The sequence below is a fragment of the Strix aluco genome, chromosome 4 (genome assembly GCF_031877795.1).
Source record: "Strix aluco isolate bStrAlu1 chromosome 4, bStrAlu1.hap1, whole genome shotgun sequence".
NCBI classification, from domain to species: Eukaryota; Metazoa; Chordata; class Aves; order Strigiformes; family Strigidae; genus Strix; species Strix aluco.
This window is the reverse complement of record NC_133934.1, coordinates 106393299-106448351: the sequence shown is the minus strand read 5'-3', so window position 1 is coordinate 106448351 and position 55053 is coordinate 106393299. Positions and strand designations below refer to the sequence as shown.

At 42.0% G+C, this 55053-nt stretch overlaps 1 protein-coding gene across 10 annotated transcripts; it reads right to left on the bottom strand.

The window, feature by feature from the left end:
- Nucleotides 1-5154: 5154 nt before the first annotated feature.
- On the bottom strand, nt 5155-53240 carry GPATCH2L (G-patch domain containing 2 like). 10 transcript variants are annotated; one of them, XM_074824788.1, is made up of 11 exons: nt 53167-53226; nt 52371-52518; nt 51591-52261; nt 45274-45338; nt 40474-40650; nt 40024-40103; nt 37889-37956; nt 36940-36994; nt 34863-34948; nt 25888-25979; nt 5155-20363 (listed from the first exon to the last, which is right to left on the bottom strand). In XM_074824788.1, exons 3-11 carry the CDS (start codon nt 52247-52249, stop codon nt 20191-20193), a joined length of 1455 nt encoding a protein of 484 aa, XP_074680889.1. In that variant the 5' UTR covers nt 52250-52261; nt 52371-52518; nt 53167-53226; the 3' UTR covers nt 5155-20190. The 10 variants fall into 10 exon arrangements, 8 of the variants coding, with proteins under 8 accessions (XP_074680889.1, XP_074680891.1, XP_074680887.1 ...); XM_074824790.1 differs by lacking the exon at nt 36940-36994 and adding an exon at nt 37047-37086 and having other exon boundaries at nt 52371-52691; nt 53167-53222; XM_074824786.1 differs by having other exon boundaries at nt 52371-52691; nt 53167-53222.
- Nucleotides 53241-55053: the final 1813 nt, after the last annotated feature.

Genomic DNA, 55053 nt, shown 5'->3' with positions numbered 1-55053 from the left:
ACCAGCAACATAGGTCATTGCAGCACCTGAAATTGAGAACATCCTGCCCTTTAAATCAACTTGCTTTAGTGCTTTCCTAGATGGAAAACTAAAGTCAAATGTCATGCTCTTTCCTCAAACCCAGACCCCACCAAACCCCAGGAGCAGACAGAGTAACTGCACTTCTGCACCTGAGAATTACTCAGCACAGCCCACCTCCACCTTGGATGGCAACAGCATTGTCTGGATTGCCTCCCCACAAGCACAAGAGGGCTGGAGAGTCACTCTCTCTTAAGCTGTGGAGGAACATAACCACTACATCTGTGTGCACCCAGGCATGCAGAGCTCAAACAGTACTGAAGCATTAGCACTGCCCTCACAGGATATGCGTGACCTCACTCCCCTGGACCTGGCAGATAGGAGAAGACAGAAACCTTTTTGGATTTGAGTGCAGACCTCAATCAGCCAGGCCTATTTCATGCTTCTTTCCCTGCACCCCTCCCCCCTTCCTTTTCAAGTGGCAGTTCTTTTCTTTTGGCTTCAGAGAGACCTTCAGGACTCCAGAATCCTTCAGCATTCCCTATCTTACAAATTATCATCCACCTTACCTACTAAAAGTGGACAAGAAGAACAAAACATCTGTGCTCAACAGGGCAGACAGATTTATAAAGCTAGATGGGGCAGGGCAAGCTGAGAGTTGTTTGTTGATATGACAGCAAACTTGAGGGTGGGCTCAAGAGACAAAAAGGTGAGAAAGAGTGATCCCTGCATTGTCCAGTGTGTCCCTCATTCCTTCTGAGACAAGTTTGTCACTCCTGTGAAATCTTCACTTGGCCATCTCATCCTTCCCTAGTGATTCGACTGCTTAGCAAGCATCTCTGTTAGCAAACCTTAACCCGCCCTTTCACAAGTGGCAGCCTGCCGTAGAAGGCAGCCACTTTACCAGGCAATAACACCTGCTGGAAAGAAAATTCCTGTAAGCAGATTCCTTGTGACTGAAGCAGCAACCTTGACTAGTCACTTCAGAGCCCCGTTACATCCATAATGATACTGTCTCCACCTTTCCCTTCCCCCCAGCATGAAAGATGAGTGGTTGTGTGGAACGAGTCCCCGAGCTGTGATGGGAATCCGTCTCGCTTGGCTGCAAAAAATATATATATCCTGATATGGCTGTGATGAATCCTTTCATTATTCATCTGCAATTGCCCTGCTACTGCTGCTGTTCCGTTCTCACTCTCTCTCTTTCTTTTATAAATAAAAATGGAAACAGATTAATGACAAATGTTGACAGAGATTGCTTTTAAACAGCCACACCTGAATGTGGGCTATGGGGGAGGAGCAGTGGCAAAGCAGCATCAGAGGGATGGGGAGACCAGGAAAGACTAAGTGAGAGATGAGAAAAGATAAAGATGCTCACTCCAACTGGGCTTGATGAGCAGTGACTGGAGCAAGGTATCTTTCTAGTGATGAGGACTTCAATTTACTCTAACAAATGAGCTCTGGATTAACCGAGCTATGTATCCAAACTCTTTGAAATAACTAGCAGCAGTCAGTTGTGCTGTCAAAGGTACTCTGGAGCAAAGTTTGCAGATACTCCAGCAAAATATTAATGGAATGAAATGGCAACACACAGAGGGGCAGTTACACACAGCAGCCCCCAGTGATGAACAAATAATACCAGATAATGCTGCTTATCCCACTCCACTCCTGGTGACCAGCGAACACCAAGGCTCTAGTTTGTACAACTGCCAAAGCCACTTGTATTTTGGGAATGTGGCTCAGACAGGCAAAGACAGTTCGTGACCAGTCAGGCCACAGGTTGACACCGTGAGTGAGTGCATCCAAGAGGCAAACCTGGCCTCATGACACTTCCCTGTCCATTCCCACTGCATGAAGAAACATGTCAAGCCTTTTACTCAAGTAGCACTCCAAGAAGCTGCATTGTTTATTCCTACTTAATGTTTCATCCCCTTACTGAAGAAAGAACAGGAGCAGGAGAGGAGCAGCAGAGGTAGCATCCAGGTCTTAGAGAAAGAAAAATTGACTCACTTTGGGTTTACTTCTGATCTTAAAATAACCCATTGCAGCCATTCTAAGCAGGTGGGCTGCAGGACACAAAGAGCTCTTAAAGTGCTGCCCTCTCATAACTAAACTATATCTGTCCCTTGCAGATCCTGGCACATTTGCTCCTGAGCTGAACTGCAAGTTCTCATCACACAAACAAGTGAAAGACCTGACCTCCAAAATGGCCAACTGTGTGCGCCACACACTGCTGCAGCATCACAGAGGGGCAGGGAGCTGCAGCCATTGCACCTGCCTTAGTATTTAGCCCAGCTGTTGCATCTCAGACCTTCTAGGTACTGTGTAAATCCTGCACATTGGAATAAGTCTCCTCTCCCCTATGTGAGGACTGATGACACCCTTGTCCTTCACATGTACTGATGTCCTTTAAATCAGCTGAGAGTCCAGAGATTAAATTCATTTTTTTACCATTCTTGTCTCTGCTTTTAATCTCTTCCTCCTCCTCCACAGACAGCTTGAGCTCTGTTATCACTTCTCTGTGTATCTCCACCCCTATGGTGATCTCCAGCAACTGTGGTCTCCTCCTCTAGGTCCCATGCTTCCTACCTCAAGCACCACCTATCCACATAAAGATACCATGTCTGCTAAAATCACCCTCTACCAAACCATTTCCAAGGCTATCTCACCTTCCTGCTATCGGTTACACCTCCTAGCTAGCTGCTCATTCCATCAAAGTGTTTGGCATCACATTTGAGAGCAGAGACGTGCATGGACACATTGCTGCTTGCTCCTTGCCAGCCTCCCACTTAACTAAACCCATTTTCATCCTTCCCTCAGAATTGGTCCTGCTCTTTTGGTGCCAAGACGCCCTCCTGTCCTCCTCAAAGCACACTGCTCCTTGGACTCCTTTCAACAGCAGCTAATGCAAGACATTACAGCACAGAAGCCTGTGCCAACATCCAGTGCATAAACAAAGACTAGATACATGAGAGGAGAGAACACACTGTCAGCATTTAGTAACAAACACTAATTGCGAACAAGGGGATGGAGTTCTCCATCCCTGTTCTCTCAGCAGCCAAAAGCCATCTGAGCCAGGAGTGGCCATTCACAAACCTAGGATCCGTTAATCACTGAATGGCCCCCTGCTCAGCATCTGACTGACTGCCATCAGCTTGCTCGGTGTCTGACTGATCCACTGAATGGATAGACAGCCTCTTGGAGTTTTATTTGTACCTTGCTAGTGCAGGGACACTGAAATATAAGGCCCTTAGGGAGGCAATTTCAAAAGCCTTGCAGGCCTGCCGCAGATTTGCCCTATAACTTTCGCAAAGTATTGACTTCTCTCTGTGCCTCTTATTTTCCTGAGAAAATTGCCTTACATCCCATCCCAGAAGGCTGCGGAGCATGCTGTCTGTGGGCCTCAACGTTTCAGTACTTCTGTTGAAAGCTGCTGCAAAGGCCAGATGGCTTTTTTAATAACATTCTCATTCACCAGAAAGGCTGGTTCTCATCACATGAAACATGGTGCAGAGATACTAAGTATTTTCCATCATTTCGCTCCATTTTGCCCCATCATTCATTACTTCATATAGATAAACAAATCAGCCCCTCAAAGAGAAGAGATCCACATGAGAGACACTTTGGGTTCTCTAGAACAGGTATGTCCCTTCCAGTCATAATCCCTTTTTAGGAAGCATATATGTTTATGTCACAGGAAATGTCCCTTCTCACCTCAGCTAAACATGGTGTCAAAACCCCTAAGGAGTACCTGGGAGGAGCACTGTTCTTGGCGAGGCATCTCCATGTGACTTTACAACCCCTTAAAGCACCTCTTGCACCTTTGGACTGTGTGGAGTTCCTATGAGCTGCTGAAACCCTGGAGAACATGGGGTGGTGGGCACAAGTCTGTAAGCAATTGAGCCAAAGTTAAAAGCTTGGTGCTATCAGTTGTGTGTCTCCTTCATTCAAACCATTATTCCCCAGGAATTTCTCCCAGCCCACCCATCTCCCCAGCCCCATCCTGCCCTCGTGCCTTTAGCTGCCTCTGGCACTCCTCACACACATCAACTGAGCCAAATCAACTGATTAAAACAGCAGAAATCAAGTAATTTTTTGCAGTTAAGGGGGTTGACATGAGTCAAAGGGGTCCAACAAGTGAAAGGTAACCAGCAGGAGCTTACAGTCAGGCAGTGGGAGACAACGGGGTGGAGATGGAAGGAGAAGGCTTCCCCTTTCAGCAGAGATAAACTGTTTACCTCACCTCATGGCCTTGCACCCCATATTTCCAACAAAGAAAATGTCACTAAAATTTCAGTCAACTGTGAAGACTTTATAGACTGCTTTAGGATGTATTTGGATAAAAAAATTAGTAAAGAAATGTAAGGTCAACATCCTTCCAAATTTCTACATGCTATAGGGTTTCAGCTCCCACAGACACTCAAGGTGATGTTGGAAACCCTTTGAGTGCATTGCAGATGAACTTATTGTCCCATGCAGTCCATTCCACATGCTGCTCTAGTCCTCACTGTACTTCTTGGTTGATTTTAACCTACACAGCCCTTCAGGATTCAGAGTCTCAGTCCCCCCAGTATCCACCCCTCTCCTCAGCTCTGGGACCAGAAGTTGCATAGTTACTTGCATAGTTACTTAGGACAGCCTCATGAAAGTGTCAGCTGTTGCCTTGCCTTGGAAACATTATTAGCTTTGATGGTTGTCGTTTTCCAAATGAACATCCTGTATTAACCCACATGAAGTTTTAGCCCCACCACCATTGAGCAGATTTGAATTCTGTGGAAAGACAGAAGATCTGGAGTCTATTGACCTTCACACCCCATTGCAAAGTCCACCTTTTAGTCAAGTTTGAGTTTAATGAGATGACATGAAGTGCCTAAGTAATGGGGTATAGTATTCATATGGATATAAACTGCCCAAGCAAAGGCCTAGTCCAGCCTGTCTCTTTTTCCTCCTTTATCCTGCCCCTTGTATCTCACAGCTTTGCCCCTTTGCCCTTGTTCTGACTCTTTCCTGATCCTCCCATCAGGTGACAATTTGAATTTTAAAGCCATTTACACTCCAAAAGGTGCATAATCAGATTTTTATCCTGTACTTTTCTGATGTGACTTTTTTATTATGACATCAAGTACTGACCCATAATAAGGATGTAAATGCCCACTTTAATGTCTATTACCAGTATCTGCAGATGCATATAAAATTATAGTATCATCACATAACTACATATTAACCTCTTGAGCTCCATGACAGACAAACTCTCCAGGGAACACTGTATTCCAATTTTCAATTACCAGCAGTAGTTCAGTGACAAGCAGTAGAAGTTGTACTCATCCATATCCTAAACACTCAAGGTACTTGCAGAATGATAGAGTAGTCACATTCTGAACACGCCAGTTCTGGTGCTTCCAGTTGCCATCCAGTTGCCAGCCATTTGTGACAAGAATTTGGGTCATTCCAAGGAACAAATACAGTTACATTTATGTATACATACAGGTGGGATGTAGCTTACCCGAAAGAAATTTGTGGTTTTCAGCAAAGTTGTTTCTGAGTCACGTGGTAGTGCACAACCATGACTTTATCCACCGTGATCAAGCAGAGAGAAGATAAGGTGTACAACAACATACCACGTGTCATCTTTTATGCTTCTGTTGAGCAAACAATGCACTTTGCTCAGAAAATGACCATTTAGCACAGGTGTAAAAGTGCAATGTGTGAGCAAGGAATGATATGGTCCACAATACTTTATTGCAAGGATAAGGATACCACAACTGCAGCTACCTGCCCCATCTCAAGAGGGTATTAGTAAAAATTCAAACATTCTGATTTTCATCTTTCAGGTTAATGGCATCTGTTTACATCAGAAATTGGGTATTCAGCTGTGAACAGAGCCTGCCAACCCACGTCTGACATAAGAATCCTACAAAAACTTGGAGAGGGAAGTTGTTTGTGGGTTTTTTTAAAAAACAAAACAAAACAAAACAAACATTTCTCTAGAAGATCTAGACCTGAGCGTCAATGGAGAGAACAGAACAAAACATAGGATAATAAAGACAGAAGTTAGTACCATTTTGTCTTCATACTTTTCTCCTCTTTCTGATACAGCTCAGACAGATGATTGACTCTGGTTCCAAAGAGGGTCTCTGACCTGAGGGCATTCTTCCCAAAATATACACTAAGATTTCTGATATTTTAAAACTCTGCTGAATTGGGCATTAACAGGCAGCTTATCATTTGTTAAATAACAGACAGGTTTTCTGCACTGGACACTCATTACTCTAAAGTTAAGGGAAGAGAATCAGAGGACAACACTTGAAATGTTAGTGTAAGACATGAGTCAATAGTCATATCATCCTATGACGTTCAGGTAAAAGTATACAAAGTGTAATGGCTCAAGAGCAAGTTTTCATCTACCTATTACTCTTTCTGGAGTTGTAGCGGACAAGCTATTTCACAGCAGATCCTCTGTTATACTATGCATTTGGGCTGCTTTTCCACTTTCAATTCCTTTGAAGTCTAGGAATCATTGATATTTCCAGAGACAAAGCATATGTTGGAAAACTAAAATACCCTATAAGGAAACCCCAATAGAAAGCAAATACATACCAAAAATTCCTAGCTCAAAAATAAATAAAATCTATCTATGTATATACACACACTTATCCAGTTACAGATAAAAATACTCAAAAGTGAAGAAATGAACTGCCATCCTAATTTGTCCCTCTGTGCATACGCATTACAATAACGCCAAATCAAGTGATCATACAGTTTATTTTCTGAGATTCTAGCTTCATACAGAGGACAGAACACACACCTCTGGAGAGGTGAGGGCCAAGAACTGAAGGAGATTGGGTCTGAGTCATTTGCTGCTAAAGACAGAAAGGACAAAGCAGGAAATTGTCAAGGCAAAGTTCTTGCAATGAAAGCAATTGACTATCAGCCCTGGAGAGATGCCTGTGTGTTGCCATCTCTCTGATATCTGAGAAGTCAGAGAGTGACTTCAGCAAGGAGGACAGTGTTCCTCAGCTCATCAGTAATTGTGGCTGGATTTGCTGAAGCTGAGTGCTCATAGCTGCTATGGAAATCTGTAGGAAATGTAGGAACCTACAAAAGGCTACGAAGTAAGCCACTCCAAATCACTAGTGCCCAGGTATCTCATCTTGGGCCCCTCAAATTCAGAGGTAACTCCTGGGTTTTGTTTCAGTCATTCCAACCTAAACTCCACACCTATAAAATAAGGATGACAATAACATCCAAATTCTCAGCACATAAATAAATTCATTAACTTTCTAAGATGCCATAGCAGGATGTACTTTGAAGACACTAACAAGGAAATTACTTCTTCCCTCTTCAGAGTAGAGTATGGATGCTGTGCAGTAAATAAAGCTTGAAGTCAGTCTAAATGAGGAAAAAAAACCCAAACCCAAGCAGCTGTACATTCAGAGTCTCAACCCTCCTACACTGACTGAGGCAGGCACTAGTGTGAAAGGGGAGTGGGGGAAATGGGACAGGACACAAAACCCTCAAACCCAGCAACAAATCACGCAACTGCTTGACTGTGTTGTACTGTGCATGCAGAAGGGCACTGATTACAGCAACACTGGCCACTTGAATTGCAGCCTTGTTTGTTATGGGAACAGAAATTTTCCTATTTGTTTCCTTTTTTATTGGCAGGGGTGTGTGGGGGTGGGGGTGTGTGCATGCATGTGTGTGTCACACCTCATGGTCCCTCTTCCCTCTCCCGGGAATCAGACCCTGTACTCCTCATTCCCACTCCTTGCTGTCTCCACAGTACCTGAAAGGACCAGCAAGGGATAAAAGGCTCATGAAAGCTCCCCTTGCTACTCTTGTTTGTATAGGCTTCTTTCATGGTGACATTGGACAGCCAGGAAAGAAAACACAGGACTTCTTTTACTCACCATACAACACTCAGCATTGAGTGTCTTCACCTCTGGCTTTCTCAAAATGGGAATGCATGTTTCCCCATGGTGGGTGGCTGGGTGAGTCCAAGCACTTGCAAATTATGTGGTGAAGAGGATGAAGAAAAGTCCTAAGGCAATGCTGGTGAACCTCTCAGGAAGCTGGTGCCAAAATTACTAGAAAAACATCAGCATCAGTGCTGGCATTAGTTTAGCAGAATCACTATTTTGCCATCACTGCCCCTGCAGACAGTCTGTGAGGAAGAAGCTATGACACTTCTCAAAGTAAGACTTCTCCAACTGGATGCAATTTTAAAAGCACATTTTGCAAAATCCATGTGTTTCATCTGCCTAAGGGCAGCAACTCCTGACTAAGATCTGTTCTTGTTCTCATCTTTAGGTACTTCCCTGTTGCTCCCCCACTAGAAATGAGCTAAATTAATGTCATTTAGCATTTTGAAACTCTACAATATGTTTCATAAAAAAACCTATTATCAAGTATCTGCTCTTATTGGAAAATTGCTTTACTTCAGTAGAGAAAAAAATTTTGTACCCCCAGATTTCAAATACCCTTTATTTAGATGCAAGAAATCCTCCATTAGTATGTAGCAAGTCTACTTGTAGACATCTGCAGCTTCAGTTGATTCTCTGAGCTGGAAAAGTATGAAGCAAGCATGTCTGAAAAACATCAAAATAGTAAAAGCCACCACAGTCAGCCCTGTTACTGAATTGACCACCAGCTATTCAAACTGAACTGAGAAAATTCTCAGCCCTTGGATGTAAAATTAAGGATGTGTAAACAAGGACCATTCAGATTTTTTTTTCTTCTTCTTTTTTAATAGAAATGCCTCCAGTTATCAAATGAAATGCTTCATTCCTCAGGGAAAAAAAAAATGCAAGTAGGTAGAAGACTGAACTAGCTCATAATGATTTTTAGATATCTGACATTTTTGACTGTAACCCATAGTTAATAATGTGTGCCAAATCTAGGCACTTCCCATAAGAGAACCTATTGTTAAAAGCTCTTTTCTCCTTGATCCCAACAAAAATCAGAACATTTCACCAGGAACACTTTCCAATTCTCACAGGTGCAGCCTGCAGATGAGAGAGGAAAATGGTAACTTTTTAGAATTGGACACCCCCTCCCCCAATATAGTGTTGAGAACTTGAAGCAATTTCCAAAGGATCTTCATCTTCTTGTTTAAAATCAGTCAATCAACTTGGGATCTAATTTTTTACAATTTATTCATTGGAACAGTTAAGATGGAGGGAGTCCTGTTTTGTTCCTTCCTTCCACGAGTGTGCATAGCTATCAATACTGGGACACAAATATATGCAAAAGAAAATTCAAAGTCCACTGCTCATTTGATCTTTGAAGCCACTGCTATCATGGTAAAAAAGAATGATGCCAATCTATCTTAAAAGGATGTTAGCATTGGCAAAATGAATAGATACCCATTACTATCAGTTGAGACTGAGTTGAGTTGAAACAATGACTTGGAAGTGAAAGGCTACTTAAGAAACTCTGGAATTGTTTCAAATTCCAAACAAGGAACATCTCACTTGTCTAGAGGCTATGTCATGACAAACTGGGAAACAAAATCATTGCAAAAAACAAAGAATGGACATGATAAATTACCTCAAATCCTTCACTCAGGTTTGCAATTCAAAGGAAGAAAAGCATAGTAACTCCCTACAGACCTTCAGGTTATAGTTTATACTTAAGGAACCGGTCAAGGAAGCAAGCAGATTATTGGACATTCCGATACTGTAAATCTAGTTAGATGTCAGTGAAACCTCTCTTCTCTCACTCTCAACTCAGTTTGCTTTATATCAAATAAAACACTTCCTTCATATATTGATTTATTTCCAGTTTCTGTAATCAGAACAAAGATTCCACAAGAGTCTCATTCAGAGAATACACATCATGTTTAAGACAAAGGAATACAAGCAAGGATCTTCCTTATTTACATGTTATCCCCAAAATAGAGTCCTAGGAACCCAGAGACCAATCCCTATTGAACAGTTAAATCTTATGACCACAAAGAACATTTGGGACACGCACAATGCAGCTCTTTAAAGATTTTGAGTAAACCTGTTTGAGAACCATCTCTAGGTAAGCCCCCTGGGACAGAAGGATGAAGCTAGAATGTAACTGATGGTATAGCTTTGGCTAACTGTCTGGTGTTGCCAAACTTGAGAGAAAATTCAATGGCTTCAGCAGTGCCCAGGGGCTCTGGTCAGGCCAGACCAGTCTCAGTTCACGGCACTCTTAGAAGAGCTTCCAGCAATGAGGTCCCACATGCACCAATCTGGGCAACAAAAACAAATGCTAGCATGGGACATTAACACTATGTCCAAGACTTGAGATCTGAAGCAACAATTCAAATGTGGCACTATTCCATCACTGGAATTTTACATTCATTTTGAAACAAAGGTACAGCATAATCTATTTTAAAGCTGAACAAGCCATTGCTCCCTAATGTTAGAGAACACACTACCAGAAAATCACTTCCTCCAGTCACACCATCTCCTCTCAGATGAGTGCAGAAGAGCTCCTCCACTTGTAGAAGCCTACCATCTGCTCCTTCAGTGTGGTAGTGAAGGGCACATCTACACAGACGCATCTTCCTTATATGCATGAGAGAGAAAAGAAGAAGCAACTGCTATAGTGATTAAGAAAGATACTGCATACTTTTTTGGCAAGGTAATAAGCCCGCCAATGCCCTCCCTCATTTGTTTCTGATTTCAGTGCAACATGCAGGCAGTTCACACAGCTGAGCAAATGAACTGATGCAGAGCTGCTGAAGCTGACATATACACAGGCAACATTGCCCCAAGGTAGCAGAACTCTAGCTGCTAGTACAGCAACAAGGGGAAACCCTCACCAACAACACTCTTCAACTGAGAGATCGTGTAGGTTCTGAAGACTGCACGCTCATATGTCATTATACTACTCAACAAATAAAGTGGCATGCAGAAATGATGCTTCATTTCAGTTGGCACAGATAAGTTTTTTCTCATCTCACCTTCTCATGTAAATTTCATAACAATCTTTTGGTAGCAACAAAAAACTTCCATCACCATGACTTTTCCCTGTGTTTGCCAAAACACTTCCAATTTTTCAACAGATCTCTATACTGTAGAAAAAAAAGTCTTCTGTCTTCTCTGAGGTTCTAAACCAGAAGCAACAATAATTTCATGCAGACTGACCTTTCACTATAAAATTGACCATTCAGTGTCTTTTGGATGCCTCTGTATTTATTTCAGTGGATTATATTTGGCCACAACATTCCTTCCATAAAGCTGCTGTCTGCAAATTGAAGCCTGAAGATACACAGAAGCCACTGCTTCCCACAGTACCTTGTTCCAATGGTTAATCTATCCTCACTGTTAAAAACTCACACCCTATTTCTAACCTGAATTCATCTGGCTTTAGTTTCAAGTTCATTTTTATGTCTACCTGCTCAAGACAAGAGACACTTTATTACCTAGTATTTCCATACAGGACTTTCTACCACACAGGCATGACATCTCTGATGCTCTTCTGATAAAACTAAACAGACTGAGATCTTAAGTATTCCAAATTATAAAAACTGTCAGTCCAAAATTGCACTGTAATACTGCTAAAGGAAATGCAATACACATTGGAATAAAAAAAAAATATGAAGATTATTTTTACTTTCTAGGATCTTGTGCATTGAAAAGCAGTGATAAGAACTTTAGATTCAGAGTCAACTGCCTAAATATCACTTTTATGGTAGTGTTACAGCAGTGTCTGGGCAGCAAGGGCTAGCATAATGTTTGGATAGATGAGTATATGAAGCCTGAATAGCAATAGGGAAGCAAGTGTTCCTGCTTCTATAAAGAATACTCTAAGTGTAGACACCAAAACTGAATGCAGATGGATGTGGAATACTGGGGATTTTCATGCAGGAGCATAATTAAAGGTTAAATGACAAGTTTTACAGTGTAAAGATTATGAAAAACGACTTAACATGGGTTAGTGGATTACACAGGACTTGTTGACGGTATATAGGTAGATATACATGACAAAGAAGCCTAATTGTAAAGGAAGAATAGGACTTTTCAACCTTGCTGAAAAAAAGCATAGCAAGAAACAATATCAGGATGCTGATATTAGGAAAAAACTATTCCAAGAAAAGATGCAATTTGCTTATAAAGAGGGTAATTAATAAGAAAACTGATGACTAAGAAATATGAACTAATCCTTGCTTGATGCTTTGAAAGTCAGATTACATGTCCTTCTAAAAATACAATTAAATCCAGTTGCAGGATAAATGTTATAGCCAAAAGGTTCACAGAAGTTTTCTCTAGCCTTGAAAAAAGAGTTTGTAAATCTTTCTGAGACAGAACACTAGGCTAAGAGAACATAAAAGGAAAGTATCACTATATAGCTACTTTGTCCTTACAGTAGCCCCTAGGCATCCAAACCCTGCCACTGTGAGAGACAGACTACCAAGCCAGACAGACCTTTGGACTGACCCTGTGCAGCTTTTCTTATGCTGTTTATCCCATTTCCTTCAGAGGTTACAAGGAAAAGAGGGCAGCTTTGCAAAACCCTGATCATCCTCATAATACTGGCAGCTCTGCTTTAAGACAATGAATGTTCTAGGTCATACACACAGGGCTCAGCAATCCTTTTTCTGATTATTGTCTGCAGGTATATATATTTTGCATCTTTCTCTCATATAACAGGTTGTGCCAGCCCATTTTCCACTTTTACCAATTCTTTGAGTTGGTACAAGAATTCTCTTTTCCTGGTATGCCAATTAACACATCTCTGTCACACTACAGTCACACTAACAGCCAGATTTACAGTTAAGAGGGCATTTTACCCACATTAAAGTGGAGAAGGATGTTGAAGCTTCCCTCTGTCTCCACAACATAAATCTGTATGTCACCTGACTGAGGGCCAGCCATGAACCAGTCTCCAGGCACTGGTGACAGTTTAGTCTCCCTGCACTTGCCTATGGCACAGTTTACTTTCTTAAGAATGAAACACTTTGGTATAATTAAGACATTATATTCTCTATGCTGAGTTCAGTCTTTGTACTGGGTAAAAGTTAATGGCCTAAGACAATCTTGCCTTGCTTTCTGTATAGCAAGTGGTCCCCTATGCTTTATGCCTTAAGAAGCATTGCTGTAAAGTATTTTTCCCATATTTGATGGTACAAAAGCAGGACGTCTCAAGCACAAAACACAAACTGGAATAGAATGCAGGGGACCGACACAGTAATGCAATATACCACAATGAGAAAATAAGTTTGTCCTCCTTTGATAGTCTCCTAACAGACTATTAAAATTCATTTTCTGAACAAGTGATTGGTAGCATCCTTCACTTCTGCTTAACTGAAATGTTCCCTGGTTATGACACTGTTCCTCAAGACAACAAAGCAAAGTTCTTATCCAGTTTACATAATTTCTTTTCGATATCCAGGCACACACATTGTTTTTTGTAGCATCTTCTTTCTTCAGTGCAGAAGGGGTTACAAGAAAAGAAACACTCAGCCCTTCTTGTTGCCCTTCCTCCAATTTCCCTTCTCATCCTCTGCCCACTGAGCAGGTCTCTGCAACATCCACAAACAGCATGAGCTTACTACAGTTGGAAGGACAGCACTAACCATCTCAATGTCATTATTCAGGAATGCTGGCAAGACACACCTCTGCATATCACAAACATGAAGCTAATCTATCATTTAGTAGCACTAGTCACAGCCACTTATGAGTTTCTCTCCAGCTACTGTTTTGTTGCTGTCTTCACTCTTTACTGTACCTTACCTTAAAATCATAAATCTATCAGGCCAGAAACTACATTAATTTAATTTACACTTCTCCAGTACCTACAGACCGGGCATTAAGCCTCACTAGAGCTCACTGGGACTACTGGAAATGTGCAGAGAACTACTAATTGTGCTCCTCCCAGCCCTTGATTTCTCTTTCACTGAATGTCCATCTGCTCCCTGTACATAAAGCCCTGTTTGCAAAAGTATGTCATTATAAGACTGGTCTCTGTCATCTATGAAAAACTGTAGCAATTGCATGAGGTCCCCAGTGACAGGAAGGGGTACGTATCATGTCACCTTTCTAAAAAGGCAGGAAGAAAGATCTGGGGAATGACAGGCTAGTCAGCCTTACGTCAGTCCCTTGTAGCTTTATGGAGCAAGTTCTGGAAGCCATTTCCAGGCACCCAAAGGACAAGAAGGTGACTAGGAACAGGCAGCCAGATTAAATGAGGGAATACCATGCCTATGAACCTGACTGCCTCCTATGATGAAATGACAGGCTCTGTGAATGCGTAGAGGGCAGTGGATGCTGTTTACATTGACTCCAGCAAGCCTCTTGATGCAGTCTTTCACAGCATGCTTATAGCCAAATGAGGGAGCTATGGACTGGATGCCATCTAGTAAGAAAGGTCAGCAAGAAATTGGTTGAACTGTCAGGCTCAAAGAATAATGATCAATGGTTTGAAATCTGAGTGATGGCCAGTTATGAAAAGCATGCTGCAGAAGACAATACTGGGATTGATACTGTTCAGTGATCGTTAGTGATGTGGCGGAAAGAGACAGAACATACTCTCAGAAATAATGGCATGTTGGGGAGGACAGCCATGGATATACTCCACCTAGAGGAACCTTGACAGATTGGAAGGATGAAAAGACAGACACCTCATGAGTAGAATAGAATAGTTCCAGTCAGAAGGGACCTACAACAATCATCTAGCCCAACTGCCTGACCACTTCAGGGATGACCAAAAGTTAAAGTATATTATTAAGGGCATTGTCCAAATGCCTCAAACACTGACAGGCATGGAGCATTGACCACCTCTCTAGGAAGCTTGCTCCAGTTTTGACTACCCTCTCTATATAGAAGTGTTTTCTAATGTCAAGTCTGAACCTCCCCTGACACACCTTTGAACCATTCCCATGTGTCCTGTCACTGGATACCAGGGAGAAGAGCTCAGCACCTCCCTTTCCAGTTTCCCTCCTCATGAAGCTGTAGAGAGCAATGAGGTCATCCTTCAATTTCCTTTTCTTCAAACTAGATAAACCCAGAGTCCTCAGCCACTCCTAATAGGATAGGCCTTCCTAGTCCTTTCACCAGCTTTGTTGCCCTCCTCTGGACACATTCAAGGACCTTCACATCCTTTTTAAATTGCAGGGCCCAGAATGGCACACAGTACTCAAGGTGAAGCCACACCAACACTAAATACAGAGGGATAATCACCTCTCTTGACCAGCTGGTTATACTATGTTTGATGCACCCCAGGATGCTGTTTCCCTCTTGGCTGCCAGGGCACACTGCTGACTGTCAACCAGTTCCCCCAGAACCCTTTCTGCAGGGCTGCTTGCCAGCCACTGCTCTCCCAGTTTATACATGTGTCCAGCATTACTCCGTCCCAGGTACAGAATCTGGCACTTGTTAAATTTCATGCCATTGATGATTGCCCAATGCTCCAATCTATCTAGATTGCTCTGCAAGGCCTCTTGTCCCTTGAGAGGGTCAACAGCACCTCCCACTTTAGTATCATCAACAAAGTTGCTAATGGTGCATTCAGCTCCTGCATCCAAATCATTGATAAATATACTGAACAGAACTGTCCCTAGAATCGAACCCTGAGGAACACCACAGGTGACTGGTCACCAGCCAGATGTAGCTCCATTCACTACAGCCCTTTGAGCCCTGCTCTTCAGCCAGTTCTTCACCCAGCACACTGCGTACCAGCTCATTTTGCAGTTGGACAACTTGTCCAGAAGGACGCTGTGAGGGACAGTATCAAGAGCCTTACTGAAATCCAGAAAATCTACATCTACCACCTTCCCTTCATCTCCTAGGTCAGTGACCTTATCATAGAAGGATATCAAATTAGTTAAACAGGACTTTCCTTTTGTCAACCCATGTTGACTGTGTCTGATGCTTGCATTGTCCTTTAAATGCCTTTCAACAGCACCCAGTATGATCTTCTCCATAATTTCTCCAGGTACTGGGGTTAGACTAACAGGTCTGTAAGTTTCCTTCTTGTAAATTGGAATAACGTTGTCCAGCTTCCCGTCAGCAGGGACCTCCCCAGACTCCCAATACCTTTCGTAGACGATTGAGAGGGGTCCTGCTGTAACTTCCACAAGCTCCTTCAGTTCTCAGGGATGAATCCCATCCAGCCTCATAGACTTATGAACATTCAACTGATACAATTGGTCCCTTACAATTTCAGTGTCCACAAATGGAAAAATCAATATTCCTGCAGTCACGGTCCTCCAACGCAGAGGACCAGGCAGCCCAAGGTCTATCAGTATTATTAGAGACTGAGAAAAAAAAAAGCTTTGAATGCCTCCACTTTTTCTTCATCCCCATTTGTCAGGTGACCATCTCCAACACATATCAACCCAATGTTTTCCTTAGACCTCCTCTTGCTATTAATGTACTTCAAAAAGCCTTTCTTGTTGTCTGCCTCAACACTGGCCAGTTTCAACCCTAATTAAGCTTTGGCCTTTTGTGTTTTCTCCCTGCATATGCCAACCACAGCTGTGTAATCTTCCTGTGAAGCCTGACCTTGCTTCCAGAGATCAAACAATGAGTTCCAAGAGGAGTTCCCTGTTTAGCCAAACTGGTCTTCTGCACCGCTTGCTTGACTTTCAACACAAAGGGATTGCCTGCTCTTGTGCTTTTAAAAGGCGGTTCTTGAAAACAGACCAGTACTCATGGACCTCTAAGCCCTCAAAAGCAGATTCTAAGGGGACACTGCTAACTAGTTCACTGAGTAGCTTAAAGTTATCTCTCTTGAAATCCAGGGTAGCAACTCTGCTGATCATTTTTCTGATTATGTCAAAAATCTTAAACTCAACCATTTCGTGGTTACTGTGGCCAAGACAGCCACCTACCATCACATCTCCCACAAGTCCTTTGTTATTCACAAATATCAAGTCTAGGAGGGCGTCTTTCCTAGATGGCTCACTGAGTGCTTGTGACAAATTATTTTCAACATACTTCAGGAATTTGCCAGACTTCCTTGTCACAGCAGTATGGTATTCCCAGTTATGTCTGGGAAGTTGAAGTCTCCCATAAGGACAAAGACAGAAGAAAACTGGAGAGAAGACAAACCTGGAAAAAGACTGGGCAGTCCTGGTGGACAAGTGGAATACAAGTGAACTGTGTATCTTTGAAGCACTAATCACACACTGGATCAGCTTAGTAGAAGCACAGCTACCAAATCAAGGCACATTATTATTCTTTTCTACTCATCTGAAGCACTGTGTCCTTCACTGCAAGTACTGTGTGAGTACAGTGTGAGTTCTAAGGAATCTGCCTTAGAGGGAAAGAGACAAAACAATGCACCTAGTTCATTCATCTAAGAATGCTTCAAATAGTCAAATCTACATCAAGCTACTGAAGTCTGAAGATGAATTTTGATAAATACCCTGGAGTAACAAGATGTGTGATTCATTTAGCATGTCTACCATTCCGGAGAAACAAATCTGGTTGAGAGCCTGACTGACCTGCAAATGGATTCTAACTTATAAATAGGAAAGACAAGGCAGCTGCAAGAACTTGAGTCTCCTGGCATTTCAGAAAGTTGCCATGGCAGGAAGTATGGCTTACCAAGACAAGGCCTGCCACAGTTACTCCTCCGTACTGCCACAGGTACATTCAACCTTTAAAGGCAAGGAAGACCTCCTAGAAGCTTACGGCCTAAGTAAGGGCTTAACCAGATGAACAGTGCTATTGACCTCAATAGGAAAATCTGATAAATTATCTTTCCCTGCCCCTAGAGAAAAATCATGTGAAGTCTGGCAACCCCCTCCCCTGCCACAATGAGTGAGATGAAGGCTGTTGATTCCCTAACACCTCAAACACCTCTCTCTATAAAACTTTTAAAACTGTCCTGACACTGCAGAAGAAACAGAACTACTCTGAACAATACTCAGAATGTAGCGATATATCACAATTGATTTTAAAAAGGGGAACACAAAGGCCAACATTTAAAATTTTAGCTGAACGCTCAGTAATCGAAGTCTGTTGAATAGATTCAAACCAAGAGAGGTTGTGGAGGATCCTTCATGAGATTAAAAACACTCAACTGCACAAACGTTCTTTTAGGGAACCTCCCTGTTACTGAAACAGCCTACAAGTTAGGTTACAAGGCTTCCAATCCTAAAATTTATCTGCAGGTTGTCAAGAGAATGTGACCACCTTTCCACTTCATTATGTTCATGAGTACTAGACAGCCAAGCTACTACTCTTCAGGTTTACCTTTTCATTGCATGTTCTAGATTACAGGCCCTCCAGTGGTCAGACTTCCTGTGCTACCTCTTAAGCACCATTGCTCAAAATAACTACAAAATAAAATAATCCAATGGCTACTTTAAAATAGGAACACTCCTCTCTCCACAAAATCCTTACAGCTTGTCCTGTAATCCAAACTGACCTCTGTACTCCTTCAGCAAGGTAAAAAGGCTTTCCCTGTTCTAATTAGTTCTAAAATGTACTACCACCAAAAAAAAAAAAAAACCCCCGAAAGGTTTTGAGAGGGATTTACATGGACAGATCTGACAGTTTGCTTGGGCTGTGAAATATAAATCCAATTTGGATCTCTCCCCAAGAATAAGTAGGTATTAGGGGATCAGACACGGACAGTATGTCTGTAATATAACTGTATTTGTCAATCATGATTTAGTGAGTCATTCAATTTTTGTTTTGTGTATGTTATGACCATTTAACATTTTAATACAGAGTTAAATATAAATCACTGCTTTATATCCTCACAATCAAATCTGTCCCTCAGCTATTTGATTTATAAGGGAGAGCAGAACACCGCAAAACCACTAAAAACATGTAAATTTTGTTACCTACTTAAGAGTGCTAACTGCACCTTCACATTCAAAATGAATTTTACAAGCTTAAGCAGTCCTGTCTGAAAGTTCCACCTGGTGAGGAAAGCAAAAAGAGTTCTATGCATACAAATATATCCTATTTTTAAAGGACTTAAGACACGAGGCCACCTGTTCCTTGACATATGCTAAGTAGGTATATATTCTAAAAATATAGCCCAAAATAAGCTCCAGAGTAATTCAAGAAAAGTAAGTGATCAAGAATTCAAGAAAAGAGAGGGAATAAATCATTATCCATATATTCTGCAACACAGAAAGTTACAAGGGACCAAGTGGAAGTGCTATGAAGAGAAGAGAATCTCTTTTGTGTATGCTGCAGAGTAAAGTACAATTATCAGTAGGTGGAGACACCTCCAGTAGATATAGCAGACAATACTTTTTGAAGGGACAGAAAACGTGAGACAGAAGCAGTCTGATGTCTCACCCAGAATGCTCTGAGCTCAGGTGATATTTTAAATGGCTTTTTTGTTCAATAGCACATTAACTTCAACAGCAAGCATCCTTTAGAAAGGCTAACAGTAATTTTTTTAATTTATATACCGAGAAATGGAAGTTTTTTATATCCTCTACCATACTCCAAGGATATTCAAGGACCCAGGTTCCCTTCCAGGACACCAGCTTGAACATTTATGTCCAAGTAGTTCTCCCAAATCCTTATCCAGTAGGACATTTAGGAAAGAACATGCAATACACAAGCAAGACTAAAGACATTCAGAACAAGGGAGAAGTAAAAGGTCTAACGGACCATGCTGCCAGTGAGCCAATGGCAATTTCTGAATGGACAAGCACTGTATTTGCTTCACTAGAAGCAACACGATTCGAGTCCAGTAGCACATGGCCTGCAAACATTCTGCTAATACAGAATTCAGGGTCCATATTTCAACTTATTTGCATTCCCTCCTCATTCCCCAGCCAAGAAATCCTCCTGGCCTAGAGAAAGCAGGGGGAGACTTTTGCCTTCCTGAGCAGTAGTGGGACTTTCATCCAAAAAATGCCAAGTCACAAACAAGCAACATGTCCGGGGGTGAATAAGGATCTGAAAACCCAAAAGAATCTGTACATGACCCAGCACATATGAGCTGGCATCAGGGAAGGAGATGAATGCATAATAAATACATCAATAGCAAGAACATTTTTAAAAGCCACTGCGGTCCCAACACTGATTACCTTTTTTAAAACAGATTCACAAACACGATTTAGGTATGTGGGGCACGCAGATCAGTCTGGATGATGGCACGCATCACGCACCAATACTGAAGATGTCGCTACTGCCAAACAAGGTATTTGGTGAAGACACACACCAGAGTCAAACACTTCCAAAATCCAGCAAACTTTTACAGTTGCAATGCTTCCTTTTAGCTGTATCCAGGACTCTTCTCTGGTGGCATTTTAAAAAAGTTACTGGAGGCAGCAATAGTGGCTTTCTCGGCTGCTGGTGTTTTCCCTGTCCACTCAGAGTTCTGGGATCTCAGGGATGGTGTTGCTGGTAGCTCTGACTCTGCTGCATCCATGGGGACAGATAAAGTTGCTGGAACATAAAATTGCAGGAAAGGGGGAACAGAGGAAGAGAGCAGGAAAGGGCAATAAAAAAAAAAGTTAGAACAAGTGACTTCATGGCAAATGCCTCATGTATATAATTTCTTACATGAAGGTGTTATTTACTGAGTTCCTACAGGTTCCCCTGCCAAATTCCTTTGAAATACGGGTTCTTGACGGCATTAACACCTTTGCCCTAATGATTCTCATATTTAGACCTCCAAGTTCTCAGTCCACTAACTAGTTCCCTTAGTCAAAGTTCCCATTGAAAATCAAGAGCTTTAGCTGTCCCGTACATAACCTGAATCAATTCGTAATCACTCAACTGAAGATAACTTGATCTTTTCACAAAGACTTGATTAACCCTGTATATCTGAGAATTTTGAAGTCTTTGAAGGCTTCACAAATTTCAGGTTGCAAAGCCCAGTTAAAGAGGAAAATACACCTCTCCTCCTTACCCAGTAAAGGCAGTACCATGAACCTCCACATATATCCCATACAGTAAATCAGCATATTATAACAAGAAGCTACTGGCTGAGCTAGGTTGGAATCCATTCTCATTTTCTCAATACAATCACTGCTTCAAAATGGGACAGGCTGTAATTGGCAAGAAAGATTTGCAGATCCATGGTTCAACCCAAAAGTCACACAAATTTCCAGAAGGATTGTCAGAAACCTAGAGATGTGAGAGTTTACTTCCATTCTCAGTATCCTGAATCATTCAATCCTCACAAACAGAACACGGCAGGATAAAAAAGAGTAATTGCCACAGGAGTCTTCGGGGCAACTGGAATTTTTTTTAACAAGTAACTGCTTCAGTACAAAACACATCTCTTTTTCATCGTATTCTTACAACAGATAATAGTTATTTGTGCGTTTTTATTACAAGTTGCATCTGCTGCTCTGTAGTGGATGAAGGATAAAGAAGCTATAACAAGCCTCAACTAGAGGACTGATTGCTTTGAAGTTTAAATAATAAGCTGGTTCAATGCTTGAGGTTCCACACTCAGTAGATCTGGAACCCAAACAATCCTGCTTCTGTACATCCAAAACAGTGAGTCATTCCCATACAACCACAACAACACAGCTGATAACAGTACATTGCATATGTTATGTCTAGCCCATCAACTTCCTCCATCTGAAGGTCATATGAAACATGCAAAAAAAAAAAAGTAACTCAAAGTCCTTAAACTAATAATCACCACCAATACTATGCTATGGGCCCCTCGCTAGCAGCCTCCCCACTCAGACTCTCCATCTTTGATCATAAAAAGAAAAAAAGCAAAGGACCGAAACAGGCTTCTTGCTGCTGGGTACCATCACACCATGACAAAGAATGAATGCATTAGCAAGAAATAGGAGAGGAAAAATTCACCAAATCGCTACTACTCATCAAACCGTTCTCTGATAAGCAGTTTCAGAGGCTGCTAACTGGCACCTTTTAGAAATTATTGTTTTTCACAAGCTAAGTGTGAATACATGCCAAGGCAGTCAAAAATCTATTTATGCAGATTTTTACCCCAGACTCACTGTAATACCTGGGTAGGATGCCAGTTATCATGTGCGCTTCTACATATATAGGGGACCGGACCACATAAACATTAAAAATATCAATGTAAAGCTGGACAATGGTTCACCATTTATTTCACAACCATCTATACCTGTGGCCTATTCTGACAAACAGAAGACAGACATGACAGTCTTCATCAGATCCCTTTCAAACCGTGAGAATAACATTTTACACAGTATTTCTTAGGCAAGCTCTACCTGTTGGGCCACTGGAGACATTATTCCAAATTTATTGCACTGCAATGGAAAGTAACTAAACACAAGGGCACTGTCCATGCCTTTTGACACCCCTACATCTTAGATCACTGTTCAAAGGACCTTTATCACTACAGACTTTCTTCCTCCCTAGGCACTGGCTGTTGGTCACTGAATTGGATGAACTTCTGGTCTAACTCAGTACAGCCAGACTTACTTCCTCCAGATTTCCTTATTCTTTTGCCAAACTACACCAGCCAGACTTTTGTTCTTTCCTGGTGAAAGCCTTATGCTTTAGGGCTCACACACTGCTCAATTCTGTGTGTCTATTGTCAACTATGACAGTGCAATTTGAAAGAGGTATTAATTTATAGATTTAATGCTTTTTGTATTGCAGTGGTTAATTTCTGCTTTCTAGATTAAGTATAAAAAGCATTTTCAATACCTTATAAAATTAGTGGATTTTTTCGTTTGTGTGTTCAAAATATTTGCTGTTTCATGTGATATATATATATCCCACATGAGACATACATATATATATATACACACATGCTTAGGGATATGGTGTAGTTGGGAACTGTCAATGTTAGGTTAATGGTTGGACTAGGTGATCTTCAAGGTCTTTTCCAACCTAGATGATTCTGTGATTGTGTAGTGTGGAAAGCATTAACTTTCATTTTCAATCTCTCTCAACATTTATGTAACGTTGCCCAATTTAATTTTGATAAGTCACTTCCTGAAGTGCAAATGAATTCTGAATTTTCTATCCACTTTTTGTTGCTCTCAACAGCTAGGCCTTTTTCTTTAACAGCTATCTCAGTTATGGTATTTAGGCCAGTTAGCCTCAAAGGGCAGGACTAATACCAGAAGTTTAATGCTATAACAATACAATAGAGACTTAGGCACTTCTGCTACTGTAATGCATATTTTTTGATGTTCATACAAGGGTGTCTGACAAAAGATGCTTTACCAGAACCCAATAAATACTCACATTCATGAAAGTCCATGAGAAGACATGGAATAAACTTAGTTTGCTTGACTCCCAAATAAACATATCTCTAGCTCCCTTCTCTCATTCCTGCAGCTAGGAGGGAGAGAGCAACCACATCTCATGCCTTTTATTAGCATCTTCTGATTTCAGCCAAATTCAACTCAAAACTTTCTGTGGATGGTGGGGGGTGAGGCGACAGGGGAAGATTTGTAGCTGCATGTTTAAGAAAGAAGCTAAATTCATCACAATGACAGGGGAGAGTGTTGGCAGAGATTTGAGCTATTTATTCTTTTAGGAAAATCCTATAAAGAATGACACGAGGAAGCCTCTATCTGCAGTCTTGTTCATCACACTGGTGAGAAGTCCGATAACAGATGTATGCAGTAGCGTGATTTAGTGCCGGGAGCTGGCCCCTGATGTGTATTAATACAGCGGCAAAGCGGAACGAGCCCCTCTTCATCACTCATCTCTATAAAAGAGGTGGAATCCGAGATGGCCCGATGTTCGGCAGAGCAAGCCCATTTGTTCTGCTGACTGATGGAGCCAGCTCAGGCTGTGTCCTTCACCTCCATGGGGCACTCAGGTTGCAAAAAAGGAGATCACTGAAGCAGGACCTGGTCAACAAGTGAGACGAGAGCAGTTGGACTCATCTAAGGAGCTATTTAAAGGTGAAGAAATCCAGCACTCTGTGCCTGCAGTGACAAACATGGGCCTGCATTCTGATTCACCTGTGTTTCATCTTTTGCAGAAGTAAAACATCACAAACATAAAAAACCTCTGTAGTGAGAAAGTGAGGCTGCCATGATTCCTCACATACAGGGGAACCCCAGTATAAGACATTTACGTAGGGGCAAATAGATGCATGGCAAGGGAAGAAAATCTGTATCTACCTCATCAATGTCTAACAAGGTAAGAGTCTTCAGTTAATTCTACATTATTGCAAAGTAATCTTATGTATTTCTTTAGGCATTAGCAATTCCACATTAAGATCACCTTTGACAGAAATAACATCAGATTTCAGAAGTTTCTAAGTTACATGCCCAGGTTGCACTTCAGCTGCAACTGGGAGACTGCTGTAGAAAGTCAGCTAGGACACAGCTTCAGTTACCCGGTTGTGAAAGTTTCTTTCCGCAAGTCAGTATTGTAGCAAACCCTGCCCATAGCCATTAACTTTGCTGGGGTTATTTCTAAACAGGCTCTAAGGAAGAGCTCTTAACCATTTCTGACTATTAAAGATCTTGCAGCACTTTCCTCTTGACGATCAGCACAAGCATCCTATTCGGATTTCAGTAACTACACTCTCCTTCCTTATTTTATAGTACGCACTCTAATTTTCTCTCCCTCATCCCTAAAACCAAAATACCTTCCAAACCTCTGTACTATTGCCCAGTGCCGAGTTCCACTCCAGATGCAGATTCAACTCTTCAAAAAGTGTTCACTGTACAATTTCCCTAGTCAGGTAAGTACAATTTACATAATATTTTTAAATACGTAGGCATAGAAATAGAAGCTCTCACTATAGAAAGTGACCAGCAGTGCAGTACAGAATACACTCTGAACAATAAATAAATGGACAGGTAACAGGGGACAGTGAGACACTAGCATTCATACCAAGAAAACCTAGTATCCCAGAACTAAAATTTCGTGGCTACGGATACATGATTTTACTAACCCTTTCACTACAAAAGTTTGTATATCCTAGAATGGCATACTCAAAAGCCAGGAAAGAATATCCTAAATAAGCAGTCAATAACAGATGGCACTTTTTCTGAGCAACAGATTATTAATTTAATGTTATTTTCTTTTTTAATACAGAACCTTTCAGACAGTCTCTAATCCAGATCTGTGGCCTAGAGAGCTAGCACAACTTTCTTCCCTACTTCATTATTCTACTGTCTATCCATCACCCCGAGGAAGAAATTCAAACTTCATTCCTCCTATTCATCATCAGTTCCTTTGGCCTTCCCCACTGTTTTCACATCACCATTTTTCCCCATCAGCTTACCCACCGCCTTGTTACTGAATTACAACAATAGTTTTTAATAAGCTAGTTGGAATAACATGTGTTGCTTGATAGCAGGCAAAATATTTCAAGAAAGGGTAAGGGTGAGAGGCCAGAAAGAAATCTCCTAAACCCCTCTGTGTCCTGCAGATTAAAACTTTTTCAGATTCTGATTAGTAATCAATCACCTTCCAGAAATACGCCACATGAAAATAAACCAGCATTTTAATCACTACATCCCCAGAGCAAGAAAAAGAACAAAGTGACTATTTTAATCCACAAGAATAAGACAACTCCCAGGGAGTAAGTGGTGTCACACAGTGATGATACAAAAATTGACAGATTTTTACTTCAATGAAAGTGTCTAGAAACACCCTGAAAAAGAGCACCAGGGTCACCAGCTAATGTCAGCCCAACACTGAAGGAACACACTGTATACTGATCACCTCCTTATTACTATGAACTGCATGATTTAGGAATGGGGGAAATAACACCTTATGAAGAAACAGATTATTACCCACTGTACAGTGAAGTAAATTGCATTAACTTACCATAGCTGCATCATCAAAGATTTGTTTAGTAGGCAGCTTTCGACGCTATGCAGAAACACATGTTGTGTCTCTCTCACATTGCCTTTCTCACACATGTTTCATTAGTTTCAAATCAAGGTAATGCTATTTTTGGCTACTGTGACTCTGGCACTTTGCTCAAGAAGGAGACAACCTTAGAAACGCTAGCACACAGATAAATCCAGGTTACCTGATGTTGGGCTGGACATGGAGGCTGCAGGTGGCTTTCGTTTCCTCTTGATATCCCTTGAACATGGTGGTCCCAGGTGTACATTTGCTTGCCTGTAGAGAAATTAAAACAAATTAAACTCTGTTCCAGTACCAACTTCCTTCCTGTAAGACTCTGGAAAATCCCTCTAACTCCCACCTTCCCATCAGCTTCTTAACTAGTAGGCAGCAAAAATCAAAAGCTTCTTAGGGAAGTTTTGCTCACATTCTTCATTAATATACCATTATACTCCCATTTCTTTTAAAAGTTCACAAACATAAACTGCTCAGAAGAAGAATTATTTCTCAGTCCTTAAAGGATCTCGCTTTGTATTAACTTTAAAATAACTCTCTGCATAAGTAAAGATGTGATCAAGCAGTGATATAACACATGTCCTACCGTTACTTCTATAGAAGTACAACAAATGTCTGCAAGATTGCTCTTTAAACAAATTGCATGATATTTGCTCCCTTATTCAGAAATTATTTTGCAACCTATTTAGTACTGTAGAGTCATCTTAGAATGTACCTATATTCCCAATGTCCATGCATGTTGTTTCCACTACAGTTCATAAAGTTAGGAATGCAAAACTGCCTCATGCATTTTCAAAATTATGATTTTCTTACCAAAGTGCTGTGAAAACAGCTGAATCTAGCTTACAGTAATACAGCCTTGCTGCACCTGTAAACTAGCTGAAAGGCATAATCTGTCCCAGTCATATCAACTGTTAAGTCTGAAGCCTACTGATGACCATTTCAGTTTAACCATTTGCCACTTAAGGAGAAACCTGCATTATTGGGACTGACTTGAACTGAGCACTCCTCCAAGTTCTAGCTGTAGGAAGATGATAAGCTTAGTTCTGAAAAGACAGTCTTGGCACCAGAGAACTTTCTCAGATACAATCCATAATGAATACAAGAGCATAATTTAGCAATGACGTTAGGTTCAAATTCCTGCTTTGTCTGAGATAAGTTTCTTTTGCAAGTTCCTTGGTCATTCTCTGCATCAGATCTGACATGCAAAATGCAGAACTACAGTGCAAATAAAATCCATCACAGATTGTGAGGTGCTTACATGGTGTAAAGATTGGAACTATATAAATTTTCATGGTTAAGTGAGGAAATGCTTCTGTGTCTTTAAAGCTTGTTGTTTTCATTTTTTTAAAAATCCTGAAAGTTTAACAAACACATTTATCCAGTACTGAAATCTTTTACAGATAACAAAAGAGAAAGTTCATGGCTTCATATTTCCACACCAAAATCTATTTAAAAAAAAAAAAGCAGCATATTTATAAATATACAATTTTAGATGCCGAATTTACACAAAACCAAAGAATGCCGTTGTAACTATACAGAACAGTGTAGGGAGCACAAAAAATTTCCTATACAAGCCAAGACTACAAATTGTCTGAATGCTGCTGGGTCTACCTACTTACCTGTAACAAATGTGCAATCACAAAATAAGAAAGAAATATCTACTGTTCTGTCTTCTCAACTAAAATTTAAAAGACCTACAAGAAGTCTACAACAGCTGTCATCTAAATCTGACATTAAGGAATAGTTTCAAAAATTTTAAAATTGTGCTAAATTTCACTGACAGACAATTTTTCAAATCTGGGAATGCATATTAATATAACCAGACACAGAATTCTCCTGAAAACATGAACTAAGGGCTTTCAAAAACACCATCACACCTATAGACTGCATATTCAAATCCTGTGTTCGTAAATGTGACTAACCTCTAAGTGACTTCGCATATGCTAAAAACTGCTTTTGTATATTATTATGATAGTAGCTATATAGTATTTGAGCACAGTTCTACAATGTATTCTGAAACATCTAGGCACACACATAGCCCAAGGTAAAGATCTCAATCAAGTGGAACTTCAGGTTTTTATTTTGCATCAGTTACACAGTATTAGATTACTAACTAGATGACTACATAATTATATATAATAATCCAGCTAATTTTATCACATAATAATAATAAGGTTCCCTTTTTAATTTTATGAACTTACACCAACATTAGCCAGCTGATCCTTGGTGGAGAATCACTACAGACTAGGAAAGAAGTATGCATTATCATTTACAAGAGACTTTATGCAATTTTTCCCAGTTCACAAATGTTACAGGTTTTGAGTAAGAGCTCCTGGCAGTCAGCTCCATGCTCAAACCTCATCTTCCCTTACCTCATGATTACACAAGAGGGGAAAAAAAAAAAAAAAAAAAAAAAAATGAAAACAGAATATGAGAACTGCAAAATCCCTTCTTGCAGTGAAAGTAAAGGCAAATCATACTCCGGTTGGAGACTAATAGCAAAGACACTGCATCTAGCAGCCCTGCCTCTAACACACAAAGGCTCAGAGGTCATAAATTGTCTCTGTAACATGTATTTCATTCAGGTTTATCCCTTATTGATCACCCACACTTCAGTTAGTAAATCAGGAACCTATTGATTACTCACTGGCTCTGACTGACCTGGTGGTAAAAGTGTCAGTTTTGAGTGGCTGGTGCACTTTACGGGCACCATAAATCTGCATACAGGGAAACTCCAGGTGGTAGGTACCTTTGGAGAGAGAGGAGCAGAAGAATGCACGCAGGGATGACAGTCCTCATTAAGACATGGACAGAAAGGGTGCCTGAGTTCTAATTTATGAAAAATGCATTTTTTGGTAGATACCACACTTTTCAATCTAAATTTCTAGTCACTAGCTCGCATACAGGTACTATATTGGTAAGAGAATAGAATTGGTGAATCCCAGTTTAACAGCAGACTCCTAGAAACACTACCACCAGGGAAGTCAGGTCATGGGTATGTATGCCCAGCACACAACATTGCAGTGGACAGGCTGAACTACAGATTGTGAAAATCTCACCGACAGGCTGCAACCATGAATTAGTTTTTCTGCCGAAGTTGAATTTTAACAATTCTTCTGAACAGTTTAAAAATGACTCTGAAGTAGAATAGAACAGGGCTGAGAAGAAAGGCTGACAGAAAATGCACATTTGTGCACTGTCACAAGCCCCTCCGTGAAGAAGTCTGAGGCACAGAGCTTTGTGGGATGAAAGATCTGGGCCTAAACTGAGAAACCAGAATGGTACTTACTCTGTCCTTACTGTCTTTCAATCACTTCTGCTAGGCTTCTATACTTTCTTCAGTGTTGCACAAACAGTAATGAGAAAATAATTGCCTGGTTACTTTTGGACTATGGCTGGTTGATCATAAGAAAAAATGCTGGATGTGCTAGGTGACCAGAGACTAATGGGAAAACCTAGGCTACAGTCTAGAGAGGACTGAAATTCTAACCTGGGAAGAGAAAAAGTAGAACACACCTGGAGAGACAAAACAGGATCCACTATGCAGTGACACTGATGGCTGCAATATATCCAACTCACACTACAGCCTCTCACTGCCGGGAGTTAGTGAATGAAAAATTACATACATATAGAAAAAGTGGTTTTATATGAAAAAAGTCTATAGTGTCTTTCTGACAGTGATTTTTTTTTTTAATCACAAGCTAAGATAAAGGAATTATCCAGGAAATATGGATTTGTCTCTTGTTCTTAACATAGTATGCAGGTCATGCTGGAGAAAAAGCAGGCTTTGTTATGCCAAAAACTGAGATTCATTGCTGTCTCTAAAGTGTCAGAAGTAATGCTTCCTTTCATTTCTTTTCTACATATTTATTCTATGACTGTATACTTTTTTTTTAAATGAACTGTAATTGCATACACCCGACTCCTATCTCACTCCTATAGTTCAAGGTGACCACGTGCTGGACTATAGGTTCACAGGAGCTTGCCACTATTTTACATCTACCACAGGGTTTAAACAGAAAATTAGGACTGGCAATACAATCTGTGGGACACAATACAGAGCACAAGCACACATCAGCCCACAAAGAACCTTACCGAACAGCACCAGGCCCCTGATGCCTTCACTATCTGTGAAGAATAGTCTAGATTGTAAAGTGATGTCCACTCTCTTAAAACCCTTAAAACACCTCAATCTCACAACCAAGGTCTCTGAGAAGACCCTACAGAGCTAACTGTGACAGTCTGTGGCCTTCCTGGAGGCAGGAGGCACATCGCACACTCAGGGCTGTATGCCTCTTGCTGTAATTTCGCATCATCCAGCTTCTCTGCTGACAATCTTTATTCTAACCCTATCCTTAGAGGAAGCAAAGCACTTGGATTATGTAGTGAAAGGCGGCCATTAATCTACTGTCATACATACGAGGGATGTTATTATCCTCATGTTAAAGTAAATGTTCAACAGAGACAGCATTCTAACAAGGATGTTGCTACTAAAACTCCACACAACCCAGCTGTTGCTGTTGTGATGCTATATTCCCAGCAAACACAGGCCAAATAAAAGGCTCTTTCTCTAAGCCCCGAGGTGTTACCTGAGGCTGTTGATGGCGGCTTCACAAAAATAATAGTAAACGCAGAGTTCTTCCTCCTCTTTGACTATAGAGCCAGCTGGGCACCAAAGTCTGATCTGCACATAATACATGTAAATCAACACAAGTTGCTCATCCAATCTGCACGCAAAGCTCCCATGCATGCAAGTGGTTCTTGCTATCACATCACACTGTAGATATTTCCTGTGCCTAGCAGAGTCTCCTCTGCCCTGCAGAGCTTCATGGGAGAGCTTCTAGAACACATTTTCAGATTCCAAAATCACTAACAGGTCAAGTCACTTCTTAAATCATCTGAGTCTCATAGGTCTTCATGCAGCAGCACTCTGTTCCCCAAGTAAGCATTCTCATGATGTAGCAATTCCATTCCTAAAAGTCTGTGTGTGGCAAATGCAAGTGAACACATTTTCTTCTAGTTTTCCATGTAAGCATTCTAAGCAGAGATGATGTGACCCCATATATTGCATTCTCTATTTTCATACTGAATCACATGGTATCTGTGCCAGAAAGAGTCCCAACATTTGTCAGACCTGCTGTGTACACAGATTTGATAATGGCAACATGCTTTATAGGCAGAGAAAGCAATAGCAAGTAAACAAAATTCTGAAGCCAAGGGGAATTTACTTTTCACTCCAGAGATTTAGGATTCACCAAAATGGGAGCATTACGTCTCAGACAACTGCATGTGACACTAGGTTGATAGCTGCTGTTCATTGCATGCCTGTCAGAAGAATTCAGTTATATCCCCAACTGGAATATTAGCCAGGCTTTAGCAAAGGAAGACATGAAAGTGCTCCAGCTAAATGGAAAAAGAGTTTTAAAAAAACCTAAGGAGAAAGATGCCTAAAGCAGTTGACAGCAGACATTTTAGATAAAGACAATTCCAGAAAGATGAAGGTATGTGGATAGGTCGCATGGAATGAATGGGATACTGAAGTGGGAAAGCATGAAATTGTGAACATCCGTTCACTCTTTCAGCTGCCTCAGGAAAGGCTTGACGTTACGGGCAATCCCTGTACTTCCACATGCTTGGGTAAAAGACAGAAATGTCAGGATCTCTGCACAGATACAGAAAAGAACAAGATTTACTTTGACTGGTATATTTCTAGAGTTGGAACTAGAATTAGAGACATTCAAGCCTTTTCACTCTAACAGCACCACCAAATCCAGGGTATGGAGCAACTGGCAGTTTACGAGGAGATGACCACTCACCCCTTTATCCTGTGTTTCAGGCAGGAAGCGAGACTTGCATCTAAACCCAATTAAACTCTAGGTTTACAGTTAATATTAACTGAGAGTACATGCAAAGTGATTTTCTTCAATTCGTCTGTACTGTTCAGAGGTCTCTCTAACATAATTCTTCAAATCTCCACCTTCAACATCTACTTGCCATCTGACGTCCACTTTACCTATGACCTCCAGTGGGAACATTTAATTGAGTTTTTCACCCATAACCCTACTTTCAAGGCTAGGCAAACAATAAATGGCATTATAGATAATTTATCTTCTACCTGCTATTCAAACTTAAATTGAAGGAAACATTGGCTCCAGGCTCTTCTGAAACTCTCACCCTGCTTCAAGGGAATAACAGTCCACCAACCAACAACCTACAACATCTTCTCACTGATAGAATCATTCAATAACCAAAATCTAGTAAGATATTCCACTTGACCCAGTAGAAAGCCCTCTTAAGTAGGAGGAGTTCAAGAAGAAAATTCTGTTCAGACCACTGCTTTCTCCCAGAGAGGCAAATGGGCAGAGGGGAAAGAGGGGAAGGATCACTTGGGCTGTCCATGCAAGTCTCTACTTGCTTGCTTTTAACAGCCTGCATCATGAAGCCAAAACCTTAGCAGACAAGACATGATTAGCAAACGCTTTGTGCTCTTAAAGGAGAGTAATTATAGGCATGTGAAAAAAGGAAGAGATCCCTGAGGTACTCTTCCTTGCATGCCTCCCGAGAGACAGCAGGGCCATTAAAAATTCCATGATGAAGAGGAAAAACAGCCTGGGAACAGCCAGGAGGCAATACAGCAAATTAATACACCAGCCATCCCTCGGGAAGACTGCAAGAAAGCAGGAAACTCTTCTCGCTTCACAAAATAAAATTATACCACTAATGATAACAGTCACCACACACACAAAACTGCTTCTAATGATGGGTGTGAAATTCCCAGTGCTGTGCATACACTTTGAATGAAATCTCTTCTCATCACAGACATAAAGCAAGAAAGGTAATCTTGGTAGTGTACAATTTATACAGCCTTTCAAATAAGACTTCCGAAGGAACCCTCCACATAAAACCTCCTCCCCAACACTGAAAAGCCTTTCTTGAACACACCCAACTGTGCTCAGTATTCTGGCCTTCAGCTCTGCTTGAACGAAGCACGGGGTTACCAGTCTTCCAGAGGAACTGCACCAAAATCCACCACTGAGACAAAGAAAACATTTCTGTACGAGAGAAAAGACTCCACCTGATACCTATACTCCATTGGACACGTTTGTGATAGCAGAAACTAAGCAGAAAGAGGTAATTTTGCATGGCACAGTGGGAATCAGGTTGAAGAAATTGGATGTCCACAACGTCAAGACAGTTTCATATCATTCTCAGGGGATTAGCTTCCCACACACACCATTCCTACAAATTTCTGAGTAAAGTTTCTCTAGGATGAGGTGCAAGCTCTTAGTCGGTTACTAAAGCACAAACTACTGGAATTGACTCAACCATAGCAAAAGAGGAAGATGTTAACAGGGGCACTGGCTGAACAGTGCTTAGAGACCACATAAACCTCCTGTATGAAGAGGGACTACTAATAGGCTTGGCTCCTGAAGCACTTAAAGAACAACTATTGTCAAGAAAACATTTCTGTGAAGGAACAAATTCCTTCTGTGCCCCTGGAATGATCTTTACATAAAGCAAGCACCTTGCACCGAAGAGTTCAATCCTTTCCACAAACATGGAGCCACATAACATTCATTCTCTTCATATTGCTTTATCCTATAAAGAAAGATTCTTGAGCACATTTCACACTAAAATAGTAACACTTTTCTCAAACTACAGGTACTTAAACATACAGCCACCTCTGGGATGGGACAAATTCTCTGCCAACATTCTGTAACAATCAGGGATTATGTTTATCAGGACACCAGTCACCTGTTCATTAAAGGAAGGAACCAAGCATATATTCATTGGTTAGCTAGACTACATATTCAGCAAAACCAAGCAAACATGATCCCTCCAGGTTTAGAAATCCCTTGCCATAAACAGTAGCTTTGGAAAGGGCCTTCACTGATCATCATAAAGGTAGAGATTTTGCCCTGTTTCAATTTGTGAGCAGGATTTGTCTAGCTCTCCTTCCTGAAAGACAAACTCCTGTAAAGCACTAAGTAAAACACTCAAGGCACAAGAAATCCTAGCTGCAGATGAATAGACCAATCAATCTCCTTGCTTCATGGGCACAGAACATCCCCAGAGTGGGGCAAAAGCACAGAAAGGAACCAGTTTGCTGATGCACAATCTTCTGAATTCTTTTTATGCTCATCTGGTTGAACACTTAAGAGCTGATTTCTTCCTCCCTTCCCCCTTCCAGCTTTAACATGCGGGCTACAGCAGCATGAGGTCATGGTGCGACATCACAAAATTCCCTGCAGAAGCCAGCAGGAGGAGAGGCTTTGCTGGGTGGGTGCCAAGCTTTCGATCAGACACATAGAACCTCAGTACATTTTTCATGCTCTATTTGCTAATTAACAAGGGAAAGAAAGCCATGAAGCTGAAAGTCCAGACGTTTCTTTCAGATTTGGTCCTTCATACAAGTACATAGGCAGAATCGTGTCCCAAGCAAGGCTTTGTCTCCTTGCACGGGTAAAGAGCTCAAGGGCACCTTACCTTTAGATAGTCACCTGCAGCACACGAACAGGAGTCACCTCCGAGGCCAACACTTGAATTTAATTTAGGATTAGTCAGCAGAAGGCGCCTGAATAACATATTAACCCCAACTGTGCAGACTCAAATATACCTCAACATTTGGCTAGACCAGATCTAAGTTTCAGCTATAGTAACAGAGATATCAAGCCATTAGAGGTCACCTCAGGTGAGTTCTGAATCTCTCAGAGGGTCTATTTTAGGATGCCCAGGATACCAAAACACCTCAGCATGTCACCCACATGAGCTTGTCAGCACTTTCTCTCTCATCTTGTTCCAATTTTAATAGTGGGCAACAGTATTATGCCGATTTGTACCTATACAACAGACTTGCAGCAACTCACTGCACAATCCAGAACAGATCGCATTTATTTCTAAAAGCACAGTATGTTCTGCCTGTCTGTCATACACTGTTTCATATAATCTACGCACTTAGTGTATTGAGACTCTCAAATAATCTGCATTGGTATGTTTTATGCTAAGTTTGAACACAGGCCTCCTAGGGAAAAGTGCGTTACCTTCCAGGTCCATGAGTATTGTTCAGACCACATAGTACTACTGCAGATAACCACAGGCAGGAAGTGAGACAACCCCAACGGAGCAGAGCAAGGGAGTTACCTGGCAGTGCAGTGTGCTGGTGAGCATCTTCGGTGGGAAGCATCAGCAAGCACATCCAGAGAGTACAGAGGAGATAATGGATTGAACTGGAAAGTCAAGAGATTTTATTTAAGCAAAGCATTAAAAGAAATAGTCTCCAGATACAGCTGCTCAGATCTATTCCCTATAGTTGTTCATACAGTATAAGGAGACCTTTCTGACATATCAAGGGGTGGGACTAGGTGAGAACTGACTCTCACTTCAGACAAAAGGCTAGCACGGGATACAACAGCAAATCTCATAACCACCTCCTCACAACAGACAGACTTACAAGCACACTTCTCTTTCAACTCACATTATTAAAAATGCTGGTTGACTAAGACCATACTCAAAGTGCTCTACTGCTGCATGCCATAAGCAAAATGTCTGCCACCCTTTCGGGAAGCCTCTTGTTTACCTTCACATTCTAGAGACAAAAGTCACTGTTATGAATGGTGGAAGCACAGAACTTCCCACAGAGCAGTTCCAATATTCCCTATGGTCGTATGTGTCACTGAAACAGACCTCTAGACAACTCAGGCCCACCATGTTCAGTTCATAATGAGCTCCCAATTCATTCCACAGCAAGCGAGCTGCTGCTCCCACTTCCAACGCACCTCACAAGCTTTCTTTGCAAACTGCTTAAAACAAATTTCTGAAACACTGCATGGTCAGGCTGATCTTAGACTCTTTGTTACATATACACTAGATAAATCCTGAAGGCATCAAACCCGTTCAAGGCAGCTTGTTGTAGAAGATACAACTCAAGATTTTTTTTAAAGGTCAGGACAGAAATGCACAGAGTAAACTTTGCTCAATATGCTAATGAAGGTTTAGACTGGTAGTTTCTCTGGGGTACCTGCATTACACTTCCATTCAGCATCTCCTCTTTATTTATAATTCACACCACAAGAAGAAAATTCATTTCCATCTGCTTTGCAAAGTGCTACACCAATCTCCAGAACACTTTTCCTGTATTACTTGGATTACAGATGCGTTTTTAATAATTATTAGTGAATAATCCAGAGCTGTCGCAGGACTTGTCATAAAAGCTATCTGCAACTCTAAAACGCAATAGTAGACCTTTGCCTTCAACCTTTCCGAGAAAGAAGAGGCACTATGCACCACAAAGCTACTGCTATCAGGGAGCTCCTCCTTAAGTTGGACTGTTAGTTCACTGTCTGTGAAGTAACACTGCAGCTGCACAGTAGGGAAGAATCACCAGTAACCCTCTGTAGCTGACTCACGCTCATTTAAGAAAAACAAAAGTAATTTATTTTGGTCATTTTAAAGCTTATGCAGCTATCATTCTTACCTTTAGCAACATAAAAGTGGTACATGAAATGTTCTCATTAACAGAAAACACACAATTGCACAAAGGCCTGAAAATTACTTCTTGCCATATATGTATTTTCAGTCACCTGAAGGTTAAAACAGATTTCAATTCTACTGCTCACCAACCAAAAACCAATTCACAAAGGAACAGAAGGGAGTGTGCATGGCTAGGAACACTGTTACAACACTACAGCTCAAATGGAAGATCCTTCTTGCTTTCTGCTATTAAGAACCTGAGCTCTTATATCTTAAGTAAAAAAGCCTCCTAACACTGAAGCTATGAAAGACTTACTGGTGAATATAAAAGTGCATACACAAGAGTTTCAGTTACAAGAATGCCTATTTCTCTTGCTTACCACCTCTTACATTTTCCTGTTATGGCTGCTATTTAACTACAGTCAGCTCACCATTTTTTTCCCTCCTCTGTTGATGGGACTATCAGGTAGAAGCCTGAGCCAAACAAGGCAAAACAAAGCATTTAAAAAGAGAAAAATGTTCAAATTCTTATGGAACTGTGAGAGGCCAAAGCTCCTCCTGCCAAGTGGCATTTTCCCTCCCACTCACTGTCAGAGGAAGGCCTACACTAACCTGAAACTGGGAGATAAACAAAAGGAGTTCCTGAGCTATTCAGTTTAAACAGACAATATAATGCCTGAGACATGGGTTGTGTTCAAAGCCCAGAAGACACCAGTTAACAAAATGAGACAGGACAGGGCTGCCTTACCTCATGTGCACAGGCCACAGTGTGTGGGAAATCAGAAGCCAGCACTTTGTTCTTTCTAGAGAGAAGGAAACCAAGAAAATAAAAAAGGTAGAGCAGAGTCAGCTTACCTGGTTGCGATCTCTCTTTCCCATGGATGGTAACCAAAAACTGGAAGGAGGCAGAGTCAGAAGAACAGGTGGGAGCAATGCCAAGGAAGGAACGAACAAGGGAGGGGGGAAAAAGGAGGGTTGGGGGTAACAAGAGAAGGGGAAGGGAAGAACAAAGATGGAGGGAGAAGGAGAAAGATTAAACATCAGCAGGACTCATTAACAATAAGTTTCAGATCCAAGAAAGAATACTGGACACCAACAGTTGGCAAAGGCTGGACCCACTGCACTCCATCAAGAGGTGCCATCCTTACCTATCCATTGCCCAACTAAAATAGCATTAGAGGGATGCCAAAGGATAGGCACCATGACTATTTCTGGTGCTGACTATAATTTAAATACACTAACTGGGGAAGGAGACAGAACACCAAAGAGAGAGAAAGCAATTTCACGGCTGCCTTAGCATCATTTCTGGTCTGGGTATGCACCCATAGCATGACTCCGCACAGAAGCTTTTTAAAAAAACTAACATATAGGGCTCAGTCTTCTCATACTGTGCAGAAGATCTGCAATTATTGCAATGGCAGATTATAAAAGAGGGGGAACGAAAAAGCTGACTGTAACCAAAAGGGCATTTGAGCAGTGTCCACACACAGGGGCAGCCTTATATATAAAGGGAAGTCAGCAATCGCAAATAAGAAAAAGGAGAAGCCATCAGTAGAGGACTGTCTCCCATTCCATGGGTCACTGCATGCTTAAGTTACCACCCAGTTCTTCATTCCCTTCAGTCCCAGGAAGGAAGAGGACCCTATAGGTTTTCCTCCGCTCCCAAATTTCTACACAACAGCTGTTAAGAGCCTTACTCTTTCTGGCGCGGATCACTAACAATATGACCTAGCCTCTCGGTGCCCAGAGTGCTCATGGAGGTCTCCTGAAACACAAAGACAGGTAAAAGGTTGCAGACTCTCACACAGTGAGCAGACATAATAGTTTGCTGCTGCCAATAAGAACAGATCTTATTCCCCTGGGCCACATTCTTTCCTTCCCAGCCCACTCTCAGATAAACATATTCACCCTCCTTTTAGAACATCAGCTGAGATGATTTAACTAATTAGAATGGCAGAAAATCATTCAGTTTTATTTGTGGGGCTTGGTTTTTATTATTTTAGTAATGATACTTGCTTGCATGGGGGAACACCAAGGACTGGACCAGTACAAAGGATGCAGCACAAGGATGCAGTTAAAATAGGGGAAATAGCCGAGAAGTGCTTATTTCCAGGTTGCTGGGATAAACTGGGCCAGAAACAGGCTCAGACACAGGACATCACACTGTCCCACTAACAATTTGCCAAGCACAGGTAAATGAAACAAGGAGGATGCATGAAGCTTTTGTCCGTTCTGAAAGCAGCAATTCAGCAGCAGGACCTCTAGCAGCTAAAGAAAAGGTAGATCCCAAGAGAAAGGAGTTGCTCTGGGAGCGCATTTCTCCCTTCGAGACACTGCCCTGTGTATGTGCTTGATGCTGGCATACACATACACACACAGCCTGAAGCACCAGCTGTTCATATCTGCATAGCAACTACCTCCAAGAAAGAAATATATTTTGCAGAAAGGGTCTGAAGATGAGGGTAAAAAGCTTTCACAGCTAAGATTTGTTTGTGCCAGGTACACAGGCAAAACACACTCAAAGTTTGGGGGGAGTTGTAGCAGCAGGGGTGAAAGATGGGCTATTTGTTACAGCAGGAAAATTATTAACTTAAAGTGCCGTAATGTTTAAATTTACGGTTTATTACTGTGTAAATTACAAGCCGTACTTTTGGTAATTAGCAGCTCGCTGGCGGGGAGCTCTGAATGAAACTCATTATTTATGATTACAATTTAGAGAGAGATGGGGAAGGGGGAGCAGTGACCTCCGCTGCAAATGACAAAGATCCCTTTAAGGTGATGAAGATGAATTAAACAAGTAAATATTATCCTTCTCATTTGGATCATTATAGGTGCTGCCGACAGGCCCAGTCACTTGCAGGTGGCCTGAGGAACCCTACCCAAAGCCAGTCTCTTGCCAGCTAAGGATTTATATTTTAAATGCTGATTACAACTAAGCAAGGTGAGTGGAAGAAAGAAGGGGCAACCAAGGATCTTTCAAGTGTGACTAAACAGAAGGAAGAAGTCACACTCCTCTAGACTCCAGGCCCCTCTAACACACCTTGCAAACAGACTCCCTAAAGCCAGTCAGCTCAGAACATATGCCAATATTTTCAAAAGCAGAGTACATCCCAATAAAAGAAAAGCCAAACACAGTCAACAGCTTCCTTCTCAGAAAAATCTTTTATAACAGACAGCAGCACTCAACACTCCAAGATCCAGACCTGAGCAGGTGTATCCCTTCCTCTTTTAGACAGGCATCTGCAAAGTATTGCTTATTCCTTTAGAAACAGGACTCATATTTTGTTTGTTGTTTGCCCTACATATAATAAACCTAGTCAATGGCTTTGGGTAACTTTGCATTATTGCATACACCCTTTTATTCTTCTATCTCCCCACTAAAAATGCAACTGCTAAAACCACCTTCCTTTGCTGCTATTCATATCAGTCTCCTCCCCTAAAATTTGGCCTTCCTTCACCTTTGAGTCACCTCTCTGCCCTTGTAGTCTCAGATTATGAGCATGCACAAGACCCACACCATCATAATTTTCTCCTACATTCTGTCTAAATCTTCGTGATATTTATGCTCCCTGTCATTCATCTTCAGACCTCCTTTCATACTGCTTTGAGCACTGATCAACTGTATTTGCCACTCCAAACCTGCCTTAAAATCCACTTAATCACTCAATCAACTTCCAGCAGTCAAAGCAGTTAAACAAATCAAACAATACACGAAACAAAAAATGTACAGGACCCCTTTCCGCAGAAGACAATTCATGTGATAGCTTAGAATAGTACTTCAGGACTGATCAGCATTGGAAATACAAAATTACTGTCTTGCAAAAGGGAATACCTTGCCAACAAGCCTCCTCCGACCTTTTCGGAGACAACGGGCAGCAGCTCCTGGAAGGCGATTCAGGCGAGCATGAAATCCTGAAAACCAAACCCAGAAAAACTGAGCAATGAATACAGAAGATTTCTCCTGACAAAACCACCAGGAAAACCAGTTAGTTCACTGGTCAAATCAGATCCTCTGTCTCTTTGTTTCTCAATCTGCAAGAGGTAGATATGCCAATTTATTCAAAAATGAAATAAAATCCCTATTTAAAAAAGGAAGAATCAAGAATGTGGGCAGCTGGTATGAGTATTTTAGTATCCTCTTCAGTACTGCAGTTATTTTTAATTGGATCATGAAAAACACAGATCACTAATATCAGTTTAAATTGCAGCACCTATGAACAGAATCTACTCTTGCCATCACATCAAAAGTTCTCAAACACATGGCATTCCTTATGAACCTCACCTCTCTGAGCTGGCCGCGAGGGCAAAAGGAAGGTGGAATCTGAGAGCTTGTCCAGGCCTGAGTCAATCCGCTCCACTTCAGATCGGTGGTCAGCTCCCCACTTGGGAAGAAGGTTGGGGACAGTGAATCCTGGAACACATTCTCCTTCATAAAACCAATCACTTTGCTCATCATCTCCTAAAGAAATAGGATAGAATTAGCCACAAGTAACATCAATGTGCCCTGTGACAGTCCCACAAAATACTACAGGTAAGCATTTCTGGATGTGAAACAGCTGAAGTCTCATTAGGAATTCCTTCCTGAAGAGCCTTATATTTGTATTCTGTTTCAATGATCTGCAGTAACTATGGGGCCTCACTAAATGCTTTAAACTATCCAACTCATCAGTCTACAGAATTTCCCTATAGAACAAAGCCTTCTTTATAGACCTGCCTAGGGCAGCTTTAGCACTCTGTTGCGACTGCATCTCATCAACCTTAGTTCAATGTTGTGTGATGTCTTATGCAGAACTCCTTCTCTGAAGTAATTACCGTGACAGAGGTAGAGGCCAATCATTTGGCACATGTTATAGGCTGTCACAGGAGAGATTTCACAACAGGAGACAACCAGGCTCACAGAGTAAGCAAAAGGAGCATACTCACTGATGAGAAAGATCTCTAGTCTCCTAAGACAGCAGCTAAGAGGAAAACACACAACTATTAGAAATGGTCACTCTGAGTGTAGGTACTAACCATGCTGTGAGTCCTTCTCAAGCAAAATTCCTTAGAATCTGTGAGAACTACAAACCCTCTGCAAAACTAGAGCAGCAGCAAGAGAAGTCATGACCAAAGTCTCCATAAAGCAGGGTCGCTGTAATTAAGCAGTTGCAGTCTAAAACTGAACTGCATCAGACACCATTCATGGTAAATCTGCCTGGCCAGAAATCCCCTGAGAGCAGTAGCACGTGAGCAGCGTAAAAAAAAAAGCAGGAAGAGGGCAAACAACCTGACACGCTTAGCTTTACAGTAGCCCAGCTAACAAACAGTCCCACATAATTGCAAGGTACTTCATTCACCTTGCATTAAAAAAAACCTAACACACCTGACTTAGGAAAAACTCTCATTTGCCTACCATTAAGTCTCAACTCAAGCATCCCTACTCACCCTCCTTTCCTTACCAAGTTACATTATTCCTGACTGAAGTCCATTATGCCTACCCACACATCTCGCCAGACAAAAAAAAAGAATACAAGAAAAAGGAGAAAACCTCACCTAGTAAGAATATTGCAATCTTGCATATAACAGAAGAAGCAACACCCAAAACTGACTCCAATCAGCAACAGGTAAGACAGCCAGAACACTTCATCCCAAAGCTCTGACATTGCTTTTTATTTCTGATATGTCAGTTGACTTAGCATGCTTGTGACAAATATATTTTAAAATATAAATATCTCTATCCATCTCATAGTAAATTAGAACTAAGTAATGCTGGATAGCTCTTCTAAGTGATCATAATTTGTGCAAAAATGTCCCTAAAGTTTTGGATCTATGAGCATAGTGCACTGTCATATCTCAGATTGCTACTTCCACAAGACAAACTTTAACAATCAGGATCACATGCTAATACCACAGTAACTTTCATCATGAGAGATCCCAATGCATTTTAAAAAAAAACCCAAACAACCCACTTACAATCAAATTATTACAAACTAGGACCATTCTCTCCTCACAGAAGTGCACTGGTAGCTGGAATTGCAAAGACAACCTATTTAATTAGCAATGGCACAAATATTACGTGATGTAACTTCAAAAGATGGAAAAAAATACATTCAATTTAAGTACACTGCTATCTTGAATTTTCTGTTACTCAGTTTGGAATTGTACTAGAAAACTATTTCTAAGATGATGATCTGTGACAAAAAAAAAAAAAGAAAGGTTTTCTTCTCTCTTCATCTCATTGGAGAGCTGTTGTTTATTATTTACTTTATGGTTAGAAATTCTCTAAAAAAAGGAAAGGGAGATGTTTCTTATTTAACCTGAAAGTGCAACATCTTTTAACACATTTTAACATAACTGGTGGCCTTCTATGATGGGGTTACAGCATTGGTGGATAAGGGAAGAGCAACTGATGTCATCTACCTGGACTTGTGCAAAGCATTTGACACTGTCCCACATGACATCCTTGTCTCTAAATTGGAGAGACATGGATTTGACAGATGGACCACTTGGTGGATAAGGAATTGGCTGGATGGTCTCACTCAAGGAGTTGCGATCAACAGCTCGATGTCCAAATGGAGAGTAGTGATGAGTGGTTTTCCTCAGGGGTCAGTGTTGGGGCCAGTGCTGTTTAATATCTTTGGTGACATGGACAGTGGGATCGAGTGCACCCTCAGCAAGTTTGCTGATGACACCAAGCTGTGTGGTGTGGTCAACACACTGGAGGGAAGGGATGTGCCATCCAGAGGGACCTGGACAGGCTGGAGAGGTGGGCCCAGGCAAACCTCATGAAGTTCAACAAGGCCAAATGCAAGGTCCTGCACACGAGTTGGGGCAATCCTAGGCACAAAGACAGGCTGGGTGGAGATTGGATTGAGAGCGGCCCTGAGGAGAAGGACTTGGGAGTGCTGGTTGACAAGAAGCTCAACGTGACACAGCAATATTCACTTGCAGCCCAGAAAGCCAACCGTATCCTGGACTGCATCAAAAGCAGTGTGACCAGCAGGTCAAGGGAGGTGATTCTCCCCCTCTACTCCACTCTCATGAGACCCCACCTGGAGTACTGTGCTCAGCTCTGGGGCCCCCAACATAAGGAGGACATGAACCTGCTTGAGTGAGTCCAGAGGAGGCCACAAAGATGATCAGAGGTCTGGAGCACCTCTCCTATGAAGACAGGCTGAGAGAGTTGGGGTTGTTCAGCCTGGAGAAGACAAGGCTCCAGGGAGACTTTCTAGCAGCCTTCCAGTACCTAAAGGGGGCCTTCAGGAAAGATGGGGAGGGACTTTTTACAAGGGCATGTAGTGATAGGACAAGGGGTAACAGTTTTAAATGAAAGAGGGTAGATTTAGATTAGATGTAAGGAAATTCTTCACCGTGAAGGTGGTGAGGCACTGGAACAGGTTGCCCACAGAGGTTGTGGATGCCCCATCCCTGGAAATGTTTAAGGCCAGGTTGGGGCTTTGAGCAACCTGGTCTACTGGAAAGTCCCTGCCCATGGCAGGGGGGCTGGAAGCAGGTGATCTTTAAGATCTCTTCCAACTGAAATCATATGATTCTATGAACTGTAAGCTAAACCATCTTGGGTGCAAAGCTATTATAGTATAAACTGTATGAACAGACAGAGGCCTGAGAACTAGGATGTCAAATCTCTTCTAGTACCTAGACAGGGAAGGCTGTAATTGGATTTTATTAATTTATTTAAGCAGTATATTCTACATGCTCTTCTATATTGCGTAGCCTACTTCTAGTAGCAGCCAAAAGCTAATGTCTAAAACAGGGTATAAAACCAGGGCAAGTATATAGGGCAAGCATATAGACAAGTGTGTGTGTATATATATATATATATGTATATACACACACACACACTATCCAGTCTACATCAATCTTGCCTCAGGTGATGAAGTAAAAATTCAACACTTCAGTCACCACCCTGCTTTGTCATCTGATATGCAAGAGCTCACTAACTTCAGCTCCCCCAGAACAGTCATCAGTAAAAAGAGAGGACAATAGATTTGACTTTTCTGTTGCTTTTGAAGGATGGGAGACCAGAAACAGTTACTTTTCAGCAAAGGTCAAAGCTGATATTTGAAATCTGTACTCTTAGGGAAAGTATTATGGCCACGTAAATTCAGAACAGATCAGCCCTACAGTCTAACATACCATCCAGAAAACATGTAAGCATATTTGCTATCATTGTGTTGCTTCACACACAGATACCTGGGTCAGTAACAAGCTTGTGGAAGCAGCATTTCCTACTGAGTTACTGATACTACTTCCTTTAGCATTCATATATTCCCAGAAGAGATCTCATCCAAATCTTATCTTGTGAATTGTGACAGAATCAGAGTGCACACCAGCAGAAGCTGCGCAGAATTACAGGTCTCTAGGGTCACATTCCACCTGCTCCAAATGTAACAGTCCTGAGTGCCTATGTGTCTACTACAACCTCTTTCACACTTACTTCTGCCATATCCCCCATAAACTGGACACTGTGCTGTCACTGCTAAATAAAACCAGATTACACTCCACACTCAAGCCTCCTAAGAAACCATTTCTACCGCAGACATTGAAAGTACTAGGCTCAACTCATACACACAAGAGCAACGGAGAAATGTGTATTTAAAGAAATAAAACCTGTTACATATTACTGTTGTCTTCTTCACACAGTCCATTATGTGACTTGTCAGTACTAACTGATTCTTTTTTTCACATCATCTCTTCCTGCTCATAGAGAAAACAACTAACAGATTCAGGCAGTAATGGTATGTAGACAACAATTAAAACACCCACAGAAACAAATCATAAGCTCTGCTTTTTCATTATGGAGAGCTCTAAAACTCCTCTTGTATTTCTGTGCCTCTCCATAACAGCAGCTTCTTATATTTCAAATATTATGGATCTGATATGCAAAGAGTGTATTGTTATCAAAATCATACCTTTGTAGCCCTCAACTCATTTCTTAACTTCTAGCCCCTCCCAGACACTGGCCTTTCTCCCATATTTCCCTCTCTGTCCCTCTTCAAACATAGATCTTTCTTCGTATTTCTAAAGAAAGTAAGAGAAATTCCCCTGCAACACATGAGGAAAATCACAGGACAGTTGTTACCTTGGCGGCCCTCATCATTGGTAAACAGGCCAGTATCACTGCTGCTGCATACGCTGCTGGTTTCACTGGAACAAAAACAAACAAAAAACCCCATTGTTACAATTGCAGCAAATACAAAACAAAAACCACTTTATGACACTTTACTAGCTACTCTGAGCCCAAAATGCTTTACATATCTCACAAAAATTGCATTTCAATACATGGCTGGCTCTAGCATGGACATAATTGCTTCCTGTTAAAACCTAGCAATGCTGCATCACTTGAAAAAGAGTAGAATCCTGTATTTAGTCTAGTTCTAAGTTATCAAAAAGTAATTAATACAATGGCATTTGCCTCAGGTACTAGAGTTAATAACCTAACTATGACATTGTCTGGAATACTCACTAGGAAATTAAGTGCAGTCCTTGGGTCACTTAACAGCTACTGAAAACCCTCTGAAGTTTTTTACTTCAGATTCTTTTTTCTCAAAAATATTATACAGGTACATACCCCACCCCCCGCTTCAATCTACAGCAACTTTTATTTTATTTGGAGGGAAGAGCAGCTGGTACATTCACAACTCCTCAGCTAAATATCTTAGCACAGCATGACTTGCTGCTGCTGAATGCAATCTCGTTACAGTATGCTTTGCATTTGCTGAAGCAGTTACAGGAGACTTAATTCTTGAACCAAAGAATTAAACTAGAAATTAATGTGTAGAAAGCCGTTAACTGACTGTAAAGTTGGATGAATACTCATATCAGAAGTACATGCTCAGGTCAGTCCCAAGCATCTGATGGCTCTAATGCTGATATTAAATCAATCCTTGGACGCTTCAGGCAATACTTCCTCCAATTTAGCTGAGAGATATCAGAACAAGCGGAAACTTACTGCCCACCCCCTTAGCACAAAGGCTTTAGATGAGAACGTCAGGTATAACTCAGCACTAGAATCAATCTCCGATCAGGGCATGCTCTTAGAAAACATCTCTGGGTCCCTCTTTTCAAGGGAAATTGGATCATAATAGACACCAGTACCAGCTGGAGACCCCTTGATTCAAAAGACTCAAGGATGAGGGACCACAAGATGTGTCACCCCGAAGAATTACAAGCACATAATAAAACCACATTTTGTGAGCATATTATTGCTCTTAGAAAATGCACTCTAAAACGTGGCCATATCAGCTCATCATGCTGGATATCTACAAACTCTGCATCTTCATCATTATATAAAGGCCATTTAAACTTAAAGGATGAACAGTCTGTACATCATTCCCACACTTCAGTATGTAAGTTAATATCAAATTCCAAATCAGTCCATTACAAAGTTTGGCCATCTATCCACCCTCCCACATACACACCATGGCAATTAAGGACAAGGACTGAGAACCATGAGTCATTCGTTTCATTCCTAGCTCTCCTACTAACTCACTGTATGACCCTGGGCAAATCTCTTAGTGTGTCTGCTTTCCCTTTTGAAAGCCTGGATTAACAGTCCTCACAAGTAGCAGATGCAAGGATTGAGAGTGACTGCTTCATAAGGGTTTTAGCATCCTCAGAGGAAAGGTGCCTGAGAAAGGAAAAAGCATTGTCAAGATTCCAGATCATATTAACAGTACTTTAAGCATCCTGTTGTACTGAGAGCTCTTTAGTTCCTTATAGATACACATTATTGCCAGTGCTTTACTGGAACAAACTTTCATGGATCTCACCCTCTTCACTACCTCTTTTACACTTCAGGGCTGAACACAAACTAGACTCCTACACAAGCCTTTCTGCAGGTCCAGTAAGCACTGATTAATGACCTCCACTTGCAAAGGAGGCTACTTACCTTAACCATGAAATAATGAATGCTATTGATCCGACAAGCTACTGCTATAGAGTGTTATTGATCACCCAATCTTTGGTTAAAATGGTCCTCATTTAGCAATTTCACTGTCACAAACACCTGGAGCAAAGCATGCTTATAATTAAATAGTTTGGGGGAGTTAAAGTGAGAGGTGATGGACAGAGATCTCAGGTTTCCCCCATTTATTCTTTTGCCTGAGCTATTGTTTGTGTCAGGAGGGATATTGATTTTCTATAAAAATAAGAAAACAAGAGGCACCGAGGGGCTGCAGAAGGTCAGGCTGGGCTGGAGAAGGAGGGGAAGCTGAACACTCTGTCTTTGTCACTTGCCTTCCAAGAGAGAGGAATTTTTTCTTTACGGAGAGACTGGCCTCCAATTCATCAGCTCAGCCAGGCTCTTGACTGCCACTGCAGGCTGTCATCGAAACAGTTCCCTTCCAAAGGGTAAAGCGACTGTACTGTACACTCAGTATGAGCACTGGTTACACTCCCACGCCAGAATACTGTACTGGTTTTGGCTGGGATAGAATTAAATTTTCCTCTTAGTAGCTCTATAGGGCTATGTTTTGGATTTGTGACCAAAACAGTGTTGTTAACACACTGATGTTTTAATTATTGCTGAACAGTGCTTAAACAGTGTCAAAGCTGTCTCCATTTCCCACACTGCCCTGCCAGCGAGTAGGCTAGGGGGTGCACAAGAAGCTGGGAGGGGACACAGCTGGGACAGCTGATCCCAACTGCCCAAAGGGATATCCCAGACCATGTGATGTCATGCTCAGCATATAAAGCTGGAGGAAAGAAGGAGGAAGGGGAGACGCTCAGAGGTACAGCATTTGTCTTCCTAGGTAACCGTCACACATGATGGAGCCCTGCTTTCCTGGAAATGGCTAAACATCTGCCTGCCTATGGGAAGCAGCGAATGAATTCCATAATTTGCTTTGATTCCGTGCATAGCTTTTGCTTTACCTATTAAACTGTCTTTATCTCAGCCCATGAGTTTTCTCACTTACTGATTCTCTCCCTCAACCTACAGCAGGGGAGTGAGCGAGTGGCTGAGTGGGGCTCAGCTGCCTATCGGGTTTAAACCACAACAAATACATCAGCATCAAGGCAGTGAAGTCACACTGCACTGGTACAATCCCCAGTTTTAAAAAGTTAAGAGTTACGGCACTTGAGAGTAGATTAGACAAACTGCAGATCTCTCACTAGTAAGCACACCATTCAAAGTGATTTTTCAGATGGCTCTTGTACTATGGTTTGTTCTGCCCTTAAGCCAAACCCAGACCATTCTGGGAGCACTCAGCTTAGACCAACATGAGAAAGAACTTCAGCACTCAATATATAATTTGCCTTTGCTTTATTATGTCTGCAGGGAATCTCAAAGCATTAAGGGACAGAAGGGCAGGTTACTTCTAACAGTCTTAGCAGATAATTGTCACCTTTGTACAAATATACAAATGGCTACCTTATACAAAGACCACTTGCTTCCTCTGGTGTTTCCACAATCATTTATAGATCAGGCTTTGAGTCATGTCATTACCCAATTTAGAACCATCATCATTCACTCATCATGTTCCTGCACATCCTTCCTTCTCTCCATTTCTGTGCATCCATCACCATGTTTGGCAAACAATTTCAAAGACTTCATTTCATGCACACTTTGAATCACAATACTGCAACACATCTGCCTCCAGGAAATGACTGGGTGCAGTCCCACAATCAAACTGTAACAACCACCTCCTCATTAAGGATCCAGATCCAAAGCTTCCTCAGTGAATGGGAGTTTATCCACTGAATAGAGTAGGTTTTTGATCTGACTTAGGATAGAGAGCCTTGTAGAAAGCAGAGAAAACGCTGAATATTTTAGCATTTACAGAGATTCATTCCTACATAACAAAGAAAAGCAAGTGTTAGTGAAGGGGAGGGAAAAGAAGGTGTAAAGAAAAATTCAGTTCTGAATATACAACTTAGTTTGCCTAAAAACACATTAGTTTTGTGATACTCCCTACTGCTAGAGAAGTGAACAGTAGTGGAACCAATTCAGTATCAAAGTGTTTTGTAGATCACCAGATCACTCCCAAGTCCCACAAGCCATATCAGTCACTTTCCCTCCCCATCAGCTTATGATGACAACCATACCATTTGCTCTCCTAGGCATCCAATTTTCTTCTCCCTTCCTCAGGATATGCCCTTGTTATACATCTGTGCAAAGCACTTCTCTTATGGTACCAGAGAAAACAGCTAGAGCACAGCGAGAGTGAGGTAAGCACCGCCAGTTTCACTCTGCTGCTAACAGCAAAGTGCTATATTTAGAGCAGCAGAGACCAAAGCATGTTCCTTCGCTGCTGTGAGGGATACTCTGCAGTGAAGAGGGTTGTATGTATTTCTCTCTCCAACTTTGACCCTCTCTAGCGAGTCATAGCACAGATCACACACGTGGTGTTGGAGAGGTCAAATATTCCAACCCCTGGCTTTCCAAGAGAATCCCAAGGATTTGGCAGCAGATGGTAAATGTCATTTGATGAAGACACTTGCACAATAATTAGTCTGAGAGCAAGGGACAACTGAGACAGAACAAAGTGATCTCCCAGCATGGTCCTCAAGTAACAGTCCAGACAAAGTTGTTTATTTACTCTTTCAAAGGCTGGCACAAATAAAGGCTGGATGAAAGCCTGCTGGTTTAAGTTCAAGTTTGACATGATGGAACAGACTCTGACTGGTGGGAAAAAAACCTCAAGGAACACTGTCCATCACTGCCACATCAAGTAAGCATATCTCTCAGTCCACCACACCTGACATGCAACATTCAGGGGCTACTCAGCACATTCCCTTTCCTGGACTACCAGCAAATAGCTCTGAAAAGATACAAGTGCTTTTAACAACTAGTAGCGAAAAGGCACCCACTAGTCTCCAAAAGGCCCACTTTGCACCCACTTTTTAAGCAAATAGCCACTTTTCAAGGAAAAAATTACCACTTTTTGTTACTTCCACCCTGTAATAGTTACATACTAACCACTCTGATTCAGTAAAAATGCAATAGTGGTGCCCTAGACCAGGACAGTGAGAAGTATTAAAACCTATGCTTTTCACAGCCTCCCAGAAAATACCACTGAAAAGGTTGCAGTTCCAGCCATTATTCACAAAGCCCTCAATAACCAAGTGCCACTTATCCACTCTGACAAACTGCAGGAGCTAGACAGCCAGAACTCTTAAATGAACCTTAACATATGAACAATTATACTGGATCAAACAATTACACTTTCCAAATCCACTGTCCTCTGTCTGATAGTGACTAACACAGTGGATGCTTGAGGAAAGAATATGCGAACGTGACAAATACACACCAACCGTTTCCTCTGAATATTCCTCCAGCTTCTAGCAGTCAGCAGTTTAAGAAACTTCCGAGTTGGATCTTCCATCTGGGCTGTAATGCTTAACAGCCCCTGATAAATCTATGCTCCACATCCCCCTTTTGGTCATATTTAAATTTTTTACCTCCAAAACGTCCCACAGTAGAGTTCCAAACCTTATGTTTCATGAAAAAGAATACTGTTTGTTTTAAATGTTTCCTGAATGCCTCCTGCTTCTTATACAGTGATCATTAGCAAATAAACCCTATTCACCTTCTGTATGCTATTCATTAAGAAATCTCCTCCATTTGAATCTCAGCAGTTGTTTCTTTTCTAACCTGAAAAATCTCTTTGTACAGAGCAGTTTTATAACCCCAAACATTCTACGGAGAGAATAAAAGCCACACTCAAAGGGGAAACTTCCCAAAAGTGACACACAAATTCAGACCATGACATTTACACTTTTTGTTTTCATCTCCTGTATGACATTCTGCAACAAATTCATCAAATTTCTCCAAAACTGGACACGAAGACATGCCAAAGTCCACTGCCTGCACAGGCTTATCCTGTAAGTAATGTAAGTTTTCCCTAACTTCTTTATCATCTCACTACATGTTCCCCATAGCTAGCCTTTCAGGACCTTATTCCAGATCCAGAACAGAGATGCAGAACTGCAAACAAGATGTTTCAACTGATGTTCACACAGTACCTGCACAGAGGGCTAGCAGTCATGATGGGAGATCTGTTCTCTATTACTACTTATGGTAAATTCAGAAAACAAGAAATTGAGATCAGTTCATATCAATCATGCAACACAAGTGCCAATGGTGGATTTACTCTCCAAACCTCAGGCCACAAGCATGCCACAGACATTTCTGAGGGCTCCTTGTGTAACAGAAGCCAGAAACATATCAGCTTGCCAACTTTTCAAGGAAGTGTTTTGGGTCATCAGTACAGCATTGACAGGAAAAACTTGGAAAAAATCTACAGTTTAGAAGCAGCTGAGATATTTCTCCTCTTCAGAAAGAGAACAGCACTGAATAATTTTGGGAAGAACTTCTAGAAGCAAGATACAGGATTTACAGGCAGATGCAAGCAAGGCAGCCATCTGACTAGCACAGGGAAGAAACCGAGATCTCACCATTCTGACATGTTTTCATCTGAGCCCTGTTTCTGTTCATCAGCATCACACTCCATCCGCTCCTTCCTTCCCCCTTTGCTGAGGAAGGGCCTGTTTTCTCCTGATTCACAAAGGCCATGACTGGATGATGTCCAAGGGGCATTTTCTTTCCAGCGTGAAAGACGCTGTTTCTTGGCTGACTTGAACCTGCAGCCCCTCTCGTAGTTCCACTCTGACACCCTGAGCTTCTGCTGGAGACTGGCAGCCACCTCTGATGTCACACGTTTGACTTTCCGTCGGCGCCTGAGAGGTCGACAGGGTGCGTTCTCTGTAAAGGAGTCTGACTCATGCCACGAGTGTTGCTTGCTCCTCAGGGTGGCACTGAGAGCTGGGTGTCGTTTGACCACTGCCATGTCATCAGAGTCACTGAAATTGGCTGTCAGCACCTCACGGCAATCCTTGACAGCTTCATCCAAGCTTGACTCTGAGGCCTCGCTGTAGCAGCAGGCGTGCTCTGCCTGATGCGTGAAGTCTGAGCGTCGTTTACGACCCCGTCTCTTGCGAAGCTGACGCCGCTGCTGCCGTGGGCTTAGAGCCATCTCTTCCCATAGCTCCTCCAGCTTGTTTTGTTCTGAAGTCTGCTCTAAGGCTGAGGCCAAGTCATGCACCAGTTCATCCATTGGCAATGCTTACTAAAAATGACAACAAACAATTACCACCAGACATAAATGCTGCTACCAACACATCACTAGACTACAGTATGCTATAGCCTTTGTAACATTAACCAAGTTACACACTTACTTTGGAGTTGCCTGGGAGAACCCAATGCAGGACAACTGTCGCTTCTAGGGCAAATGCTCACTTCTTCCTTTTGCAAGGATTAAATCCCTCTTCTAACCCTCGTAGCAGAGATCTCGCTACTGTAGCAGTTGGGTCAAGTGCTCTGTGTCTGAAAAGGCCTTAAGGTTGCATCTTTTGCGTTGAAGCAGCATGCTGTATTACACATCTTAAAGGTATCAGAGCCTGCAACTAGTTCGCTACCTGGTGTCAGTAAGCCACAGGGAAGGGTTAGCCTGCTTGTCAAACAGATCGAGTCTTCCAAAAAGTAGACAAGCAGCAAAGCTGAGAGTAAAACAGACAGTAAAACAGGTAGTTTGCAAACCAGCATCACTTCAACAGCAAAACAAGGCGCATGGGACGCTGTGCTCCTTAGAACAGGGTGTACGAGACCGAGCCCCAACTCCTACTGCCAAAAAATACCAACCCCTTCCACCCCAGGGCTGTCAGCGTGCCAACCCCAAAGTCCTGGCCAAATCCCTCACCTCACCACCTCCCTCTCCCCACCCGTGCCTTGCAGACATGGGATTTCTCTCCCCACTTCCTACCGGGCTCAAAAAGACCCGCACCCCCATCCCGGTAAAGCACCTGCTGCCGCAGGCCGCCTCTCCTAGCCCGAGCGCCCTCAGCAACCCCGCCACGCCGCCTCCCTCCCCGGAGGACAAGCCGGTGCTTCTGTCGCACAAGCCCCCGGCCTCACCGCCCCCTCTGCCTCACGGACCCGCCACCCTCCGCCGGGCCTCACCCCTACCCCACTCACCGGCCAGCGCCCCTCTCCGCCACCCCCTCGTCAACGGCGCTTCCGGCCTCCCCGGGCCACTTCCTCCCCGCCCGCCCCGCCTGAGGGGCGGGTCTGGCGGCGGCGGGTAGGCGGGGGGGTGGCCCGGCCGTGAGGCCGCTGCGCCGCCGGATCGGCGGCGCAGCGGCCTCACGGCCGGGCTAGCCCCTCCGCCTACCCGCCGCCGCAGACCCGCCCCTCAAGCCGGGTTGCGGGTCTGCGAGAGGGTTGATCGCTTCTCCTCGACCCACGCTGTGGTTGGTGCCGTTGTTGGAGCCATTACAGAGCATTTACCTGCTAACGGGGCAGCCCTTGCCATACGCTTACCCTTTAGTTGCTTGGTTATTATATTTATTCTTTTTTTTTTTTTTAATAGACAACCAATAAACTCGGTACCCGAACGCCTCCATTTAGCTGCTGGCACACTAATTGTGTATATCACGATGGGAATTGGTTATCTCCTAAATTAAACCTCACAGTGTTACTCCCCTCTCATGCCTTGCACCTCTTTGCCCGTCATCCCTCCCATCTTACACATCACCGACAGCCGTCAGAGTAAAGCCAGGTGTGACCCTGCCACCACCCAGTTTGGCTTACCACTCCCTTTTATTTCTCACCTTTCATATTGTTTTCCTGGTTGGTTGGTTGGTTTTTTTAACCCAGGTGGCTGCATTCATATTCAAGCCAATACCGGTTCATTTTTCAAGTAACATTTTACGAGGCAGCATATCAAAGGCTTTGCCGAAGTCCAGATATATTATGTTCATAGCATTCTCTTCACTAATTTTGTAAATTCAATCAGAGAAAGTAATCAGGTTTGTCTGATGTGATTTGTTCTCTATAAATCTACGCTGCTGCTTGTTGCTCATAGATCTCTTATCCTTTGTATTTCTACATTTTTTTCCACCTCTATTTATTCCATCATGTCACCAGGAACAGAAGTTACTCTGAAAGGGTGATAATTGGCAAGATCACTGCCTCCTCCCTGCTCCCCCCAAAAAAGACTGGTATGGTGCTTGCTTTTCCTCAGTCCTCTGGCACCCTCCCTAGTTTGTCAAGATACTTCAAAAAGAATTGAATCCTTAGTTTGCCGTTGATTCCTACACCCCAATAGGACAGTCATCGTTTCACTTCACTGAGCTTTCTACATGCCGTTTCTCTGACTAGTCCTTTATGTCAGTCTGAGCTGTCATGTTAACATTTTCATTACCTTTTAGTTCTCTGAGAAATTTCCTTGGAAAAGAAATATTAAAAGAAGAAAAACAGTCATTAGGTAGATCATTTTTATCCCATTTCCAATAGCTGACTTCATTTAAGTTACTTTCTGCGTACCAATCTGTCTGTAAAATTCTGTCCTTTTGTCTTTTTAACCCTTTCTGTGGCAGTAACTCACCCTACTTGCCTGCAGTATTTTGTTTTCTCTGTCGGTTTCCTATTTCCAATACAGGGGTTTTCTTTTTACTCTCAGATCTGAGAGCCAATCCCTCCTAAAATCTAATCCTGTTTTACCGCTGCAATCCTTTTTCATGCTTCAGGATATAAAACAGCTACAAAATGTCTGGGTTAGAGAGAAACTCCCCTGATGGGAAGGTTATTCTGTAAACATCCACTTCAGAGCTTCTTACCCCTTCATTTCAAGCATTCAGTACTGGCTGTCGTTCCAGGCAGGATAACAAACCAGACAAACAATTGTGTACAAGAAAACCAGTGTTTGGATGTCCTGGGGAGATGGCAGCAGATGCCCACTCTAATTTCTCTTCTTTTCCCTTTATTCTCCCGGCTAGTTCTCTGCTCTTTCTATTGGTCAATAAACTGGTTTGCAACTGATATAAATTGTACTTCACCCATCCGATGTTTTTGCCATTTTCA

Coding starts and splice junctions, on each gene's coding strand:
- GPATCH2L (XM_074824787.1), bottom strand. CDS start 52,249: ATGGATGAACTGGTGCATGACTTGGCCTCAGCCTTAGAGCAGACTTCA. Junction 40,651..45,273: donor CAATGATGAGGGCCGCCAAG/GTAACAACTGTC, acceptor CTATTTCTTTAG/GAGATGATGAGCAAAGTGAT. Junction 20,364..25,887: donor CATGTCCAGCCCAACATCAG/GTAACCTGGATT, acceptor TTTATGTTCCAG/CAACTTTATCTGTCCCCATG.